We start from the raw sequence: 72089 nt of genomic DNA on the forward strand, positions 1-72089 counted from the left end.
CTTTTGCGCTCTCTTTCTGTTACACCGTTCTAAGCTAGTTTCTCCAAGAGATATTCTGCAGGACACAGGCAAGGATTCTCAGCTGTTTATCCTGTTTATAAGTGTTGTTTACATGAACTGAAGCACTGTGACACACAATTTAAAATGGTGTATTTGCATGTCATTAAATGTGGTGGCCTTCACTCTATATGATTGCTGACAGAACTACAAAAGGTCCAAATTAACACAATACATGTTCATGATAAGAGTGCCATTTTCATTACTTCACACCATGAAAAACATACCCACACCATAACACCACAATGTCTCGACTGACCAGTCAGGACAATCCACTGCAGACTGTTTCATCACAACATTGAGATGTTCCAAATCATATACTTTTCACTGGGATCACAGCACAACTTCCTAGGTTGTTCCATAGTACAAATCTAATGGTCATTTGAATGTGCATTCCTAGCCCTGTCATAGAGTCTTTGTGTATGCAATTCCCTAAGTATTGTAGATAGACTTGTTGTATACCAGTTTTTATAGATGTTCTCATCCAAATTCCGAACTAAAGTCACTTTGTAGCAAATGGTAAGGATATGGGAAAAAAGCAATAAAATCAAAAGGCTGTAGTGTGCTGTTGTATATCAGATTAAATACAAATGCAGACATTTAAGAGTCAAATCATACAAAAAGATGCTGTGTTTATGAAAAAGTATTTCTGATTCTGATTATTATTTCTGCTTTTATTTTTTACTGCTGGTTCCTTACTATATTAGTCTTTTTATAGAAAGAAAAAATGCAAATTGGGAATGAAAAATGAAAGTAATGATCAATGTTTGATGTATTTACATGGAAAATAGAGCAAGTTAGTGTGCACTGTCTATAAAAGTATCATTTATTATTCTGTACTTTCTTAGTAAAACAGTGTAACATGTTTTAAAAAATAGACTAGGCAAAATTCATATATATATCATTTTGATAAAATGTTGATGCATGTACTGTATATGGGCCAGTTGCAATTACAGACCACTGGAATATCAATTTAACTAACACAATAAAATAAGTTTTGGTATAGCTGTTGTGTGAATAATGCAAGGATATGTATTATACAGTAGACATATTTTCTATGTAGGGGAACAAGTAATAGGTTTATTCCATGCTGAAAAGAGAAGAAAGAAAATGTTTTGGCTGTGGAACTATATTCTATGTACAGTATATGTTTAAACCATTTTTTGAGCATGTACTGTACGTACGACATCAAATTTGGAAAGTATGAAGTTGGCTCAGGGCAGCATGGTGTTGAAATGGTTAGCATTGTTGCTGGGGCCCTGGGTTCAATTTTGGACGTTCTGGTAGGTTTTCTACCTCGGTGTGAGTGTGGATGAGTCTGTGTCTGTATGTGCCCTGCGATGGACTGGCATCTTGTGCAGTGTGTATCCTGCCTTGCACCCTTTGGTTGCAGAGATAAAATTTGGCTCCTCTGTGAACCTAAATTGGATAAAGTGGTTAGAAAATTGATAGATGGAAGTTGGTTTGAAATATCCTTCTGTCCATTTTGAATGTGGTAATTGCACACCAAAACCAATAAAAAGGAAAGAAACAGGACAATACTAACACTAAATACAAGACTGTGCCAATACACATATTTGCTGAAAATGTCATGAAAAACTATTATATAGACAATGGAAGGTTCTGTCCTGTTGAGTTTCAGCTTTTAGGCAGGACTATCATTTATGACATGTGCACATCAGAAATGGTATATTTGCAGTGGAAAAGTCAGCCCCCATAATCATTAGAGGATGTCTAAAAGTTATTGTTGACTTATTTAAACAAAACAACAACTCTGTTTGGAATGGCTAAATGTCTTAGACTCTGTGTTCTTGCAATGACTTCTAGAACTCTAGATAATATGGGTTTGTGGTCATATTTCATTGCTACAGTTCAAAGATTTTATGCCAAATCTTCACAGTGGTGTTAACGGTCTGCACTTGTTCTTTCCAGTTTGCTGGCTCTAGGCACATTCATCAGACGTTTCATTTTCATCTCAGTTGATTGCCTTATCTCTGGAAAAACTAGCTCACATTATGACATATGCACTAATAGTATATGACATATATTATTTCTGCCCCCGTTTCCATAAACAATACTCAACATTGCATATGTTGGTTGCTAATATATTGTTATAAAGAAGCAATGTCTTCCAACCTATGCCTCATATGCAAAGTATTTTTGATTGTCTAAGTGCACATAATTTCTTTTACATTTTTTACTACCTCTGATTCTGTAGATGTTCAAAGGCTTCAGTTGCATCGGTATTGAGATTTATGCTTCTTTGCATACCATCATAATAAATAATTTTAAGAACATTTTTAAACAGCTTGATGCTAACTTGAACAGATGGATTAATTTTCTTGATTTTCTTCAGGCTTACATCTTCATAATATAAATGAATATGCATCCTTGCTTTTATTTTTTTAGTTCTACGATTACATACTTAGGATAGTTGGATAGATTGCTTAGTTCATTTTACATACTGTACATATAGAAACATATGGAAGGAGAAACAACTGTTTATTAACTTATCCATTCTGTAGTGTGAAAGGTCTATGGGGTCCTAATGCTAACAAATTTTCAATTTTATTTTTACTAATTTGGTAATATGGCTTTATCCTAACATTCCTGTAATGTAGCATCTTGGTACTTGATGAAAATCCTGTCTCCAGGACAGGACTTCAAGATATAATTTTAACTAAGGTTCCTCTTAGGTGCTGTAAAGTGTGTTGTTATTATAAACCTGGTAACAGTTATGAGCCTTGTGGAAAGATTCTGAAAACCTCAGAATATTTGTAATTCCAAAAAAAAGGTTTTTTTTTTTGGTTGGTTGAATACTTTATTTTGAGCAAACTGCTCCTCTCTGTTAAGAAAATGTGAGCGAGTCCCTTTAAGAGGATGGTCCTTAGAAGAGGAGGGGCTATAAAAGGGACTGGGAGAGCTCAGTATGGAGGAGGGTGTCTTGGAGGAAAGGTGTGGAGAGCACTCCTGTGAGGGTTTTTTTTGGCAATAAATCCAGTTTTGTTTGCATTTGAAGACTGCTTTGTGAGTTTCTTTTATTTTGAGCCAAGCCTGGTCACTTGGCCAGTGACACACACCTTCATGGAAAGAATACCAAAGTATTATTTGTGAAAATGACACAATTAATATTAAAATAATCTACTACTGGCCTTAGCAATTGAAGTGAAAACTAAACTTTGACTACTGTCTACTACTACTGAACCTGTTATACCTTTTGAGACAAATTGTTTTACTAACAATATTATTTAGAGAAAGATAAAAAAAAACTTGCTTCCATAAAACCAGAATCTGGAAATATGAGACAAAAATCCCACTGTTGCATGAAGATAGGTCAGATTTTGCTCATTAGAGCAAGTGTTGTAAAAACTGGTAGAATGAGCTGTTGATTTTCAGAAGTGACAAAACCAGAGACAATCATCATATACGATTCCATTAACTAAATAAGGAAAATGATATGAATACAGATTAAAAGGGATCAAATGTTTTCATCATGGTCCAAAAAGATTCTTGCAGGTTTGACTGAAGTCTAAAAAATCTGGAAAGAACTAAGTTTGACAGAGTCAATACTTAAAAAAATATAGGACAAGGCTTAGAAAACTTTTTAAAATCTTTAGTTCAGAAAGAAGAAATTCATTCCTGATGCTTAATGATTAATGCTGAACAAGCTATTAAGAGATGTTTAGTTTCTGTTTCATTAAAGACTTACATAACACAGATGGATGAAATCTAGTATTCAATCGGATAGCAACTTGATAAATGTTAATGGGTAGAAAGCAGAAATGTGGGTAGAAATGGGTAGAAAGTAATTACATATGTATGTAATGAAAAGGAATATAGTTCACTATATTTTTCAGTAAAAAATATTTAAAAGATTTAAATCATCAAGCATTGTTTTCCCTCTAATAAGCACCACAGCACATACTGTACCTAACAGTTCACATCTCTTTCCATTATGGTATCACATTAGAGACTAATTTGTTAACAAACATAATGTGTGGAAAAAAGGTCTGTTTTTTTTTTTAATAAAACGTACATGCTTTGTTGCCCACATTCAATATGGGGTAGTGGTAGCACACTGCCCCTTTTCCACTGGTCAGGTCAGCTAAGCTTTGAAATGGCAGAGGGGACACCTTTGTTGTCAAAGTCTAACATTTGTCATGCAATAAAAAAATGCCTATATTAATAAGTATCTATTTGCATGATATGAGGTTTCCATTCCTTTAATGTCTTTGTATTGGAGCATACATACAAATAAGCATTTCATTGCACTAGCGCATATGACAATAAACTGAACTGAATGAATCCTTTCTGAATTACCATTTTAGCAGCATATCAACATGCTTCGTGTTTAGTAGCACCATCATTTTATGATGAGACAAATTTGGTAAATAACACAGATTTATAGAAAGCAGTGATATGTTTCTTCTTCCTCTAAACCTGTATTTTTTCATTTTTCTGCACGCCATGCCTGTACTTTTATCTACCTTTTATCTTAGAGGACATCCATCTTTTGTATCATGATGACCAGGCTAATGTGCTTTAGCCAAGCACTTATGTAGAAAATACTATACACAATTACTCAAAGGACAAATCTAGCAGCTTCTAAAAATATGGTTTCATATATACCCATGTGTAGATAGGTTTGACATTGGTCAAAAGCAAGGGTTTTCTAGCAAGGTTGAGATGGTCTCACATTTTCCTCTAGATACTCTGGTTTAGTGTGGAATTCACAGTGGACTCAATGATAGTAAGGTTTCCAGGTCCTGGGACAGCAAAACAGACCCAAACTATCACCCTCCCTCCACCACCATGCTTAATAGTTGATTTGAGGTTGCTCTGGTCAAAGGTTTCTCTCAAACATGAAGTTTTGCATTATGGCCAAACATCTCCTTTTGACTCATCTCTCTCTAGAGCATATTGTTCCAGAAGTTTTGTTTTTCACTCAAGTGCTATTTTGCTTACTTCCTTACTCACTGAAAGCCAAGCAGCAATGTTCTTTTTTTGAGAGCATGGGATTTCTCCTGGTTATCCTTCCATGAAAGCAATTCTCATTCAATCTTTTCCTGATGAACTATGACATTGACCATAGAAAGAGATTCCTGTAGATCCCTGGTTGTAATCTTGGGTTACTGTGAGACTTCTGGAGAATCATACAATCAGATCATGGAGAGAATTTGATAGGACAGCTACTCCTGGGTAGATTGGCAATGGTCTCGAATTTTCTCAATTTGAAAATGATCTTTTTTACTGTGGAATAATGGACTTCATGTAGTTTAGAAATGGTTTCGTAACCCTTAACAGACTAAGCAGCAAAATGTCTTATTCTAAGACTATTACAGGTTTCTTTTGATCTGGGCTTGATGTTTACTACAAACCTGAGTGCTAAGACCAAACTTGACAAAGTTTCTGTTTTTATATACAGGTGGTATCATCATTTTGTGATGATCAACTAATCATTTGCACATGTTTTGGTATACCTAATTCATTTACTTTTTCCAAACAAAGATATTGAATGCTTGCTGACTTCTTTAATAAATAATGACAAAACATATTTTTTGTGTGTTATTTGTCAAATAAGTTTAGTTGTATCTACTATTAGGACTTGTTGAGGACTAGGTTAAGGTCAGGTATGTCTAAATATTTTAAACCATAAAATCTTAAGGGAGTGTACTTACTTTTTCACAACCCTGTAAGTCTAAAACAAGTCTTCCTCTATGGTGTTCCCATCACTCTTGACAAGATTTAAAATCCCTGCTAATGAGATGCAGAACTATAAAATAATGTTGCCACCACCATGCTTGACAGTAGGAATGGTGTTGACTGAGAGACACACTATGTCAGGTTTACACTTAGACCAAACAATTCCAATTATGTCTTAGCTGACCACAAAACCTTTTGATACATGTTTTCTTGGTTACTTAGGTCTTTGTTACAAATCCCATGTGGGATGTCACATGTTTTTCATGGTTTTTTTTTCAGTTCCAAACAAGCTTTCTTTGTGAAGTGACTGGAATATTATTGAACCATGGACATTCTCTCCCTTTTCAGCCACTGAAGACTGTAACTCTTTCAAAGTCACTGTTGACCTCACAATGACAATCCTAACCTGTCTGCTACTATTCTGACTACTTAGTTTGGATCTTGTCATTGTCTGGGTGACTTTTATTTTTTAATGATAAATTTTACCATGCTGAAAGAGATATTACAACCAATAACACAGTAGCAAGTCGGTATCATACTAAATCGAATAATATTTCATTTTTTTCCATCAAAGCTATTTATAGAATGTAAGATGTGCTTCCTCCCATATGGGGTCATGATTCTCTCTAGATAAAAACTGGAGTGCTGTCTCCAGATGAAGGAGAGTCTCCTCCTTAAGTGGAGGAGTTAAAGTGCCTTGAGGTTTTTTATTGATAGTAAGTGGGAATCTGAAGTAGCACAGTGTTGGTCCACAGTGGTGAAGTTGGAGTTGAGTTCCTGAATAATGTTTTAGCTTTACAGGTTACCTAGCATTTCTATCTTCACACATGATCAAACAATCTGGTTAATGTCTTTAAGGACTAGACCGCTGGTAAGGCAGTAGATTCCTTGCTTGGCCATGAAGTTAACTTCCCATGATTAAGTGAGAAGCTCAGTTGTCTGGGAGTGCTACTTCAAAGCAACAGGAGGTAGTTGATGTAGTTGAGGAACCTGTTAAGAAAGGCTTCCACTGGAGCTCTTCTGGGCATGTCTGACTAAATAAAGACTTTGAGTCTGATTCAGGGCACTCTGGAGGGACTATATCACTCTGCTGGCCTGGGGAGACTTGGAAATCCCCCAGGAGGAGCTAGAATGACATGCCGCCACCAGGAGAAGCAGACTGGAAATAGAGGAAAGACAACAATAATGTTATGGTTTTAATATTTAATGTTTCATCCTTACATTTCTTTCTTAATCTTGCAAGTTTCAATGTTGCATTAATTCAAGGGAAGCATTAATTCAAAGTAGCACGGCGCTAGTGCATGGCAGGTATGCAATTTAAAATACAGTAAGAGAATAGAACACGTTTTGGTTGTAAACCTAAGAATTTGGAATTCTATTTAAAATTTTAATTTGTTTTCCCCAAATTATAGGCAGTCATATTATAGACAGTACAAATCACTTTAAGTCATGTGGTTTTACATTAAATTTACGACTTCTGGTGTGGTTATATCTGTTTGGTTTATCACTGCCCCAGGTGGGTTTTAACTCTCAAAGGACCTGCAGGGCTTTTCATAGTTTAAAACTTACATACAACAAAACATACTGATTTATTATGTTTCTTCCATACCTTCTCAATAATGAGAATGTGCATCACCAGGCAATCTGAAAATATTTTCTTGCCTTTCGCCTGCCTTCATAACTGTATTGTATTTTCACTAGCTCTTATATTAGCATTTCTCAAAAAAAATGCTCCGTGTCATTCTGACTAATAATAATATTATTAGTGAGAAAGACCACATCAGACTCTGCATATTTGGTTATATATTTCTCAAATACTCCCATCAATAGGTACAAGTTAAACGCCTTTTTCACTCATCAGTTATTGTTATGGCACTATTTATTTCTTATTCAAAATAAAATGTTTTTAAAATGTTATGGAAGTATTTTTTAACATTTTTAAATTAGTAATTTAAATCCAAACATTAAAGCTATCTTCATGCATAGAAGATGATGTACTACATGAAAGTAAATATCCCAGATGCTTAAACAACAAAGGATGAATACAGATTAAAATTTTGCCACCACTAAAACAAATGCCACATTAATACAAATGAATTATTTCTATTAAAGATATTTAAATATCTCTTGAATTTAGAAATACGTGTTTTAATTTGTTTTTAATTAAAATGTTTTTAATTTTAATACATATTTTAATTTAAATTAAGAATTGTAAAGTCATTAATCCCATTTAAGTATCTTTACATTTTTTAAGATTTTGGCATTTTGCTTAAGAAAGCAAAGAACCAAACTTTTACTAAAAACAAATGCATTAAATGATGATAATATTCATATGTGTAATATGAAGTTGTCCCAAGTGTACTTTAAATTAATATTTTTTTCTAAACTGAGACACATTTGAAATCATATGTAAAACAAATGTTTTAGTGAGTAATTGTGTTGAAAAACTCATTAAATATATAATTATATCAGGGTTTTTGGAGTGCTAAGGTGAAGAAATACTTTATCGACACTTTTTGCATATATAGAGCAGTAAAAGTAGTCTCCACAGCAACTCTTTTTCAGATTATTCAGATACCTACTAAAGCCAGATAGTTGTTAGTGCTTTGCTTGTAGCATTGATCATTAGAATAAGGCATGATTGAATACAGTCACTTCTTTGGGCCATTAACTTAATCTTTAAGGAAAAGTATAAAAAATGTCATTTACAACAAAGAATGCAAGCATTGCTTCAGGGTGCTTTTAGATTTTCTCTGCTAAGACTTCAACAGAGAAGATATCATTGTAGGACTTGAAAGTCTAAAATGATATGGTGTGATTTTAGCACATAATGTATAGATATTGCCTTATGATGCTTATGATGCTTGTCTTTTCATTTATTTTTAGTGAGGAGTCTTATGTGGCAGAAGATTTCTGATATAAAAAGTTTATCTTCTGCAGCTGCCTCCATGAGCTACAGGCAAATTCGGAGGTAGATACCCAGCCTGGGGTCAGCTGCTCCTCATTGTTATGATAACTAGATCTGGAAACTAGAGACGATTTCTCTGTAACCAGTTGTGAAGCCTGATTTTTAAAATTTTATTTAGTTTTATATTTAATACTGCCATTTTAGAGGGTTAAGAATTAATAAAATAATTAAGAATAATTCTAATTGTCTGACCACTCAGACAGTACTTCTGATTATGATAAGTATAATTATACAGCAGGTTTGATATGTGGTGATAGACAAAACAGCAGGAGCTCATAAATATGGATGACATGTCTTAGACAATAAATTAACAGGGGCCATCCACTCCGTTGACCCACTTAGGCTGTCAATTATGAGTCTGACAGCAGTGTCCTGAAAGAACCAAACTCGTTTTACAGAATTTTTCGATTAACTAATTTAACCATGCATTTAAGATTATTTTAAGCACTACAAGGCAGTCACATAATTAATCACCAAATCACCAGTGCTGACATTAAGGTACAAGCAATACATTATAGCTTATTATACCACTAAAGCTTCTAGTCTATAGAAGACAATGCAATGATAGGAATAATTGGAGATAATGAATGGAAGAGCCTAGTAGGCAGTCTTGCTATCCTTAATGGATCTGACTTTGTGTTCATTTTTAATAGATTTGGTTTTCCTTGTTACTTTGAATTTCCTGACCCTTTATTGGAAACATTAGAATATGTGCGCTGTTTTGATTTCTTATTTTCTTTAGTTTTAATTTTTTTTTTATTATTATGGACCTTTGGGGTGCTTATGTGCACAACCAAAAATAACAAGCAACAACTATCCACGATTCTGCCAAAAGGAAATTTCACGGCACAGACATGATATTAGATTTTTGTGTTGATTGTGTACATAATAAAAAGAATTAACATTGAATTAAACTGCAGTCCAATTCATGAGTTAAAAGAAGATTTTCTTTGCCAGTTTTGTGTTGTTTAGTATGTTGCATAAGATATTGGCTAGGATAAATGACAATTAGTATAATATGCATTAATTTTATCATATTGCCTAGAACTGTTTACAATGTTTTCTACAATAAAAACGCATGCCTGTTTGTCTCACTGTTCTCAGTACCTTTTAATAGGTTATACACTTTGTGATTGCATCTCAATATAGTTTGCTCAGAATTTAATTATGTCAAGAATATTTTATATCAGACTCCTATTTATTACTTCCTTCCATAGAACAAAAGATAAAGAAAATAATACCAGTATTCCTTAAGGGGTGTCTTAGTTGTTAATTATAGACAATAGGATAAAGGTTGCAAAAACAAACGGTACTGCAATTCTAAGGATTTTTGAAGAACTAGCAAATCTTCCAAGTGGAACTAGTATATGTTACACATGTTGGATTAATATATCTATGTGTTAGAAAGAGTTTAAATAATAAATCAAACAATTTTAAAATGTTTAAAGAAAAAAAGATAAAGAATTTGATGGTGAGGATTTTATGGAAGTCTAGGAGATGGAGAGGTTTTATTTTTGTCATGGAATTGTTAACAAAATGACCATAATAATTATTCCAAAATGGAATGAGCATTCTGAATAAACAAGCACATATGATAAATTGCTCGAAATCACAGAATTAATCTTGAAAAAAATTATAAATATCAGTGTATGAGCATCAAGCAGACCGAGCCTTTTATTTCATATCAGAAAATCTCATGGGTAGCTTTTGTAAATTATGCACCCTTATGTAAGGTTTTTTTTTTCACCCAAGTAATTTCTGAGTAGCAGGAGGTTATGAAAAGCCATACAAGATAAGAAGAAGGTTTTGTAGGAGAGTGTAAGTGGCTGGGGGAAGGGGGCGTAGTGCTCCTGACAGAATTTGCCAAAATCTATCATACTGAAGTCAACATCCAAGCGCTTTAAATTACACCTTAAACATTTGGTGACTGCTTCTTTCACATGCAAATCTCTGAATTGTTGCACGGATACTGGAGCAGACTCCATAATTCAGCTGTCTGCTGCTTTATCACTGCTCTCAGTGGGTCTCTAATGAATATTTCTGTGCGTGTGTGTTTGTGCCTGATAATCAAGCTAAGAACTAGAGTACTAATCAGGACCCCTAATGCACAGAGTGCTGCCTGGCCCAGGCTGGCCCTCTTCCAAGTGATTTAAATTGGGAGAGAATGCTTCAAATGCACATTTTCAGAATGAAAAAAAGACATGAAGAAACAGAGAGACATTTGTTTAAGGTTTAGCTTTTTTCTTTGTGGCATGATGTGACCTTTTGGCTCTTTTTAGTCTAGTTTTTAATCAAATTGCTATGGTAGTATGATAAACCTCTTGTGGAAATAATGGATCTCTGCTCAATGTAGCTATATCAAGGCTAGGTCCTGGCAGTTCTACTCATTTGCATTGCAATGCTGGGTAATTATGAGCACTTATAATGGTATTACCTATTCAGTTAATACTTAGATATGATAAAAGTAATATAAAAAGCAAAACTAAAAGTAAAATAAAAAGATAATGCATGCACACAAAAAAATCATCATTCAGTCACCCACCATGTCCTGTTACATTTTTTCTTATTGTGCAGCTCAGTATTAATATTGACAAATCATACACTGTATGTCAGTAAAGGGGAAAAAAGTTTCCTTTGAAATGTTTGACAGGAATATAACTAGAACACATATACATCTCAGAACAGTTAAACATTTATTTGAAAAAGGCTGAGTTGCGAGCTTAAGACCAATTTTAGAATTTACCCCCTGGATTATAATTAATACATCTATTCCTTGAAATTGCACATTGTGTCATATTGTCTGCAATGAAATCCATGCATTAGAATATAAAAAGTAATACACTGATGGAACATCTGTGGTAGAATTTTGAAATTGTACTTACAATCCTCAAAACAGTGATCTCAACCTTAAGAGCTGTATCTGCAGCTCGCATCATTAGAATAATGATACTCTTTTGGCAAGTTCTTGCCTGCTGCTTTCCTTTCTTATATTTTATGTTATGAAGTGTAAATTGTCAAGCCGATCAGTTATGATGATATGTGGTAAATTACTGCAAGGCAGGATGTTAACTGTATGACAACATGGCAAGAAATTCTGTGATACAGTATATATATATATTCATAGCATCTATATACTGTATATACTCATCAGTAAAAGAAATCATTCCTATAGAATAACATAATACTATAATGTCACTGCACTTCAATCATTTTAATGGATTCTAATTAGCATTTCATTTAAAATTAAATGTCACATCTGTTTGATTATCTCTTGCCTAATATACTTTACACATGCTGTACGAAATAAGTTACAGTTTTATGAACAGGTATGTCTGGCCCTTTCAGCAATGACCACTTTGCACTTACACTTCATTAACCTATTCACAGCTTGAACCTGACCTCAGCGAATGACGTTCCAAGCTTCGATGAGCTCTCATTTGATTGTGGGATTGCCTTTGTGATGGGTGCAGCTCTACCCTGTTAAGATTCAGTCAGTTTCATACACCTGTGGGCTCAGAGAATACACACTGCTACCTCTTACACAACCGCAAACTCCACTGCTCCAAAAGACCAGGTCCCCTGCCATGGAGGAATTTTACACTGTCGTTTTCTAAAACAGCTCCTGCACAATGAGCCCTGTTTCATCTTCAAATAGCATGAATCTGATGATCAATGATGTCCCAGAGAAGGTTGATGGAATGTGAGCCTTAATTCTTTGGAGAAAGGAGAGTGACTCATTGAACCATATTCCAGCAGATGTGCTGGTTAACTCATTGAAGTTGACCTTGGATGTGTCTGAGAGCAAGATGTGGTCATTGAACAGATCAACGGGCATAGTTTTCTCTTTCAGGCAAATACCCCAGACCTCTGGCTTGTCCTTATGATGACTAATAGTACTGATTGCATTGATTCTCTGTGCAGTATGCGAAGCCTCCTTTAATAGCTTTAGGAAAGCTACACTATCAGATGCATTGTAAGACTACTAGGTGTCCAAAGATCATTAGAAGATTAAATTTAGAGCACTGTTTTTATGTATTTGCTGGATATGATTAAATTAAAACATTGTGTATTTAAAAATAAATGTAATTTTGTTGTATGTAGTATTGACAACAACACTTGTGTGATTGACATTAGAAGTTGTAATTGTACAAATGCTAATATACAGTATATTAATTTACTTTCATTGCTAAGTGAGCTTTAAACTACAGTTTATCAATTAAGTTAATGTTTGATGTAATTGGAGAACAACTACATATATATGACAAGGCTTTCTAATTTTATTTCCAAATTTTCCATTCTTGGTTTTGCAGATACCATTTTTTTAATCATATAGTATGCCCCGATATTTTTTATTTCTTACTTTCTAATAGGAAACAATGTGTAATTATTGTGTGGTTCTCCCCAAGGGGGTGTTGTCTTGGAACACGTAACCTCAAAGTCACAGTGAAATAGAGGTGAGGTCATCTGCCACACCTGTCATATAGTCTTGTGTTGGTGTTTGGCATGCTGATAGTACAGGGAAAGGAAGTGAGCTTTGAGCCAAACCTGTCAGTGACAATCAAACACCTGAGGTTGGTAAGCACATTGCTTGGGTGAATATGAAATAAATGTTGTTTGTAATGAAGAATGAATCAGGACACATTACATAATTACAGGAGTGGGAGATACGAAGGCACTGATTGGCTGCTATCACAGAAACTGGGAATAATCAGAGGCCGAGGAGAGCAGACAGTAGACTGTTTACTAAGGGGCCTCTGGGACAAACATGAGTGCTGTATAATCTAATACCAGACAATGCCTGAAGAAAGACCACAGAACAAAATAACAGCAAAAGGCAGCCGTTAGGTTGATTTTAGCAAGAGATACTTTTAATTGTATTTAAATTGGAAAAGCACAAATGCAAGCTGGAATTATTACGTACCTTAATTAGCTGAAAATATACCTTAAGAGAAAAATAAATATTGCTTTTCTTTCCCTTTTAATCTAATTTAAATTAAAGGTTTTCAGAGGGACAAATAGAAATTTAATATTGTTTTACAGTAAAGGAGCCTTATTAACAGGTATAACATGTTTATAATACAAAAATTGTATTTTTAACATAAAACACTAAACAGAATCATGTTCATCATGTCCAGTCTCTTTAACCAACTGGTTTTTAAATTTAATGTTGAACTGAGTTCCCAACCTTTTTCATTTCTTGAGATAATGAAAAAGAGTAAACAATCACAACAGAATAGCATACTGTATCAAATTAAATGTTTCTGCCAAGCAACTCATTTCAAGTGCTATATTTTTCAAGCCATCTTAAATATCAGATTCTAGTTAAAAATCATTTTAAGGATAAATTGGTGTTAAGGCAATAAGTACCATTCCTCTTTTGATATTTTACCTTTGTGTTAAATTACACATTATATGTATCTGTAGAAAGGATAAGCCAGGTAACCAAAAAACAATGAACAATAAATTTTCTAAATAAAATGTAGTGGCAGTACTGGACACTGATGCCAAGAGGTGTGTAATGACAGTCCGGTAGATGGTGAACAGCATGGGGGTTATCACACACCCTTGTTCCTAACTGGGAGGTCTTATAATTTCCACTTAGGAGCATGGCCATGCAGAAGTCTCTGCACAGGGGAAAAAAAAATCATCAGGCAACCAAGGCCTTGGAGGACAAGCCACAGGCCCAATGTGGGTTTGTTACCTAGGACACAAGAGGTTTATTCATTCAGACCTATATACCAGTCAAGATACTGGAATGATCCATTTTACAGAGCACTGAAACTGATACGAGTCACTGATTAAACTGTTTTGAAAATGCAGGACTTTGTGATCTGAAGTATTCTTAATAATTTTTAAAAAGTAATGTACATTGTATGCAGTTTGATAAGGATAGGTACAGTATAATTAATATTAATACCAGCAACATAATATAGGTGTATACCATTATAAAAACAAAACATTGACAAAGATATACATCAGGTGTTAGATGTTCTCTGATGGACTCACAACATAGTAGTCTCTACCTTACTGCTGTGTTACACAAAAAATCTTAAGTGCTTAAACTGGAACTGTTCCTGTTGGACTCTTATTATGATTTTTAATGTTGACTTTCATTTTGGAACTTTTTAAGTAATAATTACATAAAAAATAACAGATAAAACTACAGCATCATTACAAAAAAATGCTCATCCTTGTCTTAACTAGGTGCAATCAGTAAGCAGCAAAAAATCCACAAGGAACAGTAGTAAACACGGTAAATAATTTGAGAGCCTGAAGAGACTTTAGACTCTGTTTTATGTCTAGAGACATAAGGGTTTGTGTTGGCTTTAAAAGAAAGAGAAGAAAAGATACTATTGCTCCCCACTGAACCTCAATGAACAGTTCAAGTTACAGACACTGCTAAGCAATTTGGCTGTCTTTCCTAACATGTCAGGTGAAAGGGCGACTGCTTTAACTTTTTTCCTGATGTTGGCAAAATTAATTTGCCTGAGAGGAAAAAGGCCATATTCTCCCTAATTTTCAATCATTAACAAAAGTTCATTTTTGCTCTGCTTAGAAGAGAACCTAAGCAGCAGAACAAACTGGCAGAACCTCTAACAAAAAGTAAGATTAGTGGTTATCTTGTTGACTGCTTCTTTTGTGACAGTCCCCTCCCCCTCCAGAAAATGCAAAGAGATTAAATTCTTATAAATCTAATTTAAAAAGTCCAGATTGCAAGGTGCTGTTCACTGACTCTACTGTATAAAATTAAAATCATGTAATACTTCTGCTATCGCACAGAGACAGCATGGAGAGATGGGATGGAACATTTGCAGATGAAAAATTCTTTCCCTGGTCAGCAGAGAAGGACCAATATACTGTACAATATACAGCAGGATATCAAGAGACTTTCTATTGCTAAAATGTATCACACCTGTCTGAAAACATGGATTTACTGGTGAGGGAGGGGGTTGTAGTTATGGAATGCCTGTTTTAACCGAATAAATGGTGACTGTATTTAATACAGCATGCAGGTACCCATTCATCCATTTATTAACTGCTTACTGTGGTGTAAAGATCTGATTCTAATGAAGCTAAAACAATCATATATACAGGATTTTCTCAGATTAATATCCCAGTGGTTTCAAACCATATTTTAGACTTACTTTAACATTCTCCTTAAAAATATTCTGTTGTACTTCTTTTTTGTGCATCTATAATTGTGATACACCCCTTCATTATTGCAGTCTCTCTGAAGCTTAATTTATCTCTCTCTACCTGCTCCTATTGCTTGTACCCACCCAGTCTTCTCCCTTGTACTCATGTGGTGGAATCAGACACCAGGGTACAGCAAGACTGCACGATCACTGGCCACCTTTCAGAACACACCTGTTCAGTTTACATCTTAAATAATACAGCCCATCTCTGTTTGCAACTTCTTAACTGTCATCACTATTCACGTCCTGCTTCATGCTTCCTGATATGGCAGATCAAATATCGCTTTTGATTTTTAATACATAGTCTCCAGATTTATTGTATTATAATCTCCCTCATCGCATATTTACAGGATGATTCAAGGTATTTTTTTATCTTCCTTGCTCGATAACTTAGGCTGTCACCTACTAAAATGAAAACCAGCAGAGGGGTATTCGAAGACCATACCAGATTTAAACATGTAAATAACAAGATGGCAACTGCTCTCAGTCTACATTGAACTCCAGGACTCTTGTAACATGTATATTTATTACTGATCTTGGTTAGCAATAACTAAAAACTGCAAAGAGTTTTCAGTTTGATTTTTGTTCTTCAGAGGATAGTTTATAGCAGGTTTTGTTGTGGTAGTACACTACTCGCTGTAAAACCTTTTTATTAAGATCAGGAGCTATGCAAGGAAATGAAGAACAGAACTTTGAGCTTAAATGAGTACCTAACCTCAGAGGCATAATTCAGTAATATTCTTCTGTATGTAGTGCGACTGCATGACAAATATGCAGCTATCAAGCTGAAAGAAAGCCTAAGGGTTGGCCTTCCTCCCAGCACCACAGCCTAGCTGGAGCTGAGCCATCTGCCACAGCTGCTGCTTGCTTTAACTGCCACTCTAATTGACAATGAACCCAAAGCCCTGTGATAATTGTGGCTGCTTGGTGACTTCAGCAGGTAATGCCTTCCTTTCAGGATTTATCAAGCTCCATCTGTTCTTGTTGGTATCTGACAGACTCCCTTTTCTCTGAGTGCCAGGGCCCCACTAGCCAAGCAAATATTAGGCTTTGTGAGGGATGCTTATTAGAAAGCTGCTCTGTGACCCTGAGGGTAGCCACACCCACAAAAGAAGGGGCTCTGAGGCAAAGCTTGTTTGCTCAATCATTAACTAAAGATAAAAGACTCCTTGTGGCTTGCTCTCCCCCCACCAACCCAAAAAGAAACGAGTGTCGTGTGTCAGAACAATTGAAAAACTCCCTTTTCTATCTCTCTTGGTCTGTATTGGTTCCTCTCCTAAAAGTGGCTCTCTCCTTATCTCTGAGATTTCTTCATTATTCTTCTGGGTAGCAAACCTAAATTTATCAGTTCCATTCTTCTAAACTTTGTCAGCCTTTCAGGCAGTAAAATTGTCTGCTGTCTTTTATGTAGTCCTGGATGTTTTCTTCATGACTGAATGTTAAAAGAAAAACTGACGTTGCCTAAATGGATGAGTTATACTTCATGTACTTTGATATGCTCTGTGCTCCATTTTTGCACATTTTTTTTCTAGAATAAGAAGGATGAATGCTTAGCTTATGCACAAAAAGTTATAACTATTAGAATTTTCATTTGTTCTTGTGTTAATATACAAATATAGAATATATCCAGCAAAATAAAATTAAAATTTAAAGACATAAGAAATCACAGAAAAAGATTTAACAATAGGAAACATTTTAAAATGTAAATATAAAATTACAATATGAGAATGGAGTTCTGATGAATATTTGCACATTAAAAGTAAAAACCTGATAGAAAACTTTATTATTAAATTGATTAAACTTTATCTTATGACAAATGGATTATTCACAGTTTGTTTTGAATTGACCAATAACATTGTGATTCTAGTCTTGACCAAGGATGGGCTCATTTTACATCCTTATAGGGACGGGATATTAATTAGTGAAGTGATTAGTTGTATTTTTCTTATAAATAATATAAATAATGATATTTACATGTATACATATTTTATAATATATTAAATAGATTGTTTAATCTTTAGACTGTATAAAAAGGATTATGAAATTACTGTTCTATGTTTGAGATTATCATGATTTTTAATACATTTGTTAAAGTAAATTATTTGTATTATACCGTATTATATTACAATGCAACTTATGATTATGTTGACATATAAACAAAAACATTAATTTTCCTGCATTGCAAAACAGGTGAAAGAAAAATGCAAGAACCTTTTTGTTATCATTGATGGATGATCCATGAAATCAGTTTTATCCAATCCTAAAAAAGATTGAAGTAAGATTCTAAAGAGTGACATTTTTAATTATTTAAAATAAGCAAACATCACACAAATAAAAATGGTAACACATATCATAAAGCAAAAGTGTCATATTAAACAAGCTGGGAAGCTGCGAAAACAATTTTCACAATGCACTTGTGAAATCCAATCCAGTCATGCTCTTTTTTCCATTAAATAAATTTCTGCAAATGAATGCAACCTATTGCAACTCAGTCTCACATAACCTCATTAAATAGACTTTTTGGCTGCAGTTACAGTATATTAGAAAACAAAAGACTTCATTTCTGAAGATTGATAGTAGCCTGGAAATTGTCATTGAAGAAGTATACGCACACCAGAATTGTAATTATTTTTAATCCATATAATGGAACATGATTGGTAAGATATCAATGTGTAGTTTGTAAGTGTTCATAAACAATACACACACATTGTTTTTTGTTATATTCTTTGCCAAAATCATTCACAGTCAAAATGTATTTACTTTGTAAAAAGATACCTCCAGGACTCACTGGTACTTTCCACAGGGGTGAAAAAAAGAAAGAAAAATGAAAAAGTCTTTATCTTCCCTCTAAAAATGAACAAAAACTGTTGGGGCAAATTTGATTAGTCTGAGAAAGGTTTACCATAATCTTATAACCTTAAAACAGAATAAGTGGTAAACAACAGAAAAAAAACCAAACATCACCAAAACTCAGAAGCTGGGTTCACTATCAGTAATAAAAAAAAATATATTTTTGTTCTTTTTGTTGTTATGTTGTTATTAAGAAATTGGATAGATTTCGTCATATGTAGGCTAATTGTAGATAGTATTTGACAAGCTGTTTTTATAGAATTTTAATATTTATAGAAATATTAGATATTCTTTTTTAATCATAATGGAGTGTTTATTTTGTACGTTTTACCATAGTAACAAAGACTAGTCTAAAATTGCTTCAAGATATACAGTGTACATATATATTTTGCATTCTATTCTAATTCACATGTCCAATATTGTATTTGATATTCAATGGAAAGTCATGGAATTATTGAAAATAATTTTCTTCTTTCCTTCTCTTTTCAGCATGGAATAAACATAAACCTTTACTTGTTCCTTTGCAGCCTACGCATGCTAACACGGCTCCCTAATTGAAAGTCATGGAATCTATAAATTTCCTAGGTTTTGCCAATGAGGCATGGTAAACAAATTATCACAGAATTCTCAAGGCAGGACTTTCTGTTTTTGATATTTGCACAATAATGTGTTTAATGAAGACAAAATGATTTAACTGTAAAGAAGTCTCTGTAATATCTATAGATGCTGGAAGAGCTGTTAGTGGGGCTAGTAGTGGGTACTCAGCCTACGGTCTGCGTTGGTCCCAATGCCCCAGCATAGTGACAGGGACGGGGACTGTAATGCTCTACTCACTGGGGTATCTAAATCTACTCTGAACAAACTGCAGTATGTCCAAAATTCAGCAGCCAGAATCCTGACCTGGTCTAGTGCAAGTGTTCACATTACTGCTATCCTGGAGTCCTTGCACTGGCTTCCGATCAAATTCCGTGTAGACTTTAAAATCCTCATGCTCACCTGTAAGGCTCTGCATGGCTTGGCACCTCAGTACCTGTCTGAGCTATTATCGCCCTACTCCCCACCTCGCAACCTTCGCTCTTCTAATTCTGCTCTCCTTACTGTCCCCCAAGCCTGTCTACATTGTATGGGTGACAGGACCTTCTCCTGTTATGCCCCCAAGCTCTGGAACTCTTTCCCCAAGGATATCAGAGAGTCATCTTCTCTAAACTCCTTCAAATCCAGACTCAAAACCCTCTTCTTCAGAAAAGCCTTTACTTAACTGGTTCCATTCTTCACCCCTCTGCTTTTCTTAGTACTACCATCCACGGTCTCCTCTATATATTGTAATTGTGTTTTATCTTGTGTATTCTTCTTATCTATTGTTGTTGTCATCCTGTAAAGTGCTTTGAGAAGCCACCTTTAAAGGCGCTATATAAAATAAAGTTTATTATTATTATTATACTGTAAAAAGACACCGTCCTTTGGATAAAATGTAAAATCGAAGTCCTGACTCTCTGTGGTCATTAAAAATCCCAGAGGGTTTCTTGAAAAGAGCAGGGGTGTAACCCCAGCATCCTGGCCAAATTTCCCATTGGCCTTTACCAATCATGGCCTCATAAAAATCCCTAACTATGAATTGGCGTCATCACTCTGTTCTCCTCCCCACTGATAGCAGGTGTGTGGTGAGCGTTGGCACACTATGGCTGCTCTTGCATCATCCAAGTGAGTGCTGCACATTGGTGGTGTAAAGCGCTTTGAGTGGAGTGTCCAGAAAAGTATAGTAGTATATAAAGTATACTTTAAAGTGTAAGGAAATACAAAGAATTATGATAGTATCTTAAAGTTGTTCACACAGTTAAATAAACTTTATTCAATTTATGTTAGTGTTCATATGTATGTGAATGTGCTAATTTTTGTTTCCTATAGTAATGTTAATTTTGAAACATTTGAAACATTTGTGTGAACAAGGTTTAATTTGGTCTTGGAGAGCATAATGATTTGTAATAACTGAATACCATCATTTCCAACTTTGCTGCTGTGATTTCTAACAAAAAGGGATATCATACAAATGAAAAAATAAACATATGCAAAACAACACCAGGAAAATATGTCCTCTGTTGCATTTTCATGAAGGTAAATTAATTTTCATTCAAGTAGAAAGTTTATTTCTACTTATTTATTTTAAAAAAGTATTTTTTTCTTTTTCTTTCCCAAGCATTACATTGACCCAAACCTCAGCACACCTTCCAATGGCAAAGACCCAACCAATACTAGATGCTATACATTTCTGGCAAAAAGAATGCTATCATCAAGTGGCTAGGATTGTAAATTTGGAGTGTAGGCTAAAGTTTGGATTTATTGCAAGTCTTAACTGAGTTTCTGTACAATTGCTCAGGTATTTAACTTCTAGTCAAAGCAGCAGACTAAAATTAAAGACTTAAAATGATCCTTATATATAATTGTTTATAGATTATTTCCAGCAAACTGGGTTTTGCAATATTGCACATCTGCATTTGAAATACTCAATACACTATTGAACCAAATGTCCCTACCCCAAAAAATAAGAAACAAGAACAAGTGTTGAGTTTGCTCTTAGTTTTACTTTTGTCTTTGACATTTGAAACAAAATCAGGAGGAGCATTAATAATGTACTGAAGGCTTCACTTGCATTTTTGTTCTTATACATTTTTTGTTAATTTCTTAATGTAATACCATTGACACTTGTGTAATACATAACAGTTTGGGTGAGAAGATCATAAAACCTTTCATTTAACAGTCTTCAAATACTTGATCACAGCAATTCAAAGCAAGCTGTACTGTACATGAGCAGCCAATATGAAGTGTTGTAGTAAGTAATCTATCACACGTACCAATAAAATCTAATTGACTCATTGTCAGGTGCTCTTGGTCAATAACATAATTTATTATTCTCTACACATACACAATATTTTAAGTTCTGTTTCTGCTTCAAATTACAAATGAACCAGGATTTACTGTTGCCTTAAAACAGAAAAAGGCTGAAATGCAAATAGATGACCACCATAAAATTGTTTCTGCATGAAGAGGGAGAAAAAACACAGAGCAAAAAGAGTGTAATAAATAAGAAAGTCAAAGACTTTCATAGCAGTATGTTCAATGTATGGAAAGGAAATAATCATTCCTGTAGTTTATACCTATATTGCAATATTTATATCCAGGAGTCCATAGTTTTATGTTTGTTTGTATTTAAAGAGTCCTTAATCTGTCTTGTTTAAAACTGATTATTTGGTTAGATGAATTTTTGGAAGCTCAAAAAATGTGTTATTCCAATCAGATCAGTATAAGAGGCTGGGGGCAAACTCCCACAATCCTTGGGACCCCATAGGCATACAATGCTGATCAAGCTTTAGAAAAACTAACAATATCCATGGTGGGAAAAACCTTCTTTCAGCTCCTAAAATGTCCGAAGGCCTTTATTGTTGAAAATATTGTTAAAAATAAAACTATCCCTAACTATCCAATGATGACACCTTTGTACATCCCACAGTTGCGAGCCACCAAAAACAGACACAAGGTACAACCAGCTTGGAATTCGAGTGTGATATTAATGTGAAAGAGTAAAGAGAGCTCTTTAAAAATATTAAGCAATAATGTAAATCAAGCAATATGGATTGCTGTAGTTTAAGTCAAAATCATCTGTTACTTATTTCAGTTTCTGTCATGTCTTTATCAATGAATATTCAGAAAAACTGTATTGTTTTTTCATAACATTTTGATTGAAACCCTAGATGTCTTCATCAAATGATGTGCTCCATCTGTTGCCAATGAAATATAAACTGTTATTATCTTTTAAATTAATGTAATCAACTTACAGCTTTAAGAATTTATTGGAAATTTTTAATAGCTTGTTTCTGTAAAGGATTTGCTATTGGATAAACCAGGACTGCATGTGAAGTTTTTCTGCAGTTTAAAATTATTTTATATGATAAGGAAAATAAGGATCCAGTTTAGGGTTACATACCTGTTTTTTTAGGTCATACATAGCAGTGGTCAGCAGTGATGATGGAGCTTTTAAATACAGTTGCTTAAAGAGCAACATAGTTTTCTTGTTCTGGGCAAACACTTTAACAAAAATCCTTGGGTGTGGAATACGACTGAAATATAAAAGGTGAGGGATAAATAACTGATTTATTAAAAAGCTTACATACTTTCCTTTGTCTGTGGGATAAAGAGATTACCACAGTGGGTGGTGAACTAAGAAGAGATTTACAAGATGTGCAAAGTCCCCCATTTGCATATTTCTGGTCAATACAAGAAAACAGCATACAGTATATATGAAACTACATGGATTTGGTATGTAGGTAATGCTTATTTATGAAACGTTTTCTTTCTTCTTTTTTTCAGCATGGAATAGACTAATATGATGCCAAGTTAATTTATTTATTAAACAAAAGTTCAACATACTGTACATGCCTTTTCTTCCTAGACATATTATACATGCAAAGTATATTTTATGTACCAAATTTTAAAAATATGCATACATTTCTTGATATACAGTATTGTTGTCTGTTGTTGTAGAAGTAAGTGACTGATTATACAGCATGATAGTGTGAGATATATACATTACATTATTTTCTTATTGGCTGGAGCTGTTTTTTGTTTGATTGTGAAGCTCATTAAGATTATTTTTAGCAAAGAAGTTTCTTGTTCCACCACCTGTTGATATTGTGTACGTTAACTGTCACTATAAATATAGAATATAGCATACTTATATATTATTGATCTTTCTGGTGGGTTGCTGCGTCAGCATGCGTAGGCTGCAAAAGAACAAGTAATAGGTTTATTGCATGGTGAAAAGAGAAGAAAACAAAATGTTTCGTCCGTGAAGCCCCACGGCCGAAACATGTTTTCTTTCTTCTCTTCTCTTACTTGTTCCTTATTGATCTTTCCCAGCTTCATTTGTAGAATCACTTGTAAATTTTGAGCCCAGATTAAGTCAGAGTTTGAACACATTAGGCAATCAGAAATTGAAAGCCCACCACTCAATGTCATTTTTCCTTTCGGAAGGCACACATAGAATCTGTGAGATGGAAAGTCTCCATCATGGGACTTTGTTATTGGCATGTTTGGTGGTGATTTTGATTTAGTCCAGACGCTTAGATTAACTATATATCTTTATTTTCTTTATTAGATCAGTTGTTTTGTGAGACCAAAAGCTCAAACAGATGATTGCCCAGGAAGATATTAAATAAATTTTCATTTTGCTTACCATATTCTGAATTTCTTTGCCTGATTTTTTTTTCTTTTTCTGAATTTCCCTGAAAACCCTATAATGTTTCACAAAACTAACAGAAAGTGTAATTTCCTCACACAAAATGAAACTCATGCTTTGTAATCTACTGGAAAAATGAAGCACCAGGGATATACATTTGTGAAAATCTAATCAGATTACAGCGCTGTACATCTCTTAATATATTCTGTTTATATTAACTTCAGGTACCATTGATCGATTGCTAGATGAAGACCTCTACAAGACTCTTTCACAAACTTCTGTTTTCAACTCACCCCATCCTGCTTGTTTTTTTCGGACTGTGTATTAAAACAAATAGTTTTTTTTTCCCTTGCAGTTATCTAAGAAGGCATCATTACTTTAAACATTTCTTAATATACAGTAAATCACACATAAACCCTAACAGGGTGTATATAAGAAATAGTAAGAAATATTTTCACCGAATAAATCAATCATGCTGTTCAAACTCTAAACCCTCATAGGTCCTATAAAATGGTACTATTTAATCTTTAAAAAAAATATATTTTCTGACCCTTAAGCCAAACGGGATTAAGATTGAAACTACATAGATAGTTTGTATCTGTCAGATGTGATGTCACAACCTCACCTTGTGAGTCTAATTGCTGAATGGCTAGCTATTTTCTTAAAATGTTCCTAATTTAAATCGATTAGATAAGATAAGATCACTTTATTGGCCATATACAATTTCTCGTATTAGGAATTTGTCTTTTCGCATACACCATCTTGCTCTCCCTGAGACACACAGACAGGGAGAGAAGCTTGGGGTCAGAGCGCAGGGTCAGCCATTTATACGGCACCCCTGGAGCAGTTGGGGTTAAGGGCCTTGCTCAGGGACCCAACAGAGTAGGATTCCTCTGCTGGCTGCAGGATACAAACCGGCAACCTTCCAGCCACAGGCACAGATCCTTAGCCACAGAGCCACTGCACCGCCCTAACTAGATTAACTAGATTCACTAGATTAATAAATTAATCAATTTGAAATATACACATGCATCTTTGTGAGTTTCAATAGAAGATGTCAAACAAAACATTTGAGTGTATTTTTTTAATGTAGAAAATTGTAATTCAAGTGCACTCTTATTTTCATATTTTAAAGGACCTTCTTATTATCATCAATCTCACATTATAATGTCTCTTAAATGAAACATATGGACCAGTTATTTAATTTTAAAAATTGCCTTTTAATTTCATACCAATCAAAACACACAAGCCCATTCCCATCTTGTTTTTCTTTGAATTGATTAATTGGACATAAAGATCAAACCTAAATAAAACAATTTTCATAAAGCCTTTATATGAGTTTCATTAATTTTTAGAAGAAAAAAAATCATAGAAACTTTTTTTACTTAACAGCAGTATAAATTGTCACACAATATACTGGTATTTGCAAAAAAACCCTGAATTAAACAATTTAGGACTGTTTGGTAGTGTATCTATTGTTTCCAGACTTTTATTTATTCAATTTACATTTTAAATTTATTTATTTTTACATTTATTATTCTAGGAATCTCTTCCAGTCAAGATGCAAAAGATAGATATAACAGTAGTATTTAAAGAATTATTATCAAAAGTTTTTATATCAAAAACTATAGCATTGTCACTAGAGTTTTGTTACTTTTTTGTTTTTTCTGAATTTTGTGTTGGTTCACTGATATCTAGTCATGGTATTGGAAATAATTACCAAAGCAGAATGCATTGGGTATATATTATAAAGCATAAATTAAAGAATTATTCATTTTGTGCAAAAAAAGAAATATTGCAGAGCACACAGTTGTGTTTAAATAGCTCATTAAAATCATTGTATGTAAGAGTTATTGAAGAAATGCTATCTTGTGTACCTGCAGCAGAACTAAATTAGGGTTAATTCCAATTTTTCAATTCCAATTTATTCCCAGTTACAAGTCTTTTTTATTACATTCATGGTACTAGAATTGGGAATTAGTTTGAGTAGTGTTTTTGTTTGTCTCTTGTCTTTGCCCAGTGTTTTACTATAACATCTGCTGTACCTATTTCTGTGAAACATTCTGGAGTAATTTGCTGTGAAGGGTGTTATAACAAATAAAGATTGATTGAAAATTGAGTCTTCCGCTACCTTTCTTTTGTACAGTCAAAGTAGCAGTATCCTTAACCTACCTATACAGCACTAGGTAAGGTATGAAATCTGGTGGCAGTCTGTTAACTGGGGTATCCTTCAGTAGCTAAAACATTGATTCCTATGCTTGTCATTTGAGATTTCCTTCCTAGGAGCTATAGTGTTCACCACATATTTAAAACACTGCTAAATGGTATCACCCCATGCGTTTATGATACCTTGAAGCAGTGTGGCCTGGCCTGACAACTAAATACATTTCAGCATGCCAATATCATTTTAGCAGTTCGCTCAAATTGCAATTACTACTAGATAAGACGATGACTATAAAAGGGTAGAACTCTTAATGTATTAGTGTTTGGCTTTAACCTGCTGGCTGAAATGGCAGCCTTGTTTATGAGATCAGGATAGTCAAGACCACTTTCTCATTTGGGAGGAACGAACCAGGGAGGCTGCTGTGTGCTCTTTTCTTTCAATTCGCTGATCTTTTCAACACTCCCTGATTGAAAAAAGAAATGCAACACCTCATCCTCCACACTCTGGCCCTCCTGTCTGCGTGGAACAGGCTGAAGAGTGACTCATACGTAAATAGGACCTGATGCCAATGCTGATGAGTCCATCGCAGCCTCTGTCTGGCCCAAGTCTAGGAGGTGTGAGCAGAGGGCCTCTGACAGGTCACCTTGCTCTAAGGCCAGCAGCATGAAGCCTCACTGTCCTGTCACTGATGCGGGCATTGTGTCGGCTGGCAGTTTCAGCAGCAGGACGGGTGGCAGACGGTCATCTGTCCTACCGGTCTGCTGAAACCTTCTCTACAGTCAGGACACAGTGGAGCGGCTTACTCCATAGTGTCTGGCAATGCTGGCACATGAAATGCCTGCCTGCAGCATGCCAATTGCCCTTTCCCTTGATTCTGGTGACATTCGAGGCATTATGGAATGCAAAGAAAACTGATTAAGTGTGGCCTTTTTCTTGCAGTGACATAAGCTTTGACTTAAGGCCTTTTTAAAGGTGACCTGATCAGGCATTGTTCCACCTGGACCTCGTTGGGTAAAAGTGGACCTAACGACGAGCTTTCGTGTGATTGGCAAACAAATTGACAACTTTTTGTGAAAGTACATAAGCAATAAAATTAGTATTCCCATTCCAGAAAAATGTTGCGTTTCTTTTTTCAATCAGTATATTTCTTATTTAAATAATAGAAAACAATTTCTTCAAGTTGGACTTTGTTCCTTCACCACACGGTTTGTCACAGCTGGTGTCCCACATGGGCCAGTTCTTTTTAGTGTATATATATTACCAGTGAGTTAAAGCTTCATAGGTAAAGCATCAGCTTTAATTTCTAAGAATCCATGATGATTTTTGTTCACATTAAATCTGATATTAATCAAATCCCCTCTGACTTGTCCTAGTGATTAAATGATATGAAATAATGGATAAAAAACGTTTTGCATCTGATCTTTCACAAACTCAAATTATGTTACAAATGTTATGAACACAAATGTATCTACTGATGTGAGTTTTATTTAGTGGCTATTGATGTGATATTGAAATGAATACATGTACTCATATTAGGAATGCCATTATCATCTTTGAGCTAAACCTTGTCACACAACGCAAAGGAGACTAATGGTGTAGATGTTAGGACCCTATGCCGTGTTAACAAGAAACAGGTCGGACTACCAAGGGACGGGAGACGAAGTGCATAGTCAGAGTAACCAGGCTAGGTTGGGAGTCCAGAGGTCGATGCAGCGAGGTAGACAAATCCAAAAGAAGCGAGGCAGAGACGGAGTAGAGGTCGAAGGCAGAGCGGGGTCGGGAGTCCAGAAAGCAGTAGTAGAAGGAAGGCACACAAGAGAAAGGCAAAAACCAACTCAACAGTGAGCGAGGAGTGAACGGAGCAAAGGTTTATATGTGAAAGCGGGGAGTGCTGTGCTAATTGCTAACAGCAGCTCTGTGTATGCCGGGAGGTGCATGCAGGAGTATGATTTGTGACAAACCTTGCATTTAAAGCTCATAATTGTGATTTTCTGGAGGTGCTTTTTTGCATCTTTCTAAAATTAATATCCATTTACATCTCTGCCTCTGTGAGGCAAATAAAACAAAACGTGTGTTTGTCTTTTCTAGGCTTGATTATTGTAAAATAGTGCTTGCTAGTTTTAGTAAACATATTCTTAACATGAATTCAGAATTCAGCAGCTTGGACCTTAAAAAAACTAAAATACATGAGTATACAATTCTGTTTTAACATACTTGCATTGGCACCCTATGGATTTTAGTGGACAATTAAAAATACTCCTGTTTACCTTAGACATAAATGGTTTGGTTCCTGACTATATCAGTGAACTGTAAACTTCCTGTAATTCTACATGTTTTAATGTCGTTTGTTTTTTTTCTTAAAACATTGCTTCAAACACTGAAAGACCATGCTTTATATTCTGTAGCTCAAAAAGCTGTAGAATGATCTCCTAGCTTTTAATATTCTGTTAGATATTCTAGTTTTCAAATTCTATTTAACGTACAGTACTTGTGCAGATCTGTCTCTTTTGTTGATACATTTATTGCAAAGGGCCTTTATAACAGTCTGCAAAGCCAGCTCCTGGTTTTGTGTTTCAAAATGCCCAGCAATTATTACTACAATAGGTGTAAGCCAACTACAGATCCCTTCAGAGATTAACAAGTGTTCAGAATAGTGTGCAGTAAAAACACATGATCGAGTATTGGACAAGGAGCAAAGAACCACAAGAGGAGTTTTGTTTTAAGCAGGAAATGGGGGCATTGTAATAAAAGATGACATCATGAACACAAACCCTGGTGGTAATATAATAAAACACCAGTGACTTGGAGCATAAACAGCATGTGATTTTATAAGATTGATGAGAAAAAAGACAGAGAAAAGCAGACAAGAGAACATCACTGGAACACTGTTCCCCTATTATTCATCCTTTCTTTTGCTAATGCTCAACATAAAAGTTGTGGTTTAGCAATTTGTAAGAACTGTAAAATCCAAGTAACATTTAAAACTTGCATAGGGCAATTATACAGGTTCAGATTCCCTATATATCATAACCAAACAACCTTCAACATTTAGGAAAGATCTCTTTTTAGAGGAAATAGCATGAGGGCTTTGGGAGATAGCATTGTGAAAGATCAAAGGCAATGCAATCAATAAGATATATAACATAACAAATAATGCCCAGGGTATCTCATTAATTGTAACTTTGCCTTATCACACCAGACACTGGTTTATCCAGCTGATTCACTTTCTCACATTTATTCAATCTAACAAAGTTAAAGCAAAACACCATCAATAAGAAAAGATTAACTTCAGGGCTACGTCAGGCACAAGGCATCAGTGATAACATTTTTGTCCGAATAAAAGCTTTTTGTGCTGAACTTCAATTTAAATATGATTTTTTAAATAATTTGGACAAAATATTTTAAATTATTGAACACATTTTACTGTACTGTATACTCTTTTAAATATTACACCAAAACATTTACCCAACCCAGCCAGTAGTGATTTTATAGTAATGTGTAATGAAGTCAAGTAAAATATAAATTATCTCTTTAATACCAGTGAAGTGCTTCAGCAGTTTTAAGGGCTACAAATGTATACCCCAAATTCAGATTATTCAATCTGATAAGTGAATACAATATGAAAGTAAATAAACATATTTCAGCAAATATAAACTTTCTAAAAACATATATTTTTTCTTTCGCATTGTGTTGCAAAAATATTAGAAACCAATAAATCTCTGGTTTCAGTTTTTTTAAAACTTTTCCAAATATACAAGTATGTACTACATTTCACTGGGGGTGCAACTAAAGAAAACATAGATTTATGTTTATTTTTATTTTATTTTTCTTTTAAAAGAAGGAAGATAAATGATTTGAAGTTCATCCATTTAAATTATCATTTTGAAAATTCACATGTAATTTATAAATTGAACGTATGTTGTCTAACATATGCTGTTATACATTTTTCTATCACCTTCCTAATAAATTTGCTATTCATGTGAATGTATTTACTATTCATTAAGGCTGCATAGTAGTATGAACAGAAAATATAGTCATATGCTAGACAGTGGTGATACAGGAGAAAAGTCGATACAGGATAGTTATACTCTATACAAACTGAGAAAAATACAATACCAGTCAAATTTCATACAATTCACTGTCTGTGGATACATGGCAAATCTATAACAATTATCCCAAGGTCACTTGTTTTAAAAAGGTATCTATGTAAATAATATACATGTATATGTTTTTTGTATTCACACTATGTATGAATGTCATGTTCACTACATTAAAATTAAACTGCACTTGATTATAATGCTACTGCTATGAGTCATGTTTAGAAGCAAACTAAAATTTATATGTAGACCCAAAAACATAAATCTTGATACAGACTGTTTCAGTGAACTTAGTTTGCTGGGGGAAATGAATTTTGGCTAGAACTCAGTGTGGACTATGCTGGCATCTGTATTCATATGTTTAACATTTGTCTGTTATTTATATAATATAAAGCAAACAAATAGGAAATGTGCCCAACTGAATGTATTAAAAATAATGTTCAGGAACATCATCAAAGGAAACTGACTTTTACTTTCAAAATCAGTTTTAAATTAGTCATACCAGATGTGTAAGAGACACTTACAAGGATATAATAAGGATAAAACTATATAAAATATAAAGCTATTGTAAATAAATATTATATCACATATTGTCAGTGAACCAGTTTCAAGAGCTATTTGTTTAATTTATAGTGTATAGTTTAATTTGATAATAGTTTCATTTAAATAAACATTTCAGATGTTTTCAAAATATGTTTTATAAATAGTGATTGTGATTTTTTTTTAATTTCATAGTTTACCTCTAGTATTTGTGGAAGAAAATGGCGGCAGTTGTACAGAAACAAAATACTTTGAAAAGCCAAACTTCACTTTCTTGACTGCTTCAGCAGTGGAGTGTGTTCTAGGACGTTTTGGGGTTTTTTTCAGACTCACTCATTTGTAATTAGATGCCCACCTACTGTGGATTGAAAGACTGCTAGCATTACTTACTCTCAACATAAGACTTAGTTTCCGTGTATCTGATGTTTGCTTAAAATACCCTTAAGTTGCCTTATTTCTTTTAAACACATGCATACCAAATGTCTGCACACACACATTTAGTTTATAACATGTGATCTTGCAATATTATCTTAATGCTGTGTCATTAGTATACAAGGTTCTTTTAGTTTTAGGCCTGGGATTTAGGGAATTCTATCCCATCGCTGAGTGAGATCAATCCAGGCCTAATCTTCAAAGACAGCTAGGCATGAAAACTTGGTTTCCCAACATATTGGCTATAGACACTGCAAACTCAGAAAGTTACCTTCGGATTTCTGACAGCAGTTTTTTGCAACCACATTCCCTCTACTTTGCTCATGGCTCATTCACATCCTCACATTTATTATGTTTTTAAAGATGATATAATAATTCTGATGAACATGTACAATGTTCAGTATTATTTTAGGTTCTACTTAAAATGTGGTAGCCAACAAGTAGCTGCATCCTGTCTTGATTTAAGTGACCGACACTTTTGTTGTGAACTGAAAAAAATCTAGGTAGGTTTAACAACCTGTCTGTTTAACTAAAAAAGTTGGCATACACATGGCATACTTTAAATACATAGGAATTACTTTCAGAGACAATATTTTAATTGACTGAAAGCAAGGACTCCAGTCCTTTTACTCTTTGATTTCATTATGACTTAATAATGCTGATTCACACAAATTCTCTGAAGCACTTAGAACATAAAATGAATCACATTTATCCTTACAAATATAGCTGTCTTTTATCTGAAATAGAATTTTCCTTTGACATCAGCATTTACTGTAACTGTACACTGAGGGGTATGATTACAGAGTGATGCGTCAGAATGACACCTCTGTGGGATTAGAATACATTTAAATTTTGAATGTTTATGATGGTTCATATTTTTATGTGAAGGAAAATAAGCTTTTTTTATATATGGTTGGTTTTTTTTCATACTTGACTATTAGCTATTATTATTGCATAGCTAAAATATAGGTTTATTTTAACTGATTATTTCACACCTTACGTTTTTCCAGAACAGATGTCACCTCATCTTTGGATGGTACTTTCACTAGATTTGGTGTTCCTTTTCATAGAAGGAAGTCAATGAAATCCCCGGTAGGAATTTAGTAGATTACTGATACAATATATACAGTGACATAATTAGCTACATCATGATTTATATGGAGATTTAACCAGTTTACTTCAACAATTTAAAAGAGTTGGATTGAATATCTGAATTTGAATGAATCACCTGCTTCTGCCACACAGTAGTAATAGACACTGCTAAACAGCATGGAGATTTCCTAAGTAGATAAATAAATGATGTAGTGCCAGCTGATCACTTTCCTTTTTAGCATGTCTTAAAGAGATGCATCCAACCGTGGTATCTAGCAATGACAAATGGATAGCTGTGTACCACTGCTATCTTGCAAAAAATAATTAAATCTGGTGCACCTTACCATTTCTGGGAACAGGGAGTTAAATTAAGATGGATAGCCATAGAAGGAAACATAATCCACCAAGCCTAAGCTCATGCAGTCCCTCTTAGTCCATTTCTCAGGTTTCACTGCCAGATACTCACAATTCAATCTGTGGTAAATCTGAGCAAATGTTTTTGTCCTTGATTTCTTGACAAAGGGAAAGTATAAGGAATGCTGTGTCTTGACTAGCCATTCATGGTCATTGTGTTGAATGATTACAACCTCAAGATCTAAACTTGGACTTTTGCCACGTATTTCAATGCACTAGCTACCTTGATTCAGTCAGCCTGACTCCTGAATGCATACACATCTGAATAGACCAGATTGTTACATTTACAGAACATGAAACAAACAAAGGCAAAAAATAAACATCTTGATAGTTGTGTATATTCTTCACAAATAACTGTAAGTAGATAGATACAGTATATACTGTAATTATTTTCTTATTATAGTTTCTGTGTTAAAGGTAATGATGACATTTTAAAATCTGCATTTCGCAAAGACTTTATCCACCAAAAAAGTTTTTAAAAATGAAAAAACAATTCAAAGATAATATAAATTAACTTTTTTTTTCTTTTCCAAAACAATAGAATTACCAGTTGTTTTCCCTTTTCATATCCACCTATTTTGGAACTGGTAAGTGTTCATCAATGGAGTTTACTGCTACAGTGCAAGTTACAGAAGTGAAGTCACACCCTTCTGAAATGTAGACAGTGTAAAACTCTGCCATAGTCGAGGATTGGGTCATTTGGTGTGGTGAAGATATCTGCTGTCTATTGAGTGGCAATTTGCATATTAGGAATCTGCAAGCAACTGGAATCGAATCAGAACAGGCCAGGTGGCATTGCAATAATTACCCACACAGTCTTCTGACACATCTGCCATTCATTGTTTGACAGCCTGCAAGCTCCACAGTGTCTTACTGAAGGGTTGACATAGAATGAAAGAGTGACGTGTCTATTACTAAGATCAACAGAAGCTTGCAGGTGCCTGGCAGGTCCCCGGAGTCACTTTAAATCTGTAAAGTGGACTATGCATTTGTGGACCATGGTAATTTTTTATGAGAGTTTGTATTATGTGTTTTGATATTTGGATAAGACATCATCTTCTATAAACTGATTTTTTTCTGTTGAGATGCAATGCAGTATTTTCTTCTCTAACAATGATCTGCTCTTAAAATTTTCCTTACTTTGTGCTTCTTTCCTTTAGTACAAGCAGGAAACATTATATAAAAAAAACTTTCCTTTAAGAATGTTTCCTATTTCAAATACATATTTTATCTTCTAAAAGCACTCAAGCCCGTTTTGACATTTGGGGTTCAGCTGGTGGCACTACAGTAGGTAATTTAAATAATTGTTGGTTTTGGTTGTACAAATTTCATAAGTGCCCCATGAAAATCTAATTTTCCAAAGCTAGTTTGAATTGCTGATTACTGAGAAGGTCTGTCAGATATGTCTCTGTCTTTGTATGAAGTTAGATTCTTTCTGGATTCTATCTGGAAAATGGAATTTGAGATTTGAAGATTAATTTTGTCTGCAAGCTCCATTAGTCTGTCTCCTCTCCCTGAGTTCCTGTGGTCGGGTCTGGTATTCATTTCTTTTCTTTTGAAAATCTAGAATTCCTGGCAATTTTTCTTTTTAGGCCACCTTAGAAATGCAATTTCTTAAGCAGTGATGAAATCAATGTACATACATGTTCTGAAACATGCACTTGTCTGGCTACCCTGTTGTTAAATAATAACCTGAGTTCACAGCTCCTCATGGAAATGTAACGAAACAGTTCTTTCCAGGCCCTATGGGGACGACACAATCCGGGGTAGTGAGGAAACACTGGGGAGAAAAGCCATGCAGGAATCGGGAATGAATAAGGGGGGGCATGTCCAAAGTGCGCAGGTGTCCAGGGGGGTGAGTCCGGGGCAAACAATCCTAGAAGAAGTCCAAAGGAGAATCCAAAAAAATGCAAAAGTCCATGGCCAGGTGATCCATCCAAAACAAAGGATTAAAAACTGGAACCGGGTCGGAATAGGCGGGAGGGGAATGGGAACAGAGAAAAAAACCTTAACGGGACCTGGCGCTTCCAGGTCCCGGACTCGCATGATACGGAGATCAGATGCAGAGCCCGGATTAACGTCAGCGCCTGGCTTTTAAGGAGGACTGGGAACAGGCTGAAACAGGGGACAGGTGCACAAAATCAAGTCCGAAGTGAAAGGGCCGCAGCGCCCTTAAGGGGGAGGGACTACAGTCGTGACAGGAAAGTGGTAAGTGATTGGAGGAGAATATGGAGTGCTACCCTAAAACACTACAAGCTCACAGGCGCTTGGCGAAACACAGGGCTCACCCTTGTCCAGCATGCTGTGGATACCCTGGCCATCCTGAACCCATCCAACATCAGTGCTACTTCATTAATTGTGTATTACTGCTTGTCATTTTCCCATCATGATCAAGTAATGATATACTGTAGGCCAGACCTGAACAACTGATTTCTTGATTGCAGTGTCCAAATTATACTTCATACAGGTGCCTTTGCTACTTCTGTCACACTGCAGTCATTGCATTACTTTTTTGTTTGAGGACATTTAGAATTTAAAAAATCAGTTTCCCCATCTATTATGGAAAGAAAGTATATTTTTCTTTTTGCACAAATTCTGCACTTACTCTTGGCAATTATCTGGTTCTTCTACTGAAAACTATTTATTAGAGTGATCAGGAGATTGTAGTTCTCGGTGTGTTTGAAAATATGCTTTTCTATCCTATCTCAAAGATATTCAAAGATATTATCCTATTTGACCTTTGTATATTCTTCAGACCAAACATCCTCTTCTGAGTTCAGAATTTTTTCCATCTGATTTGATTCAGGTTATCTCATGACATTCCACTAATTTTTTCTTCATTCTTTGGAAAGAACAGCAGTATCGGAGTGGAGGTCTGTACCACGTGTGCACAAGTAACAATTACTTACTTTATTCCCTAGTGGATATTTAAGGCCCTTGATAACAGTATCCCTCGCTCAGTTATAGAGTTCAGTTGTCCTATGTTTGCTGTTCTCTGGTGTTGTCTCTGTCTTTGTTTCAACCATGTCTTCTGATTTTCCTTTGCACTTAATTTACAGTATGTTCTCCTGTGCTTTGACCCAGCTTGCCTGACCACACTGCCTTTTGTGCTTTGAACCTGGCTTGCTACCTTGACTCTCAAGGAATACCGTCTGTGCTTTTGCTCTGTGAAATATTTGCTTTGACCCCTGCCTGCTTGACTATGAACTGGGACTGCATTTAGTTTCATTTTGCCTGTTTGCTTACTGCCTTTTCAGTTACTCTGGCTTCTTGTTTCATCAGGTAAGTGCAATATTGTTACAAACATGTCAAGATTCAAGGGTGCCAAAAACCATTAGCTTGATCAGAAGAAACAGAATTTTGAGAAAGTGGATTTTTTAGACATAATCAGTAGTTGCAAAGCATTGCATTAGTTTAAAGCCTTCGTTAGTGTTTGTACATAAATGATAATAAATAAATAAAAAATAAAACTAATTTGTCATTTAGAAATTTTAAATTCACATGTTTTCTGTGAAAAAAGCTTCAATCCAAAAACTAAAGACAAAGTGTACATGGGCAGATAATAAGAAGTGTTGTTGAAGTTATTCTATCATAATTACTATCCAAGTCTAAAACCAAGTTAGGTGTTACTTATCATTAAATGAAAGTTCCTAATGAAGTTTGTGAGTTATAATGACAGACAAAGTCTACTTCACTGAGCTGTTGTGAATCACAATCAGTACCAACTTTCATTATATATAACTCTTGCACTCACCTCTTCTCACATTATTTGTTATATTCAATTTATATGTGAACCATGTTTCAAGCAACAAAGCAGGAAAGAGAACAAATGACAGAACTGTAGCAGAATTCTTTGCCTCATATATTATTGGTCTACATGTGGCCTGTACTCCAAAAGACAAAGAAGGAAGAAGAAAACACGTTCCTTCTGCACTTCCTATTATTTCCTAATACCCTGACATCAAAGACTGGACTCTAGCTATGTTGCAAAGGGTTCTCTACAGTCCCATCAAAAAGGAAAAGGAATGCACTGTTTTATTTCTCTTTCTAACTCTCTGAGTACATAAAAAGCAGTCTCTGTCATACTTCTACCTCCGGATGACGTCACCCCGAGCTCAGCTAGAGTCAGTTATCAAAAGGACCCCTTGGTTGCCCTTTCTGCCACCCCCAGGACCCTCCATTCAGCATTGTTTCCATATTTGTTTCTCTATTCCCTTTTTCACAGTCTGACTGCTTTTGGCCTGTTTTATGTCTCCTATCCCTGCTGCTTCTATTGTTCCTGCTCCGGCTTGTTTTCCACATCCTCCTGTTTCTAGGTTTTTCTCGCACTCTTTTCTGCTTTTATCCCCAGCATCCAGGGTGGCTCCTTCACAGCATCTTCGATGCCTTCGACACAGGTTCCTCCCTCTTAGCCTCTCCTACTCCTGATTCCATTTCCTCGGCCTCAGGTCTGTCTGCCATCCTACCTCCAACTCAGTCAGCAGGCATCCTACAGCAGTTAATGTCCGCCTTCTCCTTTTATCATAATGTCCGCATTTCCGTTCTCTGTCTGGATGTTCCCTCTGTTTCTGCTTCTATATTGGTTGTTTTGTTTCTTTTTGGGGTTTCAAGTCTACACATTCTATGGCCAGGAGGCTACCCCTTAACCAAGAAGGTTAAGCCAAAATGATTATACTTAATATACTCCATAAATATTATACCTAATTGAGTATTATATACTAAACAGTCAATAGCACTGAATAACATTCACAAAGCATCTCATTCTTGGATGTTATTCCTTTTGATCATAATTTGTTCTTCTCTACACATACATTTGTAAGATTTATTTTATACCTCCATAAAGCTGAAAGGCTACTCTTAGTAATACTATTTTCTTAAATCGGGATGTCAAAACTTTCTGAAGATCATCATACATTTGCATTTTTGTGTAAAGAAGGAAAAACATAAAGAGAAAAGAGTAGAACAATACCAATGTCTAAGTTGTGTACCTTTGTATAAATCATGTAAAATATTAAGAAATTTAACTGTACTTGGTTAGTACTTTTTAAATTTAAATTTAAAATAGTAAAGCTTTTGTTGTCTTTGAATTGTTTTTTATTTTTTTAATCAATAAACTGCGCTATGCGTGGGATATCTTCCTTGAAAGGTGATAAATAGAGTTTGGCTTTCCATATATCTACTCATAATATCATATGCTTTATTGTGTATCCACCTACATTATTTTAGCACTAATCAATATCCTTTAATTATACAGATAATAATGCATGACTGTAACAATACTGATGATGACATATATTATGTAGATGATGAATATGGGATCCACTTATTTTTATTCCCAAATGTATTCAATGTTTAGAAATAATAAGTTAGGACAGGGATGTTCACAGCATTAATGAACACCATATACTGTGTGTGTTTTGTGCTTTGGCACTGTGCCAAAGAATAAGAGATTCTGAAGAGATGATGTGTTGCATATAGTACTGTAATCTAGATAGTCTTGCTAAGTTTTCAACTAATAGTTTAACTACTTTTTGAATGAGCTTATCAGTCCTGTGTGACCTTAAGCAATAAGTAGACATATTCTTGACCCAGTCCCTGTATTATCCATTTTAACAGTTATAATGTGTATGTTTATAAGTGTGCATGTGTGTATGAAGAGACAAAGGATTTAGTATTTTTTGAAGGGGGGAGGGTTGCAGCAGGTGGTGCAATATCCAAGCCTGCATTTTCACATTCTCTGTTTCAATTCATTATAATTTTGTTTACTAGGCTAGAACTATCCTTTATTTATCTTAAATTACAAGTGTTTTGCAGACAACAAAGGCAGGTGTCTGTAAAGTGGTTGGATTTCCCAAAGTCCTTGATAATAAAGATTTTACCCAAATTGTGTTTTTTATGTACACTGTTGTGAAAAAGTCTTAAACATTTTGCATGTTTCTATTCATTTCACTCAATATTTTTCTTCTTTATGCAGCAACATAATTGTTGGAAGACTTTTTACTGACAGTTTTGACATTTTCTTTAACCTATCTATTAATCCAGACAGTCTGTATTTTGTAGTTCATAAAGTAGTCTTGTAGCTTTCTATCTACTGTATGTAAAAAGGGGCGAATGATGTTAAGGACAAAGAAACACTTTATAATTCAGACATAATTGGGTAGATGTGATGGATTAGCTACTGCAACACTTCATATATAGTTTTCCTTGAGTTGCTGTGATTTAAAGTTTTTGAAGATTGATCTAAATTCTGATCAATGTGAATTAAAGGCTGTTAAAAAGAAATGTTAGTTTCTTCTCACCCACATTCTGCTGTGGTGGTTAGCAGTTAAAGCCATATAAGTTCTAACAAATATTTAATTACTAATGGTAGTAAAATGAATATATTTTAATTCCTGATTTGTCTTTAACACAGAATTGTGCATACTATGCACTAACCTCAAATGCATACTTTATTATTATACGAAATATGGTTGAAATCAGGATAGAAGATGCCCTTTTATGTATACCTTTTATATATTAATATAGATATTATTCAATAATAGTTATTTATAAATTAACCACTTTGCATATGTCATTTCTATTATACTAGTTGCAAAACAAAACTGGACATTATTTATGATTAACAGAATCTGTGATCGCACCAAATGTCCTGCAAAACATTGATACATTTTAAATCGAATTGACATGCATGGTAAGTAAGCTTACACAACAATTGAATATGTAAACTACATTTTTCAGAACTTGCATTTTTTTATGTCTGACATTTTTATTTTTTAAATGATGATTTATTTTTGTGAGGTGTACAGTGATAGCACTGAAAGCTGGGAACATAAGTTATGATCCTCTTATTTCCTGCTCTGTAGTCCTGTTGAAAGAAAGTATAATACACTGTCTCTGCTTACTAATCTTCGTATCTTTATGATGCCACCATTGGTGTTGAACTAATTGCCTTCTTTTTAATCTGGATTTGTCTCTAGAGACATGAACCTAAATTCATAGATTTGTTTATTTTGTGAGCAGGCCTGAAAATGAAAGTTTAAAGACAGATTAGAGCCTTCTAATCTCACTCATCATCATATATAACAACAACATAAAACACAATTTTAAGCAGCCTATAAACTACCTGAATGACCTGTTGTTGTCACTAAGTAACAATGAGATAATTCAAGATAATTAAAATGAAAGAAAAATTGTAAAACCATATACCTTTACACAAGATAATTAGAAAACAATAACCAAATGGTTACTTTACATTGTACTGGTTTTCTGTTCTGTAGTGCTTGTACATTCTGTACATCCATGATCATCCCACCTGCACATTATAGATTTGGAAATTAAACCTCTGTTTATTTTTAAAATAGAATATATTTTAATCATACTGGAGTAAAGAGATGCATCAGCAACTGGAAAGAAAAAGGGGGAAAAAACTTTTAAGCATGAAATTAACCTGTGCTCATATCTTTAAATCAGTCTTGTACCATTAAATCTGAAGTGTTCTTTTAATATGTGTGCATGCAACCATAAATACATAATTAAAACAACAATCATTTTAGTGCTGTTTTTCGTGCAGAAAGTTTGTTCTGTGTTTTTGTGTCAACTTCCTTCCTGGCTTTAAATTTGATTAATTACCAAAAAGAACATTAAATGAAAGAAAAATATGATTTCCACGGAAAAAGCAATTTCACTTTGCTTCTTCATTCTTATTGTGCATGTACTGTATAGTAGCCTTGTACTAAAATAATTTTTTTATTGCCACTGATATAATCCTTACAATGAAAGATTTTAGCCTTTATTTTCAAAAGTAAGGTTCTTAAATCCTCATTACTTACTATGGCTGTTGTGAATATGTGATCTGTTATTTTTTAATTAACCTAATTGAACTGAAAACTGTATATGCATGCTTAGGCATACATTTAATATGTCATTACATTTTCATTACATCAGTTCATTTTTATATTACAAAATATACATGATCCCTCCATTGGGGCCCTCTTTTCTGACCGCCCCATCATCTCATATCGCTGACCACCTAATTTGCGCAACCTTCTTGTTCACAGCTCTCTTGACAGCCCTCAGTAACCATCCACACCAGGCACTTTCCCTTGCAACAGAGCTCGCTGTATCACCTGCAAGTACACATCTAACACCACACTAATTCAAGGCCCCTCAGGACAATTCCGGATCACCCAGATGGCATCTTGTACCTCCAGCAACCTTACTTACTGTATCTCTTGCGGTAAATGCCCAGCCATCTACATTGGAGAAACAGGAAGGAGACTCGGAGACCACTTCAGAGAACATGTTAGGGCTGTGAAGATTAAAGATCTCTCCAAGCCCATTGTTTCTCATTTCACCTCTGACTGCCACGACCACTCTAATCTCTCCGTCTGTGTTCTTAAAGACGGTTTTCTGAACTCATACATCAGAAAGACTACAGAAAACAAAATTATCCTGCAGCTAGGATCACACCTTCCCCCTTCTCTTAACGACAGACTACTTTTCTTCTAAATTTTCTCCATTCATTGGAGGTTTCATTTCACACCTCTCTACATCTATTCTGACTTCATACCTCCTGATTGGCCTATCCTTCTGTCCCCTGCTCCCTCCTCTCGCTCCTCCTCTCTCCCAGCCTTTGTTCTCCCGCTATATTACCTTTGCTTACTGCCTTGTCTTTCTCACACCTGAAGAAGGCTCCACTGCCGAAACGTTGTGTTTTCTTTCTTCTTTTTTTCAGCATGGAATAAACCTATTACTTGTTCCTTTGCAGCCTACGCATGCTGATGCAGCTACCCACCTGAACTACTACTGATATATTAAAGTTTTCAGGCCGGAAGCTGCGTCAGCATGCGTAGGCTGCAAAGGAACAAATAATAAGTTTATTCCATGCTGAAAAAAAGAAGAAAGAACACACAACATTTTAGCCATGGAGCCTTCTTCTTTCATACTTGACACACCTGACACACCTGAAGAAGGCTCCATGGCCGAAACATTGTGGTTTCTTTCTTCTTTTTTTCAGCATGGAATAAACCTATTACTTGCTCATTTAATATATCTGTGTTTGAATGTGAATTGTATATTAATCTTCCTCTGTCACTTTATTAAAAGGCAGAAGAACTGCAGTTGTTATCTATAAAGAAAGGGGCAGATTTGCACATTTAAGGTTTTTACCTCAGCTAAACTAAATCCCCGAAAACTCCACTTCACATATCCCAAGCATTCTCATGTATGAAAGAAAAATGTTGACATTAACGGTTATTCAATAAAAGCCATAAGCTGCCAAAGTAAGAATAGTTTGTATTTTTCATTCTCTTCCTGCTTCTTTTATTTTCTTGATTGGTTTTTGTGTTGTAAAGACAGATTTAAAAAGTCTAATCTGTCTAACAGGACATTCAATTTTCATATTGACAGTATTAGAACTTCTATGTTGTTATGATGTAACAGTCAAAGGTGGTTTATTCTTCTAATAAATTGACTTTCAGCTGAACAGTGACTCAAAGCTACAGTGTAGTACCTTAACATGAAGAAAGTGAATGCTCCTAACTTGAATCCAATAGACGGTCTTTGGCACGACTTGAAAATCACTATCAACAATCCCCAACATACACGACAAAGTTTGTTCGAACAATAAGGACCGACAATTGTGCTATCCCTGTGTACATGGTTGGTAGACTTTTTGTACTGATGTTTAACTTATTTCACCCATAAAAGTGGTAAATTTTAACATTCAAGTTTTGATTAATATAGGCACTTAAAAATGTGGATAAATCTTTTGTTGTTCAACAAATTGGGACATTTTTGGGAGGAGTGAATACTTTTGCAAAGCACTGTTAATGTATCTGGAGTGTTTCAAATTCCAAGGTGCCTTTGGTTTGGCCATATGGGAGTTTTGAAATAGTTCCATTGCTAATTCTTATGTGAGATATGATAATATTAATACAGCCATATCTAATTCTAAAATGATATTAAATAGTAACACCCCAGTTATTTTAGACCTGGTTCTCCAGTCTTGAGATAATGCTTGGGTCTTTAAATGTGTGACTCTAATGCCCCAGGCACATAATGTATATACATTTCTCTATTAACATTTAGCCACACCCCCAGTATGACATTTGGATTGAGAAGCATTTATTTGTAAAGGGATTGTTATTATTTTCCTGAATAGCACAGGAATGAAAATTAATCCCTGTTATATTTTAGTCCAGCCAGACACTCACAAAGATGCTTAACATCAGCAAAATGATAACACTTGCTTCATAAATACTTTATAAATGTGTGGGTGGATTTTTAAAGTGGGAATTGAGAGAAAACAAGTACAGGAGTAAATTAAGGTAAATTTAACTGCGAACCAGTTAAAATGCACAGAGTAAGGCATTGCATATATTAAAATATCCTGTCTTGTAAAGACTGGGAATTTATGTGAGTGGTGGGAGTGAGTGTGAGTTCCAAAACAGTCCAAAATGTTTTTAAAAAAGCTATTTAGATACTGACCATTCCTGCAAGTAGGGCTTTTGTTATCTCACAAATATAGTGTATTACAGGCGATAATTCTTTATGTACAATTATAATATTGAAATGTCCTGAAAATATGGTCTCAAAGTATCTAGCATTGTTTGCCTCTTAATATATACATGTATCTACAGTATATATAAATGTGTGCATGGATCTTGTATCATTGAATTTGCAACATGTATTTTATTGATGTCAGTATGTGAATTCTTTAATAAAAGATAAAGGTAATCCTTGTTACATATTGATAACTATATCTACTGTAGCTGAAGCCTGAAGTTCATGTACACACAGAGCCAGACTTTCTTCTTTCGTACTTCTCCAGTATTTATTTTATTTAGTTGGCCTCTAAGGTCAGAGTTGCTGACTAGCAAATCTGGCTTCATCTGACTTCATCTGGCTTCATCTTGACCATATCCTCCCATCTGCAAATGTCTAAGCTGAAGGAATTGAGGTTGTGCTTTACAGTGTCCTTGTAGTACAGACCTGGTGTATCCAGTGATGTGAGTCTATGTTTTAGCTTGCTTCAGAGCGTAGCCTTAGGAATCCTTATGTCTTCAATCCTTGTCTACAGGACATACCATTGAAGCTGGGCTTTCACCACCATACTTTCTTTATCTGGCATTTGATGCCTAACAAGAACTTGGACTATGGATATTTTGACTTGCCACTTTATGTAATAAATGGATCACAAGCAAAACTGGTAAAACAACTAGAAAATGATTTAAAAATTATATAAACTGGTCATGAGCTCTTTGGTCCAAAGCAAATAATAATTCACAAGTATTACTAAAGAGTAAAAATATTACTGCTAGAATTACAATTGCAGTGCTTTCCAAGCCTGTCTTGGTGGTTCCACTTCTATCCTGGTTTCTGATTAAATATTTTGCACTGTGTATAATACCTGTTATAAACCCCCTTTTGTTAACAATTTCAGTCACATACATCTAAAATAAAAGACCAAATTCTAGCCGGATCAAACACGTAGACTGGTAGAACGTACAGTATCATAATCACCTGACATAAATCAAATCAGAACATTATGGGTAGATGTCAATGACACCCAAGACTGCCTACAGTAATTAATTATGCTTTCAAGAATAATATCAAAGAAAAATTATATTAAATGTTAAAAGTGCTACAATATAACAGGCACGGTGTAGGACTGATATTTTCACATTGCCCCTAGGCTTATAAAAATACTTACATACAATAAGAGAAATACACAACTCCGATCAATATTTTATGCAACTGGCAGGGCATATACATAGCATTCAGTAAAAGCAGCCTGGAGGAGATGAAAAATAGATCACATTAATCCAGGGCGGTGATTTACTACAATTATGTCATCTGTCAAAGGGCTCTGTTTGTACTGCAGAGAGAGGTGGGAGTCAGTGCACGGAGCAAAGGAGGGATTTAATCTGGGCCTTTCCTCCAGCCATTGGTTGGGAAGACCCCAACACCAAGCCCCGCAGGCACGGAATAAAAGAAAAAGTGCCACGCAGTGTAAATTCAGTCAAAGCGTCAATGTATCCATCCACATTCTCCGTCTCTGCTCGGTGTTCCATGACAACAAGGTGAGACGGACAGCAGAGGTTACTCTGAACAGCTGCTTCCTGAGCTGGAAATTCCAGGCATTGAGGACCATCTGTCTATACATTCACTGATGTATACGGGAGCAATCTATCAGGCTGCAGCCGTGCAGCTGCCGCTCCGTCAGGCCTGCTGCCTTCTCGAGGCGCTGAACAATGAGAGCCAGTTCTTCACTTTGTGTCACACAGAATGGCTGATTTGATTAAGTCCCAGGCTCTCATTATGCTAGGTAGGGGTGTAGAATTTCAATGATAATCCATAATGCATGACCAGTTTTGTTACTATGGCAACATAAATTCAAGGTTACTGGCTCAGACGCATAATTGGGTGTGCATTGAGCGCTGAAGAGGTGCTGTTAAAATTCTCCTCATGAAAGTGGAGCATCAATCATGCTGTCGCAGATTGCAAAGTACTCATAATCAGATAAAATGCCTCAGAGAGAAAAACGTTAAGACAAACTATAGCTTCCTGCAAAGCACACACCCATATTAACTTGAACTTGCTATTTGATGCAACATAACAGTCTGCACTTTTTAGAAACTTGTAAGACAAAATAGAAGCTTTCATTTCATATCACTGTTTTCTTTTTACCTTTGTAGCCCGGGGTGTACCCTAAAAATATCAGGCACAAGATCTGATGTGCTGATGTTTTCAATTCTCAACATTTATATATAAAGCTTAGAAATCTCACAAAGTTTTTTTTCTGATTGTAATCTCAATAAATTCCTTATTGATGTTTCACAAAATCATGGTGGCTGAATCAAATCAAATGAGCTTCCTATTAAAACTAAAATCTCATTAGAAACATAAATACAAATCAATAACAGGAGATTAATTATTTAGTGATAATGTTATTAAAACAACATTGTACTGAGCCTGTCTTTGACTCCAAATTATGAAAAAGAGACTTGAACAAATATTGTATGAAGTCTGCAGGTCTGATGGTCAGGTGATTTATTTTTAATGGGCAAAGGATTTATATAAAGAAGGTAGTGAAGTACAAAGTGCTCCTGGAATTATATGTGAATGGGCTGTACTGTGGTGTTAAGCACTCCATCGACACAGTCAAGCCATAACCTTCACAGGGCTCATAACCATAAATTCAATGAGATTCATAAACCATTAAGATGACATTTATGATCTCTGACATTAAGACACTTAGAAAGCCATAGCTTGAAAGTCAAAGCTCTGTAATTCTAATGCTTTAATGTGTTTAAAAAATATCACAAAAAAGTAATTGGATTTCTAGGATTCTTTGACCACTTGTAACTGTGGTATAATTATGCTAATTTATATTAGCCTTTGTTTAAATTGTGTTCTGTTGATTTATACTTCATTTTTGCAGGTATAATTTTTGCATTTATTTTTGTGTAGGTGTTTAAATCTTTTGATTTAATAAATATTTCATTCATCCATAAATAACATTACATGGCCAAATACCTTCCAGATTTTAAGTTCAAGGCTTTATGATTTCCCATGTTCAGAAGAAGACTGGCAGGGAGATGGTTAATTTTATTCATCTAGGGAAACAACATTCTGAAAAAAGCCCTTCTATGGAAAGGGTAGCATATTTTACATGTGTTTGACAAAATATGCTAAGCATTAAAAAAGACAGTTTGGAACATGTTTCTGCTTCAGTATATTGTAAAAGTCTGTGAGCCAAATTAAGACAGAGATAGATTAAGGGCCACATTAAAGTATCATCTTCAGAAAGTATGCAGTGTAAGAAAATTATGTTCATAACAGAGAGAAAACAAACATCAGTAACCAATCTCCACAATGGGTAGTAACATTTCTTTCCAAGTCTAATTTCCCTCAGTAACTACACATGCCATGTCAACCAGCAGAAGTGGTATGATTTAAGGGATCTCACTCAAGACTGTTTTATAAAAGCAGAATGTGTCTATAATGAGCTTCTTATGAGATCAAGAAATTCACAAACAGGTGGGAAATCCTATTACACTTGCTAAGAGGTAGTCAACACATTACAGTATGCCTGGAAGATGTTCAGTGAAGACATTGATACTTCATAATTCTACTATTAGTATATGAGGTTAATAATTTATTACTGTGTATCATTGTTTAAAAAGGCTATTTATTTACAGTTATTCTTTGCAGCTATTATCTACATCAAAGGTGGATTATGTTTCAGCTCTGAAGGCCCCACTGTTTCCTACCTCATTCAACTAATTATTTACTCAATTTGTCACTATAACAGATTTCCCTTGGTTTATTGCAGGTGAAATATTTACAGAGACCTATAAAACCTGAATGATCTGTATGCATTGCCTTTCATATTGACATCAATATTCTGTATTCTGAATAAAAATATTATTGATGATCAATCAAAACAAATATTCGTTAGCAAAACAAATCTTGATTTTCTTCAGAAAAAGAATTTAACAAGGCTGAATGATGAACCTGGTCACCTAATATAGGTCCAATGGAAAACTTGGTAGATATTTTCAAACAAAGCTACCAAGGATAATCAAGGATTTATTTTTATGTGAGAAACACAGAGACATATCTTTTAAATCATTTTGAATATTTGTCATTCTGAGTGAAACAAAAAAACACATGAAATAACATCCATGCATTGTGCTCTCAGTTTAACATCTAAACAAATTAACAGATCTTAATGCTGAAGTAACTGTGCATGGCATTTCAAAAGTCTTATATATAAATTGCAACTATATAAACTGCACTATCCCAGACTCTCTTGACCCACTTCAGTTTGCTTACTGCCTGAATAAGTCAGTTGATGATGCCATATCTCTAGCAATACAAACTGCCCTAGAAAATTTAGACAGGCAGGGCACCTATGTTAGGATCCCGTTTACAGATTACAGTTCAGCCTCTAATACAATTGCTCCTGCCAAGATGGTCCCAAAACTCAGGAATCTGGGTTTATGTAACTCAATTTGCAAACGCATCCTGGATTCCCTGACGGACAGACCTCAGGTGGTGAACACTGGCAACAATATATCTTCTACAGTGATCCTAAACACTGGAGTCTCAGTACTAGGCTATACTCCTTGTTTACTTACAACTGTACTGCCACTTACAGCAGCAGCTACATTATTAAGTTTGCATATGACACCACAAATATCGGGCTGATCAGTGACAATGATGAGCCCACATAAAGGAGTGAGATGGAGCATCTTACAAGATGGTGCCTGGACAACAATCTGGCCCTGAATGTCAACAAGACCAAAGACAAAAGAACTCATTGTGGACTTCAGGAGACCCAGAGTGAGTCACGGCACAGAAGTAGAAACTGTCAGCTGCTTTAAGTTCCTCGGTCTTTAGATCTCTACCGACTTCTGGCGCTTGCACTTTGTATGATGCTTGAAGAAATGCAGTATGGGGAAGCAGCTACTCATGAACTTTTACCGCAGCACCATAGAAAGTGTCCTCACTAGTGGCATCACTGTGTGGTACAGCAATACTACCATGCAAGACAAAGACACACTACAAAGGGTTGTGGCAACGGCACAGAGGATTATAGGATGTGATTTACCATCAATTGGTGAGATTCACACCATCCGCTGTCGCAATAAAGCCCAATCAATTATTCAGGATCCCAACCATCCCGGCTACAAACTGTTCTCCCCCTGCACTCTGGCAAGCAGTACCACACTATTAAAGCACAGATCACCAGGCTGAAGATGAGCTTCAACCCTACTGCAGTACGCATTATTAACAGCTAACTGCAATGCCTCAGACACAATGCACATCTGCGCTATGCAGTTTTTGCATGATCTACCACGTTTTTTTCAGTACATATTTATTGTTATGTTATTATTATTTCTTTGTTATTACTGTCTGTAATGTACTGTGTGGTGTTATCTGTTGTCTCATCTGCTGTACTGTGTACAGTATGTCCCAAGAGATCAGTGCAAATAGGAATTCCAATGTACATGTACTGTACATACGGCGATAAACTTCTCTACTCTACTCTTATTTGAAACAATGTGTCACAACATAATGTGAATAACTGGGTGGGTTTTTGTACATTTCAACATCATGTTTAATATGAGAAGAATGTGGGTAAGAGAAATGTGAGTTTCTGAGGTGGAGAGGGTGAGAAACCAATTGATTATTGACTGTTGAACAAGTATATAGAAATAAATCCACTTCACATATACCCTGGTTTATTTGTCAAAGGAAGTAGGACACTGAAATTAGAGCTTGAGTACAGTAGATCCTTGGTCGTTATACTCTTTTCTTGACACAAAGCCGTGTGGGAGTTTGCATCAAGCTACCCAGATATGTTGTCTGTGCTGAAAGACTGGCTTTCTTAAAAAAATAGCAAGACCTTTACTAGCTACTAGAAACCAAATGATCTAGACAGACAAGGTTGCCTCCACCTATTTGCAACCTAACTTATGTACTTGTGCTCTACACACATTTCATAATTCTTTGCAGTACAGCCACTGAATTACCTACTGCATATGATTGGAAATGCAGTCATAGTCACATAAAGAACACATGTTATTTAAAGAGCTGTAGATTTGAATTATTTTAATATTTTGATACATATGTTATTCCTCCTACAATTTAATTTTTATTGTTTATATAATAATTATTTTTAGGTCTAAATATTAAAGATATGTTATGAGGCAAATAATACATCTATTTAAATCTAAATAATTCATAACATTTTTTAGAATACTTAATAAGTACCTTTCATCTTACAAAAACACTTTGTTTCCCTGTATTGTTCAGCTTACATGGCCAAGGTTAAAATCACTAGCTTTGTTAAACTGCTGTGTTTATTCTTTCTTTCTTTCTGTATGCCACACATGTATTATATGAATTAAATAAAATGAGTGCATTTGAAGGTATACATTTACTCTACTATATAATGATTCTGAATATCAAAGCAATATCACATACAAATATTGCACAAAATAGTGCAATTATGTATGGAAAAAATAGGTAGGTAAATTTATTATCCTTGATAGGTATATGGTAGGTAAATGTATTGTCCTTGGCATCCTTTAATCAAACCCATATTCATTTTAAAATTAAATGTTGATTACATAGAAGTGTTTATTGTTCTGAAAGATTTTTGGCTTTAAACAAACAAAACACTGCCACAGACAAATACATTGAGAGGCATTTGAAGCAAAAGAAATGTTTTATTGGAACCCATAGCTTTTAGTGGATTTCAATGCATATAAGTTTAAATAAAGTGAACAAATACAAATACAAGAATTTTGCTCAGATAAGAAAACAACAACGGCCACAGCATAACTGCCAGATCTAACAGTTCTGCATTAATATTAAATGAGTAGTGCCTTAAGGCCTCAAATTCCTATTGCATGATGGTTTAATGTATGCGTGGAAAGTCCTTTCTTGTCTTGGTGACTTAATCTCAAATACAAAACACGTCTATATACAGTATAAATCACAAACATTTGCAGCAAACATTCTCTATCTCATTTCAGTATTTTTAGAAGAAATGATCATCAGTACACTAATAAACAGATGGAAGTACTAATTCTGGGAAATTAATTTATCTGTGAAGCATTTAAAGCATAACAAATTCTATAGGTTTTAATACCCATTTGATCTGTGATGATGTATAGTATGCTTTCTTTTTCAGAAAAAAAAATTAAACATAGCATTTGTCTTAGGAATAAGAAATAAGAATAAGAAAACCAGCATAACCAAACCAGCATGTTTTTCACAACAGGAGCAAAATATTTAATATGCATAAGATTCAATCGATGCATAAAACTAGATAATCGTATGTATATTTTAAGGTTAAAATAAATACCTATTAAAACAATTTATTAATAATTAATGGTTTAAGTGTGAATTGTCTAACCCACTTCTGCCAACTGTAAACTTCCACACAAGAATAAGAATCACCACAGCAACCGGAAGATTGCTCAGTCATCCTGTTACTGTGACAACTTGCTTTGGAAGGAGATAGGTTCTATCTGTTCACAGTTAGTCACTTGGCTAAATTTAGACCTTCCATGCTCAAATTTAATTATTCCTTCCTATCAATTTCTCAAAAAGAGTAGGGGTGTAACCCAGCGTCCTGGCCAAATTTCCCATTGGCCCTTACCAATCATGACCTCCTAATAGTCCCCACCTATGAACTGGCTTCATTACTCTGTTCTCCTTCCCACTGATAGCTGATGTGTAGTGAGTGTTCTGGTGCACTATGGCTGCCGTCACATCATCCAGGTGGATGCTGCACATTGGTGGTGGTGGAGGGGTGTCCCCATACCTGTAAAACGCTTTGAGTTTAGTGTCCAGAAATCGCGTTCCATGTGTACTTACCTTCTTGTTCTGACCTGCTTTGTTTGACCTCGCTTGTAGATTTTCTCCTCTGCTGCTTTCTCATGTTTTCCTAACTTCAAACTTAGCTTATTTCTCTACAACTTCACTCACAGATTCCCCTGGTACCTTGCTTTCCAGTCCAGCTTGCTACAGCCTCTGCCTAATTTATGTATACATCTTTGGACTGTGTTTTTCAGTCTGCCTGCTTGTTGTGTCAGCTCATTGCTTACCTGCTGCCTTGCTTGCTCTCAGATCTAGCCCAGTGTCCTGTTTCTGGTCTTGCACAATCTGCCATACAGAAAGTTCCCCCATAATTCAATTCATGAAGCAATTTCTATCTTCGCTACCTCATTTATTGTCTAGTGGAGCTACAGTTGCAGAATATTGCGCCTCACCCAGGTGGGTGCTGAACTCCAGAGATGGATTAAGTGATGTACCGTATATATATATAATAAATATACATATATATAAAGCAATGTGGGATGAACTGCAGAACATAAATGTAATTAATAAGAAAATATTACAGATATTAAAATATTACATTAAGTGTTAATTTCCATCCATCCATTATCAGGTAGTCATTACCACACAGTTAGGTATCCCGCTGAGAGTAGTGGGAGGACGAAACCAACTGTGCAAGCATTGAACACAAGGTGACATTGAAATTACACAACTATTCCTCCCCAGGATGGATTGCCAGTCCATCACAGGACCCACAATTTTACAAGAGCAACACAAAGCTTTAGTACCGTACATTCCATGTTACACAAAAACTGAATATGGGGGAAGATCCATGTTCTCTATGTAGCGTAATGTGGTGAAGCTTTGCGTTGTTTTGGAAAGCTGTATGCCTGTTGTGAATTCCCTGAGCTTTCGTGTTTGGAGACCGCTACTGTTGGACACGCTGTCTTTGCAGCTGGCCCAGATTCATAAACAGGTAACCTTGCACTAGTTGCACTAACATAGTCACCTCTGGTAACCACTCTTCTCCAGCTTTGTCACCGCTCAACTCACTGGAGGTCACCATGTCTCATACAATGTACAATCCCTCCGATCAGTTTGGCATTAAAAACCTCCCTGGGAGGGGCATAAGTGGTGGATGAACAGGCCCTTGGGGTATGGCTGGCACAGGAATGATGTCCCAGAAGATGCTTCAGCAGATGGGCCTCTATCTGTCACAGTGAAACTCACCAGTGTCTCAGGATGTAGAACTTGCCAACGACACAAGACTTGAAGGGAAACTTTGACCCTCAAGCTGTGGGATATCATCATAACAAATAGCTACAACACAATTGCACTTTAAGTGTAAGTTTCGTTCATCAAACAGATTTCATGCTTGGGAATATACCAGTGTAAATTAAACTCAGAATCAAGTACTATATATAGTGGAGTTGTTTGACAGCGTCTTTTTTACTTCCATACTATATAATGCATGCGTTTTGCTTTGGAAATAAGTAAGGTCTATGAAGGTGAAAACACAGCTTTGAAAGCAAAATGAACCCTGCCATTTTGATTAAAATCCTGAAGAGCTCTAGCAAGTCATACGTCATGTTTCCACTCAAAGAGTAATATCATAAAGCCCATGAGTGATAATCGCTGCTACTGGCTAGGTAAACAGTGATTAAAAATGTATGCCCTTAATATGTATCAAAGTACCGATCTAATATGACTGATTATAGACAAACCTGTAAATCACCTTTAGTTTTTATATGCGTTACCACTGCATACAGATTTATCTATCTGAGGCCCCCAGTGAGTTAAGGAATATAAGAGCTTATTCATTAACATACAGTAGTTCCAGATGTTACATCATAAATTTTTACTATAGAAAATTCTTCTATTCCACCTCCTCTCACTATTACCTACCAGTTGAAAAATACACACATGTCTTCGAACATTTCCCATTGAAAAAGGCTGTAAAGGAGGAAGGACTGAGATGGGTATTACAATGAATAGGTCAGAAAAGGGCACATAGTACCACCCCTTCTGTTTTTAAATATTTGTAAAGAGAAGGAAACTTTTGAGTATCCAAAGAGAAAACAGAAGATCATGAAGGTAATTTATGATTAAGACAGGGAGAGGTCATTCAGGGCCTGACATACAGCCTGACTTTCTATTTTGAAGTGACTTAATGGATGACAATTGTTCCACGTGGGAGGTGCAATCTAATTCCTGTTCTCAGAGTAAGCAATAATCATGGATTCAGCCAAAATCATTTCATTGTGTCTTGTTAGGCAATCAGTCTCTATAAAACTGTCAGTTTGGATTTATTTTAGATGTTTTTCACAACATATGTTGGGCAAATCAACTTGGATTTAGAAAAAGGAAAACTGGTACCCATGGCATGAAATTCCTTTGTTCATTTCCTAATGACCAAAAATATTTTGCAATCAAGACCTTAAAGCATGATCCAATACAGATCTTGAAATTGGTGACACAACTAAAATCAATCATATTGGACTGTAATCAGAAGTGGTAGGTCAAAATAACCAACCTTTACAAATTGTAAAACATGCAATTGGTGAATGAGGAAAAACAAGTAGATATTACCTTAATAAACTACAAAGAATACATTATGAACCACAGATAATAACATGCAAAAGCAGTGCATATCTGTATTTGGAAAACCTTTGCAGACATAAAGTAACCCCTGAAAAAATAAAATACGAATGAAAACTATCATCTGTCACTCATGAAATTTAAAATCTGTGCGCCACAGGACAAAATTATATATCTGTGTTAAACAAATAATTAAATGAATGTGCCTCTTGCATGATGTGACTTAGGAAATTACTTAGTTTATTTTCTAATACTCAAGATCAAATTGAAAATATTGATGAAATAACCCTTCAGTACTTCTTTACAGTTTGTCTCAGTTGTTTGTTAGCATAAAGCTTATAACTGGTGCCTATGCTATGTGCAGGTATTGTTCCATATTTCTTTTTAGGGATTGTATTAAGATGAAGATTTCAGATAATTTGCACATTTAAAAAAAGCTTATGGTATAGAATCTTTGGGTGTAAATATTATGGCTTTGGTGACCAGTTCATTTTGCTGTCCTCACACTAGCACTGGGTATTGAGGGCAGTGTCACTGTTAGATTTCCATTTCAACTGGCACATAAACTTTGTATCATAGATTCACTGTACAAAATTTATGATTGTCCTGTATGATCTTTGAGGTAACTCTTGTCTTTATTTCCTCTCATCAGGAGGGGAACAATATTAAACTTATTATTATAATAATTATTATTATAATGGAACTGATTCACAATGTAATATACTTAACAAAACATGATGTTTAGAGTGCTTGACAAAAGTATTTTTGTAAATACAGTGACAAAATAGCAGACACACAAACTACATAATACTGATGTCACTATGCTTAATATGGAAACTACCAGAGCTCCTGCTCATTAATGACTTCCTCAAGATTTAACTTCTAATCCTGAAAATTGTATTGAATGTCACATTTTTGTATCAGTAATATCTATATCCGAAATGCACTTGAAAAGCACATAAAAACATAATTGTGAAATGAGCATTGTTTAGCCACAAAGATTAAGCCATTTTCCTAATTGGGGTAGTCAAAACACGATCTTATAAAATAGTATAGTACACACCTTAAAAAATTAGTTTATGTAAATTTAGCAGCATATGTACACTAGGCTTCCTCATAATTCAGTGCTTTTGCTTTTCCAGTATCTGGAAACATTAATTATATCATTTTTAAAGCACTGCTAAACTTTGTGTTTCTTGGTTGTACAATCATCCTAAGGCATTTTATATGCTTAATTCAAGCTTTCAAATATATTTAAAAAGATTCAATTTTCCTGCCAACAATTCTTTTGTCTTTTCCATTTTCAGTCTTTTACTTATTTATAACCTGATATCTTGGGCCTTCAAACAGAGCAGACATAAACCTTTGAATCAGATTATTTGCTTATGATTTACTCAGATCTTACATATTTGGAAAACACAGAAACAAGCACTGATATGTCAAGACGTGGCTAAAAATGTCATTATTAATGCAATACTATTATATAAAATGCAAGAGAGTTGCATATATTTCTATCTTCTTTTTGGGAGGTCATGTAACATACCCCTTCAATATATTACCAAAATCTGACCTGAAGAAAGCATGCATAACAATAGATCTTACAAAACAAAATTGATTTCCTGAGGGTATTTCTTTCCCGCATACAAATTGATCCAGCTAACTTTCAGGAAACAAACAAGCCCTCATGGGTGCAATGGTCTTTTATTCCATATTTTCTCATGACTTGGGATATTTTGGAACACAACTTCAATCACAACGGGTCCCATTATTGTGTTAAATGTTATATATACAAAAAAAGAAGGGGCTATCTGATTTGAAAATACAATTTTAAAAACATATGTGAATAAACTTGGGATATAAGAGTAAAATAGGCATGCAATGGGATTTCTATTTGTATCATTTCTTCTACTTTATACAATACAAAACAAATCCATCTGGAAAAACAAACATGGTAGCACTCTCATTTTCACATAGCGGTTTTGCATCTCCGAAATAGCAAAAAAAAATGAAGGGTGAGAATAAATGGTGTAGGTGACTATGCCAGGGATTATACAATTTTGTATGTGAACTTGATCAACCCCCTTTAATATATTCTTGAGATTGTTATGCAACAATATTGTGCATTTATTACTAGATGTTTTTCTATATGTACCAACAGAACAACGGCAAACCTAAATTTTACTATCTCTGTCTTTTACAGCAGGTGATATTTTGACAATCCCTTGCTCACATACTATTTGGTCTTAAAGCAATGTACATAGTGTTTAGAACTGAATTCAGTATTCAGTTCTGCTACTACTGTATACTAAAGGGGGCATGGCTGCTGTCAACAAATACAAAGGAGAGCAACCACATTTATTCATATCTGGAAAAAAATGCCATATTCAGGCAGATAATGGAAACAGAATGTTTTTTTTTTCTGTCTGGAACAGAATACATTATATGGGGGGTTAATCCAGGTATTCTGATGCTGTTATGTATTTGCAAGATAATCCTATGCACATTTTCAAAGCAACATCAATACCTGGACCTAGGTACACCAGTTTACAAGCTTTCTGGACAAAAAATGTAAGTTTTTTGTTACCTAAGGTAGGTTAGTTCCCTTCATACATACTGTAGAGACATGCAGGTGTGAAACAAGCTTTCCAACTACATTGTTTAAGCTGGTGCATTGGAAGTCTTTACAAAACAACTTGAATGCAAACAAGTCAAAAGCTATACTGATTAAGCTACTAGCAACCACATGAGTAAGATGGGCCGAATTGCTTCCTTTCATTTCTACCCTTTCTTGCGGTGTTAATATCAGTACAATAGCATTCCAGTCTTCAAAGAGTTTGAAGACCCCCAAGAAGTCAAGGAAGGGTTTGTTTTCCGGTATGATAATAATCCTTTACATAAAGGTTGACTAAACCTAAATTGCTCAAGTAAACAAGAAAAAAAAAACAGGTTTTAAAATGAGTGTGCTCTTTTCCTCAGTTATTTTACCCCCATTGAAGTGCTGTGTGATAAAGTCGACAAAGAAGGTGATACAGTTGAAAAAGAAGAGTACATAAAGTCAAAATGTGATTTGAGACTTGATTTGAACTAAAAGGAAAAAAAGTACTCCAATCTTAAATCTTTTTTTGACAAATGCACCCAATGTACTGGATGTACACCCATGACTGGAAAAAATGGAGTATATTTTCAGGGACATATTTATAGAAAAAGGTCCCTGAAGACCAAACATTGTCATTGAAAGTTAGAAGCTACCTATAAAATCTTATGGTGCATTGCAGCCCTCCAAGAGCAAGAGTTAATATCACTCTTCTAAGTATTTTCACCAGTGTGTAGTATATGCAAGTAAGCCATATCGTTAATATATGCATATGTATATAATAGGGTATATATTTTCCAAAGTTAAAAGTGAATTTCCAAATATATAAATACTTAGACAGCACAAACTCAAATCCAGCTGATTAAGACCATTAAGTATTAAGATATAAAAAATAAAAGTTTAAATATCTATAGGAAAAGGTTTCATGAATGTCAACGAAGATACAAAGACATACATAGAGTGTATATTTCTTTAGAAGGCTACAGCCTGTTAAAATATGTCACAATGGAATCTTACATCTCTGACCTGCAAGGATCAACTCTGAGGTAGTCTCATCACTGGATCACAAAAATGAACATGAAAATGTGTTTATTGTCTCTAAAATATGTGGCTGGAGGGCACAGCATTGTTTATTTTTTACATAAAACCCCCACCCTCCTGCTTTAAGAATCTGTATAATACCATTTTATCTCTGCTCCCCATGAGGTTTGCATTTGTTACAGTGCTTAAATGAATCCCAGCAATGCTGTCTTTGGTTAAATAATTTAGGTCATTCTTATCTGCACTATCACAATAGATTGTAATGCAAGAAGCAAACAGCATAGAAACCTTTTTTATGCAGCTGCTATTGAGGCAGCTAGATAGCTGCTGTTAGTGGGAAAATGGCCAGTGTGGATGGGTCATCCAAGTGTTTTACAAATGAATGCACTGCAGCCAGCAGCCAAGTAAGCACTAATTCACACTTTCCCCTGACATCTTCTACCTCAGCTCCTGATGGGTGTGGGGTTCATGCTGTTATCCCTGCTGATAATTACAGCCATTAAGGCCAGTGCTGGTGCAATTCAGGCACCTTTTGTTTTGGGCTTTATCTCTTCAATGCTCAAGAGTTTCTCCATTCAGACCTGCATAAAAAGCCACAGTTTTTTAGAGTTGGCAATTATCAGCTATATCCTATCTACAGGGAATTCAGCAAACCCTACTTGAAATGAAAAAGGACATTTTTCCATGTGTAATCAGAGGCACTAAAAATAATAGTAAAAAACGCTGTGGACATTATTGAGAGATTAATGAGGTAGAGAAGGAACTTATCAATCTCTGTGACAATTCTGTAATAAATGTAATTATATGCAGTGGTTATTAGCATGATGGCAATGGTTTGCCTCTAATTTACTGCAGTAATTGCAGCTCTGTTCTTATTATGTATTAACCACAATTAATCAAGTTTATGTTTTAATAAATGCAGAATAAAAAATACAGATGCTCCCATATCATGTCCTATATTTAATGATGAAATTATTTACAAAGTTCTGAGCAAGTGGAAGCTAACTTCAAGGACAACACAATTCTTAAAGCTAATATTTTTCTCATTTCCATACTACAACAAATGAGAATAAATGAATAAAAAATAATTTTGAGACCGTATGCAACAAAACATGATGTTGCTAATGGTTTTCTGGTACTTTTCTGAAAGATATTTGCTGTTCTGTTGAAATCGTATGTTAAAATATATTCACATTTCTGAAATGTTTAATATTTTCACATTTCTAAAAAATACATAGATTTATAGGTAAACATATGTAAACAAATACATATGTTTATAGGTAAACATTGAATTAGCTTTAGATTATAGATGTATTTGTGTCAAGGCTTTAAAAATACTTTTTAAACCTAGTTGTGGAGTTCTTAAGAATTCTGGTTTAAATCCCAGTATAGCTCTCAATTACATAAATGAACCAATTATTGACTTCATTATTCAAGCTTAAAATGATCTATTGCTGCTGATGAAAGACAATCCTAAAAGATAAAACCCACTGCTTAAGTCAATTACAGAAAATGCAGATGTAATTAACTGTGCAAGGAATACCTACCTCATACCAGAATGTTCCTGTTACATCTCAAACATCCACCCAGGTGTGAACCTTCGAAGCCTGCTATACATTACATAAAAATCTTTAATTTTTCCTATAAAATATCATTGCAATATCTGTAAATATATTTTAGAAAAGACTGACTCTGGACAAAACCCATTTGGAAACACAATACATATTTGAAAGTAGCATAAAGAAGTATTCTCTTTATTTATATACTTTTAAAACAGTCCTATTAGTTTTTGTTATACTGTTCTGAAGAAGCACAAAATAGAAAAGAAGCATTGTAATAGGGGATATTAGAAAATTACAACATTAGAGTTGCAGTTAGATTTTTTTAGAAGCGAGACCGAGCCACGCAGGAAATCCTGTTTGTTTAATTAGTGTCACAAAACAGTTCTTTCCGGGCCCAATGCAGACAACACAATCCGGAGTAGTGAGGAAACACTGGGGGAAAAGTCATGCAGAAGACGGGAATGGAGACAGGGGGCGTGTCCTTGGTGCACTGGTGTACGGGGAAGGTGTGGCCGAGGCACACAATCCAGGAAGAGTCCAAAGAAATATCCAAAAACAAGAACAAGCATGAGTCCATGGTCAGGCGATCCATCTGAGTCAGGAGGTTAAAAACAGGAACCGGGTCGGAACCGACAGGTATCACGATCGCAAACCCCTCCTCTTAAGGGTGCTCCAGCCCTTCCTCATTAGCATCATTCCCTGCACCTGTTCCTTGTTTCTACCCTGTTTCAGTTCGCCTTTAAAAGCCAGGCGCTCACGTCACTCGAGGCTCTGCAGCTGATCTCCGCATCGTGCCAGCCTGGGTTCTGGTTGCGCCTGGCTCCGTTATGTTTTTAGCTTCCTGTGCCTGTTCCTGTTTCCCCCGCCGGTCCCGACCCGGAACCTGTTTTTTGGATGGATTACACGACCATGGACCTTTGCTTTCGTTTTGGATTCTCCCTTTGGATTTCTTCTGGACTGTTTGCCTTGGCCACACCTCCCCCGTGCACCAGTGCACTTTGGACACGCCCCCCTGTTTTCATTCCCATATTCCTGCATGACTTTTTCCCTAGTGTTTCCTCACAATTCTGGATTGTGTCGTCTGCATAGGGTCCGGAAAGAACTGTTTGTTACAGCAGGGGGAACAGGAACAGGAACCAGAATGGAAAGTTAAAAGCATAACGGAGCCAGACGCATCATGACCCGGGCTCACATGATATGCGAATCAACGTAGAGCCCCGATTATCGTCTGCGTCTGGCTTTTAAGGGGGAACTGAAAAGGGGCTGGAATAAGGAACAGGTGCGGGGAATGAGGCAGAACTAGGAAGGGCTGGAGCGCCCTTAAGAGGAGGGGTTTGCGATCGTGACAATTAGCAGTTGCTTACTGATCCAAAGATCTTCTTTCACAATAAAACATTTTTAAGTAGTTAGAATAAGAAATAATGGAGACATAAAATGTAAAAAAAAAATATTTGAGCCATAACAAAACAAGTAATCGCTTCACATTAACTATACAGTGGACGCAAAAAAAGTAAGGGAGCTATTGTTTCATATAGTCATAAATCAAACTGGATAGTGATTACCTAAAACCTAGTTCTGGCATTAGTTCAATGAGCCTTATGATTATAAAGTTAGGTCCCTTTTTTTCACATCAGACTTTCTTATACAACATACAATAGTAATGTCTGAATTATATCATCACTGTATCTTGAATTGTTCTTGACATGTCAGCCTGGACGTACACCAGTATAATGTTTCAACTTTAATTTCATGGCCGCAATTTAAATAGAAACTTTTCAAAGATTATGAAACTGTACATATACATAGGTATAAGGACTCATGAAATATATATTTCATGGTAATTCCATACTTTGGCATTATTATGGATTAAATAAATGTTTTGTTACATGCATTACAATAGGGCAATGTATTTTTTCATGAACTACTTGCTCTATGTATTTGACTTTTTTTATTTTCTTTGTACATACTGTCTTTAAACTTTCATTAGTGGACTTCGCAATTAATCTTAGCAAAGTGTCTGACCATCATAAGACCTTTCTTATTGTAAGATACTTAACACTTGCAATTCGTAGATTTTTAAGAAAGTATATACAGTACACATACACACACCATTAGGTTACATAGAACAATAATTATATGATTCCCCGTTTGAGCCAAGATATATATCTGATATTACCATAGATATTCTGACAAACCATTTTAGTCATTATGCTAATGATAATGGTAATGATCCAAAATGACATAGAATAAGTCTCTCATCCATTATTCTACTAATTTTATTTATTATAACTGCTTTTGCTGAAACATGTAAATCTTTGTCTATAAAATATATTTATGGCTAACACCTGCTTTTTAGATTATGAACTACCCCGCCACACCTAGGGGGTTATTCATAAAACCTGCTATCTGTTTTACTGTGGCGGTAAAGGCTGTTATCATCTCATTGTGGGTTTTTTAAAATTCATAAACAGGGTTTATTGGCATGGTAGCTGCATAACAGCAGCTGAATGTAGTACTATCAAAACCTATTTTTTCATATTACCATACAATTAAAGTTGTTCACAAAAAATGATAAATAATGTAAATTGCTTTTACCAGCATGGAAAATACCATCCAGTGCTGGTAACAGTATAAGCTTTTTTAAATTTAACTTTCATGTAATTTTTGTATCAGTGTCTAACATAATTTTGTTATTCATTGTTAATTTAGTGTGTTTATGTGTCTCCGTGTGTATAATCTCAGTTTCTGACAGTAATGTAGATACAAATCAACTTGAAATCAAAATACAAATCAGGAGAAAGGGAATTTATCAAAACTTTTAGCTCAGTTTTGCCAACCCATACCTTTAAACTGCAATCCTATACATTTAAATCAGGATTCTGATCATGAAACAAAGACAAAGGCTTCAGTTTAACAGAAACAATCTTAAATCTCTGTTCCATTGTCAGGAAAATAAAAAAAAACAAACTGCTACAGAATTGTACAGTTCCTGCGCTTGCAACATTATTTTACAAGATCATTATGGAAATCTGTGGGATTACATTCTGGGATAGGTCTGTTGTCAATGTTTATATAAGATTTAATGTTTCCATCGCTTTCAGTGACAGCAGTCTATCCATCTGTTATTGATTCACTTATTTCTCTTTTTTTCCATATTATTGATCAGTTTCATAATAATACCTATACTTGTAATGTGGAATTACCTCCTTTGTTAACTTTTAATAAAGTATCAATTGTTAGGTTTTTTTGGAAGCTCATTGTTAATTTTTTGTAATCTGTTACCCATTTTGATGTCTATTTATCCAGCATATTTTGAACATGTGAATTTAAATTTATTTACCAGTGTAGAGCTGAGGAAAGACAAGAAATAATATTTTGGGGTTACCCACAGCTGCAGCTTGAGTTGTTAGCTTGTCCCTATTTGGCCAGTTTGGCTGCACATCAGCTCCAAAACTATTTAAAAAAGGCCAAAGGTGCCAAGCTATTTGGTAGACGTTAAGAGAGTTACTGATGACACCTAGTCAGCTACTCAAAGTACAAACAGGAAACTGCTGGCATGTCATCAGTTGGTAAGTGAAGCTACTTCACTTGGGGTCGTAACAGTGACCAAATTGGATGTCTTAAAGACAAGCAAGAAACTGGGTAATCAATAAGGTCAGCATATAGTGGCGAATGGTTGTATTGGTGGCCCTTTCTCATAAATCAGGCTATGGCTTCTTAATGCTGTAAATGATGAGGCACTAATATTGATGAGCACCAGTAATGGATATGCATAGTATCTGGTCTGGATATAACATGTATAGTATATAAGAATCAAAACACAACCAAAGATGTTCTTCAGGTCCAGTCATTGGCTTCCTACAAGGAACTGATGACTGTTGTTGACTTCATGATGAAACTGTTTCTTCCAGGAGGCAATGTGTGACAGATGAAAGAGTTTGCTTTGGGGGCTGTTGAGCAACACACATATGTTGAATCAGGTTCCAGTATTTCCTGTTGGAGTGAGATCCTCACATCTGCCACATCAGGGCTTAATCAGGTGGTCAATGTGTAACACTTGTGTAGGTCACCAGACTTTTCATATTTCTAATGGCATTTGTCCTCCAGGCTGGGAGTGTAAAGTGACTGTCATCCCCAGGGAATTGCTAAGCATACTGCTCTGGAAACTTGCTTGGAATCAATTATATACTTCCTTGATTGGAAAACAGCAATGGGACATGACCACCATCTGGTCCAGTGTGTTACTAACTGTATCTCAGTGTGTTTTCTGAGAAGCTTTATTGAACATTTAATGAAAGACAAATAAAGTCCAATGTGAGTGTGTAAAGGTTTGTTTTGGCTGTGAAGGAACTTGTCCAACACAATTTGACTTGGAATCAATGGATAGCCTTCTACTGAGGTGGCTTAGCAGAAGTCAGTACCCTTTTCACAATCAGGCAAAGATAAATTTGCAGTGTTGTTTTGCATCATTGACCTGTCCAAGACTACTACTAGTTTCCCACTCCACTATTGTCATTTGATTCAGAGTAATCCCAATCATCAAGATGACCATTGAAATTGGCAACATAAATTGCTTGGCGCTGCAGGAGTTTTTTACTACAACATGAAGTCAAGGGAAATAAAGTAACATTGCTTCTCATGTTGGGACTCTCGCATATTGCACAATATGTATTTGGCTTCTAAAGTGTATATTATTAGGTCAATACTACCAATGCCATACCGCTATGCTTCTGCCACGCAAAGGCAGACTATGTTGTTGTTGTAATTATGCTTTGCTAATTTGATGATAACAATATGTTTGGCTGCTGAAGTTATTTCAACATTGTGCAAGAAAACACTAGGCAGTAACTTTAATCCAACACATGAACAGGATTCAACACAACAGTCGATCTGGTTGAATCATTAGTGTTTCCGGCCATTGTTAGACGCTAACGAGGGGAGGGAGAAGAATGCTGATCCATTCACCTTCCACCTAGGAAAAGCCAATTCAGGGAGCAATAGATCAGTCGAATTCAATTTATCTCTAATTTAAACTGTACAATAGTTTGCATTTCAGTTTTTTGTGTGGTCCAAAAGGTGAATAGGGCAAACTCTACCCATACCACCTTATTAACATCCAGCTGTGGCTTTAATATGTGTTCTGAAATTATTTCTAATGCAGTGCAGCCACATGTTTGAGTAGCACATACCAGTTTATTTTTGACAGTTGAAATTGAAATAAAATATGGTAGTTTTTCATTGTCATTCCTGTTCTGACATTTTTGTATTTAGCTGATGGCCACGGTTCTTTCAATAAACAGCTGGACAAAATTCTTGAATTAATTATCTGCAAGCAACAAAATAATTACATGGGCTCCTCTTGCTTGTAACATTTCTTAGATTATTGTATTCTAATCAAACTACTAAAAATGTGTTGAAAATTATTCACTTTATAAAATAACATTAATCTGAATTTAATTATCAGAATAATGGAACAATAGCTTTATAAATAGCTGAAATAAATATACATTTTTCTATCTCATTTTTCAATACTTTTTTATCATTTTGCAAGATTTGTGACAATCTCAGCATTACTTATGAAAAATACATTTTCTTTTTTATAGACATATCATCTAATCTGTCTTGCCCCAAAGCTCCTTTTTTAGAATAATTATTTCTTAAGTGGAAAATGTCAGCCATGTAGTATATTATCTTCATTATATTCAGTATGTTATATATTGGATACAAAAAGCATTTTATCTATACTCATAAATTAATGAAAAGGAGCCCTAATACTCACCTCTTTCACAATTTTATTGGAATTGATCATTACACTTTGAACCCCCAGTTCAGGGGTTTTATGTTATTTTATTGAAGAAGTATTAAAATATTTTTTTAAAATGTTTTCAAAATTGAAACCCTTAAAATATATCTAGTACTTTTAAAATAGTTTGTTTGTCATTTATACTGTATATAAATGAATCAACACAGTAGGGAAAAAGGGAATAAGAGATCCATAAGGGAACTGTGGTCATAATGTGGTGTACTTTGAAGTATACTTTGAAGCTGTACAGATTTCAGACACAAAGCCAAAAAACAAATGTTTACAATTTCAGGAGATCATACTTTGACAGAATGAGACAGAGCTTAAGAGATGTAGAATAGAATGAGATAGATATGGAATCAGTAGACAATGCAAAGCAATGGTTTAAAGATACTGTATGCTGATTAAAGCACAGAACAGATTCATCTCAAGAGTAAGTAAATTGTCAGCGAGGGCGTTAGGAGCACCTGGTTGGACTCTATGCGGCACTGAGGCTGTAGGTTGTTGCTAGTGATTGGCGTCCAAATCCCAAAGGCAAAAGGAAAAAATTCTTAGTCAAGGTAAAAGAACTAGGTCGGGTATCCAAAGAGTCAGGTCGAGATCGAGGCGAAGTTGAAGCAGGAGGAAACAAGGTCGGGTAGCCAAAAATCAGGTTGAGAGTAGTTACGCGCACAAGTGAAAGCCAAGTGTTATTCTCAACAGTGAGCAGGGACCGAGTGGAGTGAGAGGGTCTAAATAGGGAAGAGTGTGAGGAATGACAATTGATTAATTAGTGCGTGGATGTTTACGGTGAGAGGTGCTCATAGGAATGTGGTTCGTCACATAAATCAAGGCAGTGGCAAATAGAAAGCAGTGACCCAAACAGTTTAATAAATCAATTCACAAAAACATAACGAGAAAAAGTTATACCATTATTTTAATGACAGCATTCAGTTAAACACTGTAGTGCAAACAATTATGAGTGCAGGTAAATGGATATAAGAAAGGCCAAGAAAACAATGAAAAGAATATTGTGATAAATACTAGAACAAGTTTTTTTTTCAGTATTGCAACAGTAAAGGACACAATTAAGTTTATCGAAGATAACAATGGGAAACTTTTTGTACTCTCAGTGAAAAGTAAATGGCTTATGTATTCAATTAATATTTCTCACAAGTGTTCATCAAGGAAGAAATCAACAACTTGTCTCCACCTGAGTAAATATCAAGCTTTCTATTAAATAATATTAGCAAAGAAGTGACACACTTACTGGAAACATATAAATCTCCAAGGCTGTTGATTGTCTACCAATTCTACTTAAAGAAAAGAAGTATTATACATATGCAGTTAACTTAACACTTCCAACAGTCAATCAAGTCAGGGGTAAAACCCAATTGCTGGCAAATTGTTAATGTAGTTATTATCATCACCAGGTGCCATGTCTGTTTAGTGGGTGATTATGGTCTTCCATTTGTCCACAAGCTCTTCAAATCATTGCCAGTCCAACTACTGAAGCAACTCATAAATGTTATGTGCTGCTCACTGCAATGTATCCTTCCTTTGATATTCCTGTCATTGCAAGATGTTCTAACTTCTGTTTCCTCAACACATTGCCCAGAATTTCCAATTGCTTTTTCCTAAATGGCTATAACAGTTACTGTTCTTGAGTTATTTCAAGGGTTCTCAAAAATCCTTATAAATTGTCCCAAATATTAACTGTGTTTCCTGCCAAGGGTTATTGCAAACGGAAGGATGGATTTATACCTTCTGTGCAATGTGGAAAAACAAGTTAAAAGAAGTTTTCATTTCATGCACATGGGAGAAAAACACACCAAGTATTACGAACAGGATTTGAACCTGTGTGGGAAAACCCCATTGAATTTTGAATCCAATATTGTAAAAGAAATATTGCTGTCCAGTAATCCACAGCAGAGAGACCATATGCTATATACTACTGAGTTTAAAGGAATGTCCTACTTAGACAGTGAAAGAATGGAACTTTTTGAGTCTTAAGCAGAGAAAACTATGAAGGGAATCAACTAATCAAAATCATGAAAGGCTTTGACAAACTCAACAAAACAGACTTCTTCAGGATCAACAGTGGAACATGAACCAAAGGAGACAAGGTGAAATGATATACAGTAGAAGTACATTTGAAACTCAGAACATGAGGCACTTCTTTATCCAAAGCGTTGTGGAAGTCTAGAACAAGCTATCCAGCCATGTTGTTGAAGCCAGTACTCTGACTTCTTTCAAAATGGCTAGTTGAGAATCTTGGATCAATTAGATGCCAAAGACCAAAGCAGATGGTCTGGAGGTGGAGTGGTGGCACTGTGGCTAAGGATCTGTGCCTGTGGCTTTTAAATTCAGTATAACGTTCATGTTTGGTCAAACTGCATACATGTATGTATATATAATCTACTACATATATAAAACGTAGGTAAATCAATATAAATCACAGAAGACCTCCTCATTTTTTCACAATAAGTACCAATTTCCACTAGTGCTTTCATCTAAACTGAATAATGTGAATGACTTTTAAAGAAAAAGATCATTAAGACTTTTTGGATTATGTACAGTACATGGGGTTGAGATAGAGAAGACTGAATACAGAATCTGATTTAACTGCACTGTTCAAATTAGTTTGTCTCTGATTTACAGGCAAATGTAAAAAAAATACTAGCTGAATGTTCCAGACTTATGGAGTCAGGTGGCATCAGAAATTCCACCTGCAGTGCTGCCTGGAGCATCGTGAATGGGAGATAATGGAAGAGGTTGTGTGGTCAGACGAATCATGTTTCACTCTATTTGCAACAGATGGAAGGACTCAGGTGTAAGCATCTGTGAGATGTCTTGGAATGATACATCAGAGCTCATGTACAGCTACCTTTCTCTGGAACAACTACATATGTTGCCAGTGAATGAAAGGCTACAAATACTACTGAATATCTGAATTGCGTTTTGACAGATTCATGCCAGGATATGTTAAAGTTGTCATTTGAGCAGGAGTATGGAGCAGTGGACAGTGCTGTTGTACCCTTGAGCAAGGTGCTTACCTTCATTTGTTCCAGCAAATTGCCTGATTGTATACAAAGACACAAATGTAATAAATGAATAAAAGCTTCAGCCACATACATTAAAAAATAAATGTAAATGTTCCTACCTTTAAAGTCTTTTTTCTTGTTTTTAAGCAGTAAATAGTTTAATTTTTGTTTTCTTATAAGCAACATTTTATTTCATCATGTCTTTCAAATTTTGAAATTTCAAAATGCCGGAAATCTGCCACTCATTAATATGTTTATAATAGCATTAAATAAGCATTTATTGGTGGTATTGCACAAACATTAATGGAAAAATAGATACACTTATAAAGAAATTCATGACCGGGTCTGAAACACATTTTAAGAAAAGTAAGAAAAGCTATGAATACAATAAGGTTATTCAGCTCAGATATCTAGCCATTTCTTGAAGGAAGCTAGAGTATTAGGATTGATAATATCTCTAAGTAGCTTCTACTTAGTTCTATGTTCTCAGTTTTAATTCCCCTTTCACTATAGTTTCCAATTGTATTCTCTGGTTCATATTCTGTAGTGTTCCTGGCACTGGCAAAAAATGGAAGCCTTTCTGTTGTTCATCAATTTCACCACAAAATCTGGAATATTTTTCCTTATATATGATAAATTAACACAGCCCAGACAGCTGTGTCACATTTGGACAAGGTTGACAGTCTGGAAGTTTAGTGGACTGGCTGACATTTTTTGTTTCTTCATGGTTTACACAGCTCTTTGTCACTTTTTAAAACCTGTAAGCACTTACAATATCAACTCAAAGAAACTGTAGTAGAAATATTATTCTACAGTGCATTTTTAATGTAAATGAATAATAATACTGCAATGGACTGGTTTCCCGTTATTTGCACCCATTATTTGCTGGGATAGTCTCCGGCTCCCCATAATTTAGTTGGATAAAGTGATTAGAAAAAGGATAGATTAATAGCAATAATTCATTGCATTTATATAGACAATTTCATCCCAAAGGATTTCAAAACAGTTCACATATACAGTAGGATCCACATCATTTACAACTGCAGTGTATCACCCAGTTTGCTGATGCCTGACAGCCACCATTCAACAAAAGATCCAGTACACAGCATTTCAGATATTGCAGAAAGAAAATGCTAGCCCAATTGAATCAAGATAAATTTTTAAAAGACCAGACTGTACAAGTACAAGATGTTTTATAACCCTTTTTAATAACCCTTTCAAAGTGTGCCATGTTTTAAAGTAGACAGGACTTCAATTCAGTGTTTCAACCATAGGATGTACTGTAAATACCTCAAACATAGTGTCACCAAAATGGCACACTGATTTGGAAATTCAGGCCTAGAGGGAAGAATCCCAACCAATAGTCTATCAGCAACATCTGTAGCGGCAATCAGGAATTCTACTGTTCCAGTACTGACCAGGAACAGCATTGCTTAGCTTCTGTGTTCTGATAAGTCTAGGATATAAGTGGAGTGATGTTGCAAATAATAGCTAATAATCCTCAGGTGATTCATTTATCAATATTTGCAAAATAAAAACTATTAAAAAGAAAACAAAATTAAATTAAAAAAATGTATGAGATAAATATGACTTTCATTACTTTTTTCTAACAGAAATGCTCATTGTATTTTATGGATCTGAAGAGATGTTAACTTTGTAAAGGTTAATGTATAAGAGAAACATAAGGACAATCTCCTAAAAATCTAGTTCAAGTAGGTAACACACTGGAACAAGGCTCCACAGTCGAAATGTTGTGTTTCTTTTCTTCTCTTTTCAGCATGGAATAAAACGTTTCCTTTGCCTCCTAAAAACTTAGAAGTACAAATTTCCTCAACAGTGAATTAGAAAGGAACATCATTTAAAAAGAAAATATTTTAATTTCACTTCAGTACTTTTCTTAAGCTCAGACAATAAGACATCCTCTCTTGAGTCATTATCTTCACTGTAAATTATTTTAAATTATTATTAATTTCATACTGACTTTGAACTTGCATCATAAGTATGATAGCAGCATTATGATCTTGTAACATCATTTCAAATAAAAAACTGTTTTCTGCTTCAAGTGGTATGGATAGATCACTAGGTACCACTCTTCTCTGAATTTATTCTTCTCTGATTTTCCTTTCTAATACCTGTATTCAGGATTCACAAAAGAATCAAGGATTTGACATAATGGATTTGTAACTGGCATGTATGGAAAGGGCCTGAAGGTGCCTGAGAGACAGTGTGTCAAATGTAGGGTCCAACCATACTTGTTAAAATGTTATGCATATTTGAACACCTGCTTTAGTTAGGGAAAGACTGCACATTAAGACCTTTACAACAACTAGAAAAAAACAGTCTTGAAATAAATGCAATATGCAGTTTTCCCAAGCTTACAGTTTAAAATAACTTTTATTAATTCTCCTAATTAAAGGAGGACATTGAGCTTCCATCATACTTAGACATTAATTACTGTTACATATTGCAAGAGAAAAGACACCTTTTTCTTCAGGGATGCAGGGATATTAATGAAGCTAGGCATTACAATAAAGTAATGATTATTATTGTTCCAGCCTTCTGTAAATGGTTCCATAAATGTTTTAGCCTTTCTGTTTAATTTTGATGACCCACTTCTTTCCTGTTTTATTCCAACCAGCCTCTTTTCTGTCATATTCCAGTTTTCTTGACCTTTATTAGAAATCCATGAATATAATACTTTTTAAAAAATTAAATTAAAGAATTAAAGAAATTAAATTTAAAGAAAATTACAACTCTAAAAACAGTTTAGTCTGGGATTTTAAACAGGGAAGGCATCAAAGGGTTACTACTCTTTAGATTTTAGAGGCCTTTTATGGATTTCAAGGGTCCTTTTATTGACTGTATGTTGATATCCCTTAAGGTGCTTGAGATTGTTGCATATTGAAAACGGGTTGTAGAAGACCCATTCAAGTTTCAGGAGTTTTTGAGGACACAGCACTGAAAGTGAAAGGTTCAGTTTCTTTTGAAATCATTCCTTTCTGTACAAGGGTCCAAAAGAATATAACCATGCATTGTATTACAGAAAGGTTTTGATGTTCAGAATAGCATGGGGGTAAGTCTGCAGTATTGCTCCAGCTGCAGTATTGCTGACGAATGATAGATAAAGTGATGGAGGGGAAAGTAAGAGTCCTTTAGGATGAAGTTTGCATTGTAACATGACAAGGTTGGGACTGAATAATGGGTAGCTGAATGGTGGTGGAAGGGGGTGGACTTAGTCTGTTACTGAGAAGAGAGCTAGTATTTATCGTTCTCTATCGTTCTCATTCTTCAAGTTAATTATAATATGATACTTTCTGTTCCACAGGCAACTACTATACATAAACCCTATATACAGTATGTCCTCCAAAAGCATTGCAGCAGTGATGTGTAAACTGTGATTTTCAATGTGAACTTTAATAAAAAATCATTTATTTTGAAATAAAAGCATGACTGATCAATACAACTCATCCACATTTCAATAAAGTCAGTTCAGTTCTTCCTACTCGGATCAACTACACAATCATCAGCGTTGATCCTCTTTACATTTAAAAAGAAGCAGCATTGAGATAAATGGATGATTGTTATCTATTGTTGGTCAGGTATCGTATTTGTTATTGAATAATTGAACACTTATAAAATGATCAACTTCTCTCACTTCAGTGTTTGGAGTCCATAGTTTAAAGTCAAAATGTAATTCAAATGTATTTCTGTAAATAAATACTGAAAATAAAGAACTCAATTAAAATGAAACAGAAATTTAGCATACCGCAATCAAGAATTTGGAATATACTGAAGAAGAAAAATAAGTTATAATTTCCTATGATTGCAGTCACGAACAAGGGGCCAAGAAAAACTTCAGCAGCTGATGAAAGAAAAATGATCAGAGTTGTCAAGGAAACCGTTAAAATAACAGTAAATAAAATCACCAACAACCTCCATAGTGCAGGGGTGAAGGTTTCAAAATTCACAGTTTGCAAAAGACAGGTTAAACTCCAAAAGCTTGATTAAAATTTGTTCAGAAGTGCAAATCTGACCCCAGGAGAGTTTTGGACAAAGTTTTATGGACAGATGAGATCAAGATAAATCCTTACCAAAGTGACAGAAAGGTTTAAGTGTGAATAATGAAAAGAACTGCAGGTTTTCCAAATCACAACACCTCATCTGTGAAGTATTCTGGAGGTAATGTCAAGGCCTGGACATGCATGACCTCTTCAAGAGCTGGCTTACTTGTCTTTAATGATGATGTAACTAGTGATGGCAGCAGAAGAAGGAATTCTGAAGTTTACAGAATTTTTTTATGCTTTTTTCATGCTTATTTATTGTTCCAGAATACCGAGTTACTGAGTGGTGCTTTACCTTGTAGCAT

Source organism: Atractosteus spatula, chromosome 2 (assembly GCF_055471065.1).
Source record: "Atractosteus spatula isolate fAtrSpa1 chromosome 2, fAtrSpa1.hap1, whole genome shotgun sequence".
Lineage (NCBI taxonomy): Eukaryota > Metazoa > Chordata > Actinopteri > Semionotiformes > Lepisosteidae > Atractosteus > Atractosteus spatula.